Raw genomic sequence first — 72089 nt, 5'->3', positions numbered from 1 at the left:
GAGGTTGGTTTCTTTCCCCACTGCTGATCTTTCGGGAGAGGAAATGAAAGTGAATAGTTATTGTTCCAATGTAAAGTGATTCCACTTAAATAAAGTACAGTACTAAAATTGTAAATGCAGTGTGACAACCAGATCAAAGATGTTTAATATTTGCATAAAAATATATATATATAATATATATATAAAATATAATTTTAAGCAATCGTGCAACACTCTTAAAAAGGGTTCATTTCACATTTGCTAAATTCTAGTGGTCCTGGAATGCATAATGCATTCTATTAAAAATACTCCTTTAAATATTAACAATTAGTGTTCAAATCACCAACTAATACAATATTCTTTAGCTGTCAGGGGGTTTAAATAAACCTATCTTTGATCCACGTTCCACTGAATTACACATCATGGAGGTATGCAGTCACAACATTAGTGGGTTAAATGTCAAAATGGCATTACAGTACAGAACAGTTTAAAAAAATCAGCTAGTCATATGTTTCTCCATCTGTGGAATTATTATGGCTCACAAGCAACCCACTGAATTACTGTAATCCTTGTTCTTGCAACCAAAGACATTATCTGAATCCCACCTTAATCCTGACTGGTTCATTTACTCCAAATTTCTCAGGTGTGGGTTAAAATTTCACTGCAAGGTGCCCACTGTCCTATGACATCCTGTTGCAAACTGGAAAACAAGTAGTACTTTATTTAAACATTCCTTAATTGCTACATTTTCCTAGACCACATTAATATATATTGTGTGTGTATATATATAGATATACACTGATAACATGTACATATATACACACACAAACATATATACACACATACACACACGTACCTAGGATAATAGCACACTGACAAAACATTAACTCTATACAGGTATTTGCCAAGAAAAAAATAGGGCATTTCCTCCACCACTTATTCACAAGCTTATGGGTTGGTTTGCTTTTTTTTTATCCTTGTGTCCCTGACAAAACAAAATGCATGGTTAAACCACAAAACTATATTTTTTTCTCACTTCAAATTTTATGAAGGCATCAGGCACTTTTGATTACTATTGGTGCGTACAAATATAGGAACATCTTTCTTCCTTTTACATATATATATATTTTTATATATATACTCTACTGTATCTTCTTTGCTTGGATAACTTATTTGTGAAATCTTTGGTCCTTGAGTATATACTTCTTGCCACAGCTGGTTTTCCAGCATTCTCACATTTTTAAAATGTGAGGCATGCACACAGCTGGAAATAATGGACTTTGTCATCGTACGTGTTTCTGTTTTTATAACTGTACCAATCCACTACTGTTCATTTGGAGCAAGCTGTTTCTGGTAAAGCATTCTAGTCAAGCAAGCTATACATTCTACACGGTCAATCCATAGACGGCACTTGCTGCAAGCCCCAAATGCAGTAATTCCAATATACAATTTTATTCAGCTTATCTCTGCTTTATGCCTCTAACTTTTAACTCCTGAATATATATAGAATTGTTTTTTGTGAAGTTTTTTCTTTTGTTGTTTTTTTTTTTTGTTGTTTTGTTTCTTTCATATTCTCCCTTTTGCAGATCCCATTCTAGAGTAAGAAGAAAAATAAAAGAAAATAAGGCTTTCCCACCTTCTCTATGCCAAAGCTATGGGAGCAGATATTGCCAACCCATATTGTCATCAAGCACTCCTCCCTCACTTATTTCAGGGGAAGCTGGTTGCTTTTAATGACAGGCCTCTTGTGCTCTGGGGTAGGATCCAATTATTTTGGGGCTCTTTCTTGATCATGCTCCCATTATTTATTAGAAGAACCACAAGCTTTTCCCAAGCTTGACAACTAGAGCAGATCATCATTGCACAAAACACCCCATTTCAGAGGGACCCGTCGCCCCTTCCTACATCTTAGAAAATGTTCTCCCCACCGGCTCTACTAATTTCGGTCCTTAATTACAGGGCAGCCAAGTAGAGTATGTGTGCTGCTGGCAAGGGAACACTGTCTGAACCTGGGCAATATAGTAATTGCTGAAGTTGGCATCTGCTACGTATGGGGCTGGCTGGTAATAGCAGGTGACATTGGCCACATTGGGGATGATATTTTGCTCGGCTAGGACCCGGATGGCCAGCATGGTGATCAGATTCAGAGTCTGTCTCCTCTCATGTCCCATCAGGCACACTGTGCTCTCATTGACCACACCGTGAAGGGTCATGAGATAGTCATACTTGCGGTCTTCTAATCCCACAAAGTGGTTCTGCAAGTAGGACTCCAGCTTTCTCTGCTGTTCGCCAATGTCTGAGAAGTCAATGAAAAACCTCGAACACATGTATCTCTGCAGGGACTTAATCTCAGATTCGGAGGCTGCCCTAAAGCCCCTTACCAAAAGGTTGCAGTACTTCAGAAGGCCACCTCCTCTGATTTCTTCTGGGTTTCTGGTGGCAATTATCTTGTTGCAGAGGTGATCAAAGGCTTCCTGGAAATCTCCATAAACACTCTCGCCAATGATAGTTGGGTGAAAAGTTTCAGTCATCGGATTCTCTGAGCACTCATAAAAAAGCAGCAGGGAGTCCAGCTTGATTTGAAAGGAATCGACACTGAATTCAAACTGCCGCCTCAGAGAGTCCACAAATTTCAGCTCCACATTTTTGCCACTGTTGTTGGACAGGGAGATAAGACTCCATCGGTCTGAATCATTGCATACTTTTACCATTTTCTGCACATAAGCCTCCTATAATTAGAAAGACAAAATGAGCAAATCAAGGCAAAGATACAAGAAATTCCCCCTCCACTGCATTTTCTCATCCCCTCCCAGCTCCCCCCTCCCACCGAATACTTGCATTTCATAAAAGATTTCATGGAATCTGCAAATACAAACCAGAGAGTAAGTGCTTAATGTGAGAGCTCAAAATGCTGTCACTGTAAGGGTATGACAGCAAAGGGTGTTCTGCTAGGACTGTGTCGTGCAAGGGAAGCATATAGCAACACTGCTTCTTTCAGTCACTTCTAAATACATCTGCACACTAAGTCCATGGCACACCTGCCAAATATGCCTGCACCCATATGCAAAACGTCATACTACTATCAGAGAAGAAATCTTACTAATTGGTTTTCACTTCTCTCTCTACTCCCCACAAAAGCAAGTTAGGAAGTGTTCATTCCCCTCAATCCTATCAGTGCAGGTTCCACAAATCTGCCCCATATTTAAAAAAAAAAAAAAAAAACCTCTAAAAAGCTGAAAGGCATTCAGCCTAATGAACTCAAGCGAAGTGTATTCTAGAGGAGGGAATACGCCTCCCCACCGGGGCGCTTAGCACACCTGGAAGCATGCCTTGCAGACGGGGTTTCCTTTCTGCAGATGTTAAATCCATCTACGCTCCCCCTGCGCCCAGGAACCGGGTCCGGCACACCGAGCTGCCGCCGAGATGGACTGCGAGAGAGATGTGCAGCGCCTGGCACACGCCCCATGTAAAGCAACGCTCCCAGCAAACCAACCGGGAGGGAGAAAAAGCTAATTAATCCTGAAGAGCCCCGGTCAGGGCGCTTCCCGGCAAACTCCTCCTCGGTTTTAAACGTGGGGTGAAAAAATCGCTCAGGGCTCCCGTGGGTCACGGGGGAGTGGGGGAAGCTGCGCCCCTGAGCGCACCTCTCTATGCCCAGGGGGAAGGAGCCCAGTCCCTGCAAGTAGGCGCTCACACCTGCCCGCTCCGGGCGGCTGAGCAGAGAGCAGGTTTACCTTGAGGGTGAGAGGTGTGATCTTCTCCTTATTCACCCCCTCGGGTAAGAAATCCAAGAGGCAGTCCAAGACCACGTCCTTCACAGTCTGAAATTCGGCTTCTCCTTTGAGGTCGGCGCAGAAGATGAGGTCCAAGTCCTTGTAGCCCAGGCCGCTGTCCTGGTGGAGGACGTGGCTGGCGGCCGAGCCGTTCAGGCGCACGTCCCGCAGGCCGATGCCCTTCTCTTCCAGCCGGCTCCGCACCACCTTGACGATTTGGCGGGGCTGCATGGCCAGCGTAGGGAAGTTCCCGCGGCCGTGGATGGGGATGGTTTCGCTGAGGATGCGGTCCAGACGCTGCACTTGCTCCCAGCTCAGCACGTTGCAGTGCGCGCTCTCGCCGCCGCCCGCGGAACTCCCGCCGGGGCTACCGCCGGCCTTCTCATCGTCTGCCATGGTGAGCGGCCGCCGCCTCCCCGGGCTAGATCCAGGCACCGCTCCGGCTCCCCGCCGGCCCCCCGGGGCCCCTCTCCCTCCGCGCCTGGCAAAAGAGGAGGAAAAGCCAGCGGTCAGCAGCTGCGTGCACCCGGCGCCCGAGCTTCGCTCCCCCGCGGCTGTCTGTTCCAGCGGGGAAGCGGGGGGGACACACCTACTGATTAGATTAACATTAAAAAAATAAATAAAATTGGGGGGTGGGGTGGGAGAAAATGCCCCCCGGAGCCAGGAGGTGCAGCAGGATAAAGGAAGGTGCCCGACCTGCAGCGCCGCTGCCTGCGCCGCTCTCCGCGCTCCCGCCGGGGCAGATGCCGCCCAGCGCCGACGGAGAGGCCGCCCCGCACCGCCCAAGAGGCCGCCCCGCTCGCTGCCGCCGCAGGCTGCCGCCGTCTCCGGAGCTTTCGTAGTTCTGGCCGGGAAAGGTCCCCAGTAGTTTTTATACGGGGTTTCTCCGCGCTTCCGGGGCTCCGAGTCACGACGCCCGCGTCCCGCCCCCGCCATCTGCATGGCCGGCCTCGGCGGTGCCCCCGGCACGCCCACAGCCCGCGCACCCGCGGGCCGCCCTCCCGCCCGCCCCTCCGCGCCGGCGGAGCGCCCGGCGCTGCCGTCCCGTCCCGTCCCGCACTGCCCCGCGCTGGGAGATCCGCACAGCGCAGCGCAGCGCAGCGCAGCCTCCCGCGCGCGGCTGCGGGGAGGCAACAAGTGCAGCGCGGCTCCCTGCGCCGTGCCGGCCGCGGCCCCTCCCGCTCCTGCCGTGCCCAGATGCGCGCCCGGGGCACCCAGCTCCGCGCTGCCATTCATTCCCGATTTTTTTTTCTCTCAGCCTTTTTACCCCCCACCCCCCGACATTCCTGGTCATCCCAGGCGCAGCCAAACTTCATACCAGAGCGACGGAATTTGGCAAGGGCCCCTCTCCCAGCAGATGCCGAGGATCCCGGGCCGTGTGGTTTGCGCTGCTCGGCTCCTGACCGAGATTTCCAGAGCCGCCTGCGGCAGCGCAGCGGCATCACGCCGTGCCTGCCCGGCCCCGGCCCGGCTCCCTCCCCCGCGCTCGCCCGCCCTCCTCGCCGGCGAGGCGAGGGAAAAGACATCCCGAAGAGCACGGGGGAGCCGGTGCCTTCCAGAGGAGCATCCTGCCTATAGAGTACAAGTTGAATAACCGCGGAGCCGTAAAAATAACGTGCAAGACAAGCATATTACATAAACATACCCATATATTTTATTGGCAGTTACATTTTCTTTTAAATAACGAAGGTTTTATCGCCTTGTTTTTCACCTGTTACGTACGTACACATGCATATAGTTAGTATTTAAAATGCATATAGATGTTATATGCATATAGATACTATTTAAAGAGAAATAGATACTATTTAAAACATATACATACTATATAGAACAGACTAAGCGCACACACACGACGCACGCAGCGGCACCCGGGGCCGCCAGGGCCCCAGTGCGCACCCCGGGCACGCCAGCGCGGTGCAGACAGCGGGTTGCGCCGAACGAGGCAGTGCTGGGGGAGACGGGGGGGTCACGGACGGTGTTGCGTCACCGCTCGCAGCTTTGTGACGCGCGGCAGGAGGTGCCAATGGCGGTGCGCGGCTACGTGACGCGCGGCTCCCAAAACCGAGCACTTCGCCACAAAAGGGGAGGGAGTGGGGGGTGGGCGACAGCGCCCGAGAGGGTTTACTGTCCCCTCCTCCTATTTTTAGCGGCCCCCCCCAATCTTCTCCCGCCCCGGGATGGGGTCAGGGGTGTGGGGCTGTGCCCCGTCCCTCACGGGGAAGCCTCCGAGGCCGGCGGGTCCATCCGCACCCCGCAAGCCGGGCGGGGGTCCCGCTGCGCGCCGCGCCCGCCCCGTCGGGGCGCACCCGGGCCTTGCCGCGGGGCAAGGGCGCCCCCTGCCGGCCCTCTGCCCCCATCCCGGGCTGGGGCGGCTCGGGCTTTGATCCACTGCACACGTTCCCGATGGCCTCGGCAGCACCACTCTGCTCCTCGCCTGGAGCGCGCAGGCGGCGGGGGTGACTCCACCCTGCGCCCCGGACATGCGGCACCGCCGCCCCCTCCCCGTGCCACTCACGGCGCGATAAAGGTGTTTGTATTGTTCTGTGCCCATGCGTCACAGAGAAGAGGGAAAAAAAAAAAATAAAAAAGGGAAGTAGAAAGCTTTTAAAATCCGAGTGTGTACAAGTGACTGCAGCTTGACAGCAGGAGTAGAAAGTTGTATATCTGCCAGCATATCGAATGGGGTTTGCGAGCTTATTCCTTTTCTTAAAATAAATATTCAGACTAAGGGACCTGCTGGCAGGGGAGCTTGTTCAGGAGAGCCTGCGATGGGCTGTCAGGGAACCTGGGTCACTGGCTACTGCTGCTGGGCACTGAGAGGCCCCACTGTTTCCCTGGGTGTGGGAAGAGCATCTCCTCAAACTGACCGTGCATCCCGAGAGGAGAGCAACAAGCTCTGCCCATGTTCCTGCAGGGCAGAGAGACACCCGGGGCTCCTCAGGCCCAGCCAGGTGACAGCCGAGGGGCTCACAGGGGTCCCACCACGGGGGCTGTCTGCCTGCAGCACTCAGGCATCACTGCTCTCCGTGTGTAGTTAGGAAGCTCAGAAAGGTTGAAACACACCCCTAGTCCCAGTCTCGCATCACCTAGGTGAACCACAGTTCACTAGGGCACATTATTTAATCTTTCGAAAGGAGTAACTATCACCTTATTTATAAGCAAATTATCATTGTCAGCAATCAGCTGGATTACTGATTTCTAGAGCAAGGACAAAGATCAGACTTGGAGGCTTATCCCATATTAAGCAAGGCCAGCTCCAAGAAACTGAGACAACTTCCTGGCTGGAAGTAATCAACATTTCATTAAACTTGTGTTTCTCAGCATGTTGCAATGCAATTTTAGCAGTATTTCAAATATTGCAGAATGTACCAGTGCATTTATGCAGGACAGTAGGCTTTAATGCTGTTTTATGTAGATCTTGTTTCATTTCCCCATGAAGCGTGACTTTTGACCTCTCTTAAGTTGCTATCGCTTGCCCTCTTAAAAAGAAAAATGGGCAGAAGTTCATCGTGGAGAGCACTGATTTGCTAAAGACAAGGTGAATGCATCTCAGAAGGAAGACCTTTACACTGCCGGGCTTTGCTAAAGGAAAAAGGCCAGCCAACTCCTGTCCTTACCTCACCCTCCGTTTCTTGGTGTAAGCACCTGCAAATCACCTCCTACTCACCTGAAAGAAGAGAGGAAATCTTTTCCAGTCAGACTCACTGTATTTATATTTTTTTTCAGTTCTGAAGAGTGCATGGGATATTAATCATCACACTCTTTGCATAGATCAAGAATTATTTACACTGATGCGCAATTCTTTTCACTTCTCTTTCCCTAATTAATGGGTAAGATAAAGGGCATTATATATATTTTTTTTAAATAAACTGTCTAAAGAGAAGAAAAATAGAAGTCTATCTATCAGTGCAGTATTTTATCTAGTAAATATACACTGTAAATATACACTGGATTTTTTGCTCCTCTGTCCTGCTTGAATATGAAAGCCCACATCACTTTAAATCATTAGAAATCAAGAATTGTATCAAGAAATTGAATTTGGGGTGAATTGCAATACGAGAAATTTAGAAATATTTGCTCGAGTTATAGAGATTATTCTAATTATGACTGATACTGGTAATGCTGCTGCTAATAAAAGCATTAATTCAGCTCATGAACACACTCTGTCCCTCTAAAGATGGACTTATTTTTGGAAGGATAAGGTGGGGGTTTTTAAATTGTCAATGTGAGCAGTAATTCTTTGACAGAATTTTGGTTGTATTACTCACTCAGGTTGTTTGTGCTGCCCAAGCAATTAGTAGGAACGCAAGATGTGCGATGTCAATCATGTCTTTCTGTATGCTCACACAATATTTGTCAATTAGTCCCTTCATCTCACCCATACTCTGTCCTGCTCTAGAACAAATGAAAATTAATAGCAATAAATGTGTTACTTGTGTATGCATTTGTGTATATTTGCCTAATACAGTCCTCAGAGTGAGCTCTTCATTCAGCTTGGCCACGTAGCAGAGAGTATACTCTCCAGGTGAGCTCTGCTGAATTTAGGAATTTAAGTGTTTTATTGACTGAACTACATCAACTGTGACTGTAACGTCATTCTGCCTCCCTTCTGCCCAAGACATGGTGCCTAAAACAGGAACATGCTCTTTCTAGCAGAAAAAAAGAGCCAGAAACTGTGACTCTTCAGCTGTGCCTAGTCCAGGAATTAGTTCCCATTTGGTGCCCAGCAGAAGCAAAACTTCCAGTTTAGTTTTTTCCAAGAGGAATTGAGTTTGTGTGACACAGCTGCTTTGCCAACACAGCCAATATGTGTTACCTGCAGACAGTCAGGGGATTCACTTCTGAACAGGAACACTACTTCAGTCCAAAAACTAGTGTTGGCTCAGCCAGAGGTGTTTGTTTTTGTTAAAAACCTAGCAAATATCAATACTGCTATCCTTACTACGCGTTAAAAGCAGCAGCCTGGATTGTTTTGGCAGGAACAAAGAAGTGTAGGAAGTCCAAAAAACAGCCTCAGAAGAAATTAAGAAAAAAAGATGGAACACAATTTTATCACAATTGCATAACGAAAAGTTTGGTAATATAATTCTTCCTTTCTTTTCTTTCTTTCTAATCCTTTTATTTAGGGCAGTTATTGTCATTGGAGAGAAAAACAGCAGGTACCATCATGATGGTTTTCCCTGCCTCCTTTTGACAATGTCAAAAGTGCAAATAGATGTTCAGTGTAGTAAAAATGCAATAGTCGGTGGCAAGATAGACACTGAGAGCCACAATTTCCAGGTGGCTGAATGTGCTGTGTGTCAAGTGTGCATGAATAGGCTGTGCAAGGGGAGCCCTGGGGCCCCTCAGCAGCCCTGGCTGCAGTGGGAATGCTGGAGGTTGCCCAGGGATACAGCAGCCCAGCAGCTTCCCACCCAGGCCTGGCACAGCTCTTTCCCTCTCTGCTCCAAAGTGCCTTAGCAAGGCTGGCTTGGCCTATCTTATACAGAGGCCAACGGCAACTAAAACATTAAAAATGAGATCTTGACCTAATTTTTTGTTCTCTGGTTGTTGAGATGGAAAGACATTGCTGGGCAGCAATAACCGGAAAACTTCTTTATGTTATTCACTGCGTTGCTACACAATTATCTTGCTGGAAACAGCAGCTATATGACTGAAGAATATTCGTAGTTGTTCTCCACCCAGATAGCATGTGAATGTATCACCTCAGCTCCAGATACAGAATTTCTGGAGAATGCAGGCTGCTGTACCCTTTTCCCTCCCTCCTCATCCCCCCAATGCAGCTGCTGGCTTCATCCTTCTCCCCCTGCTGCACAGCTGGGTGACCCACTGGGGTGCTAAGTGTGCTATGGCTCTTCTCTGTCACTTGCTGCCCCAAACCAGAGAGTGGGGAGAGCTCAAGGAGGCATCAGCCAACAGGACAAAAGTTCAGAGCACTTGACTTGGATGGGAAACGCTGGGAATTAACACGAAGTCATCACATTCAAACTGAGCCCAGCCTCACCCTTGCACCACACATACACAATCCAGAAATTAGTTTCATGAAAACAGTAAATGGAGACTTGCAAGAAATTATTTTGAGTACCAAAACGGCTGTTACTGTTACTGATAATAACAGTAATAACAATACCTTAAAAATAAACTCTTTAGTCCTTGTCTATAACAGACACACTTGCAATCCTTTCCAAATTTTGTTTGATTCATATCTTTCCTCAGAACTACTATGGACCGGGTTTGATCATGCGTGTAGAAGCAGAGCTCAAAGCCTGGTTTTATTGCATTTTTTTTGGTTTTATTTTTTCTCACAAAAGTACTCAAACCTGATTTTTTTTTTTTTTACCAAGGGCTTTGTCTTTCTCTGGCATTCATGCACAAAGTAGTCTTCTGATACCTTGATATTCTGGAGTTCACACTGATTTATTTCCAAAAGTTATTTCTCCGTTTGGCATTTTGTGATGGAATAATCAATACTAGGAATTAGTACTGAAATTATCATCAACTTCTGCAGTAGTCAATACTTAGGTTCTTTGAAAAAAATGCAAATCAGAGATACTATAAAATGATCTTTCAAAGATAAATAAAGAAATCTTTGTGCTTTCAAAGTACTACTGTTTTATTACTTTTATTTTCCTTCTGCCAGATTTTACTGGAAAGATGTTTTACTCATCCTGGGAAAAAAGTCAATGTTTGGACTAAATACTGTGATGTTTTCAAAAGGTGCAGCTTGAAGAAGGCCAAATTATCAGAATTTTCTGATGACTCTGCCAGTAGCTTTTTGCAATGCTGCTGTGAGAGTGTTAAATAAAATAGTAGTATTCAACATGTGCATGGCTTCAAGAGCCACTGGCCAAGTCAAGAGATCAGGGCACCAAAAGGTTTATCTATCAAAAGACCCATTCCTGTCTCATCTAGGAAGTTCAGAGACTAAATACGCCAGTACGTTGCAGTATCTTATATTAGACAAACCCATCTGCATTTGCTCTTGAGCAGGGCTTTTCAGAGCTGGGACTGAAACAGACACAGAAGATGGCAAACCTCTCATCTCCTCCATGCCAGGCCAGCAGCCATCCCACCCTCAAAGCACAGGATGGTGCACTCCTGGAAAACCATTTTTCCCTAGGTCACCTGTGTGGCTAGCACAGGTCTTTCTCGTGAAAACATTTTGCTGTGTTTTGTAAACAAAGATAAAGTCTGGATGGTTTTTCAAACAGTGTCTCGAGACTTGGACAGTTCAAGCCTGGCCAATTAGGCCTAGGGGGAGGGTTCTGACTGACCAATCTGGGCGACCTCTGAAAAGTCTATATATATATAAAAATAAAAATAATAAACACTTTTTCTTGCTACACTGAAAACTAAAAGCCTCCTCTCTGCTAGCGGCTGAACAGCGACACACCTGCATAAAAAATAGCCATACTCTCAGGTTCAGTTATATTTTACACTCAGGTATTGTTGTGATTTTGCCCATATTGGCCCTTGGGATCTAAATGTGATAAAAATTACCTATACAAGATCTAGTTATTCCTATTCATGTGGCAATCAAGAAGAAGATTTTTTTTTTTGTTAAGAGGTCATATTTTTCATTGGCATGTAGTAGAGTTTAAAGCTTCAGTCTTTCTACCCCCATAGGAAAAACACCCCTGCAATGTTTCATGACTCATACGTTCATGCAATCCCAGTTGCTTCTGACTGATAGGACTTTATGCCGATTTTACTTTTTTGTGGTATGTTTACCATACAATGCATTAAGCTCACATGGGAATACTCCAGTGGAGTTCAGCTTTCTGCCTTTTATTCAGGGGAGATGGAGGAACTCAACATTTCAGATTTAAACAAGCTGTTCTGCTTTTGGAACAGCAAACTGCAGAGTGGAAATACACAATGTGAACTAACAGAAATTGGGTTACTGTTCATTCAGACAGAATTGGTTTCACAGAGTCAAAGCCATAATGTAGTTTCACCTACTACAAAGCAAATGCTGCTTTACCAAGTGCTTTTTCACTGCCAGGGCTATGACTCTTGATGAAGTCAGGGCACCTTTCAGTCTTGATTACAGTCTATAGGTGCTGGAAATTAACTGGATTACTACTGAAAATGTGTTTTATTACCCAATTAACCTCACTGTTTAAAATGTGCATTATGTTCCTAGTCAGAGGTCAGGTTTGCACAGAATGGGAACGTTTGTATTGAAATTTGCTGTACATTGAAATGACATGTATATTCCCCAGATGATATTCTTAGGAACTAAAAAAAACTGAGCTATAACCTCCAGATTTGGTATTCCTCCTGTTTAAAACTTCCTGTGGAAGTAATACTGACAAATACCTGCATAGAGGCACAATAAGAATTCTTCAGCTGCCACCCCACACAGCTTTGCATCTTACCCAAGTCTGCTGAAGGTAGCAGGCTGCTCTTAAAGGTTGCCCATCTCTATCTGTTCCCAGGGAGGCAAAATGTGCTTGTTTAGAGCCAATACAAAACCATTACACATACTAGAGCAGATTTTGGTTATCCAGAGTTCTATGGATGGGTCTTTGGCCTGAAGGCAAAGAATCAAAATGCCGTGAAGATGAAAGAATGAAAACCAACATATTAGGACAGTGCAAGTGGGAACACAACCAAATCTCTATGTAGCAATGGATCCAAAGGGTGTGAGAGCATTCATCCAAAGAAACAAAGAGCTGGAAAGTACCACAGTCTGTTTGTGCATCTTACAAGAGACGAGTAGGGGGTTTGATGTCCCCATATGCTACCACTGGAAAATCCCAGTTTTTGTCAGATGTCTTAGCAAGCAATAACTCTGCTGGTGCCCATGGAATGCCATCATGCTGGACCAGCAAACACTGCTATTGTGCCTGAATCCTGGTGCTGCCTAGGCTCTTCCAGAATGCAAGATGTCAATAGGCATCCATTCTGAATCTTAACATGCTTTGCATGTTTTTCAGTCTCCAGACAAACTGTTACCCAAAAACATGCAAAGTTGTCCCTTTTTTTTTTTCCTAAATCCTTTATTCTTTCCCCATCACTGATGATTCTCAGCTCTCTACATGTTAATGATGGCAGCTGGAGCAAGGACCTGGTTTGGAATTGCACTGCTGTCACAAATGAGAATACAGTGATGTACTTTGCCACAGCACCCACCTACAACTCTCCTTTTTTCATCAAGGGTCTTCTTTTCCTTCACAGGAAACCCTGCTTCTCCATACCATGCACACCTTTGGTATGCTACGTTCAAAGAGCATGTCAGAGAAGAAGCAAAATTATGTCAGAGAAGAGTGTTTAGTCTCTAGTCTCAGAGTATGGAGTAAAAATGAAGAAGGCAATTTATCAAGTACATTTCAATGCAAAAGCAGGGTATTAAAAAATTAAAAAACAAAAAAACAAAAACAAAACCATTTTTTTTTCCTAATTAGAAGGGAAGCATGTCATGGGTACAAAAAAAAAATTGTGTTTTTACCCATGCAAGATTTTTCCTTCAGGAATGTGAAAATTATACAGATCAGTACCTTAGGCAGCTTATTATGTAGAAGTATGCCCTGCCACTACCTCAATGGAAGGGCAGAGAGCTGATGAGGAGAAGACTCCAATCTGTGCTGCCAGTTCCCTTGCTGAGACCCTGCAGGATCCCAAATGGAGTGAGCTGCATCAAGGGCCATCCCCTACCACAGCTGCAAGTTACCACCAGCCTTTGTGTAGTGCAAGCCAAGGACCCTGGGGCTCCAGCCCTTCCTGAGCACCACCAGAGTATTTGTCAGCACTTTTTACTGCTGGGAGGGATGGGCAGCTGCACAGCAGCAGCTGCAACCCAGTTTTAGCTCAGAGAGAGCTACAAACTCTTGCTGTGCAGATGGGAGAGTTGTTGCTTCCCTGAGGAGCAGTTGCCAGAGCTCAGTAGTCTTCAGTGAGCTATGCCACTGAGACATGGGTCTCACTGCTTTTGAGGACCTCAGAAATCAGCAAGACCTAGGAGCCAGGAGCCTTTTCCCCACTGGGAAAGGACCAGACCGGCTGACACATCCAGCTCCTGCTGAGTTTGGAGATCAGCTGGTGCCCCCTTCCCAAGAGGCAGGAGCAGCCTCTTCTTCAGAGCAGCAGCTTCAGCTCCTCAGGCCTGCTGAGCTCAGCAATAGCCCAGCTGAGCTCTGAACTGTAAGCTGGCTTTGTGCACAGATAAAAATAGTACAGCACAAATAACATTAACACCAAAATAAGGGCAACTGTCACATTTATGTTCTTTTTTTTTACTGTGAAGCCCTCACAAGATTAAAAGGGCAGAGACTAGAAGTCCAAGTGCCAAATCTCTCTTAGTTGCAGCACTGCATGGCCCTTCTAGCTCTCAGTTGTTTCTGGACAGGTTCCTTGGACATGCAAACCTTCAGGTGGGCACTGCTAAGGAGTTAGGAGGAGGCATCGCAGCATGTAAGCTCAACCCACCACTGGGATTGTAAAAAGGAGCTGAACTGGAAAAGGAACCTTCCTTTCCAGCTCTGATGTTTAAATGTTCCCCATCACAGTGAAAATCCTCTAAACTTATCTGAGCCAAAATGCAGAGAACAGTTTGTGAAATTTTGTCCTTTTCAAATAGAGCCCTGAGCTTGCCTCCTACTCATATCCAAACCTAATCTTATCCTGAGCAACAGCCTCAGCTTCCTTGCAGTCCAGGCTCCTCCTCAAGTCTTTATCCCCAACAGTAAGGAATTTCTTGTGATTGAACCACTGTGCATCTGAAAATGCTGTCGAGTGTTACAGTCCTGTGAGGTGATCTGGTAAATAAAGCCAGAGTGAGTGGCGTGGGAATATTGTTAGTCTATTTCTTGTTTCTCTGCTGAAGAATAGTTTTTGTTTTCAAAATTAACCCCCAGAGGTTCTTATTTATCAGCATAACATTTGTTTCATTTGCCACTGAATTCCAAATATTGCTTTGCCCTGGAGACCTGTTGTATTAATGCAGAGCTTCAGGGAAAGATTTCTATTCCACATGCCAAATGTTGCTATGATTCCTACTAGAATAATAGGAAAAGGATCTTGGCTCTAGATACAGAGAATTTTATGAAGAGACAATCTGTGCCTTTACACACAAGGCCCCACAAACCCTGGATTTTTTTTTGAGGTGGTGCACAGAAATTCTCTATGCAAGACAGTTGATTCCCCATCAACCTTTTCCCAGCAATCCCAGGATATCATTTTGGTAGGAGTTTAGTGTCTCTGCTGACCCCACTGATGAGGCAGCTTCTTAAGAAAAAGCTTCCTGTGATAGGTATTGCTCTGTCAACTATCCAACACGGTATTTTGCAGCAAGGAAGCAGAGGTGGATTATCCCTTTTCTGCTGATTACATCACACTGTGTGCCCACTTGAGGCAGGTAATACATTTTTATCTGTCTATGATGTTAATATCCACCGCATAATTTACAGCTCTTTGTTGCTCTGAACAATTGCACCTTGATTGCTGTTAAGCACCAGATGCCCAATAAATGCTGGTGTTGCACACATCCTTCCAGCATCTTTATAAGTAAACCAGTAACACCTTAAAGCAGCTGATCCCCTGTGGGCAAAGTGATTTGGTGTTCCTGTTAATCAGTGCGCAGCTTTTCATTACTTACACACCTGAATTTCAGTCTTACAGAAATTCAGCATTTAATTACTAACCACACTTGCCCTGGTTATGCCCAGAGGCCAAACAAGCCCCATGTCATTCTGTGCCAGTGCTGTGAAGAGGCAGTGGCACAGACATCCCCCTTCACATCTCCATGGACCTATAAGTCAAACAATCCCAAAGCAGGCAGCAGGGCAGGTGAGCAGGCAGACGGAGGAAGAAGCCCTGAGGCTCAGGAGAATGGGCTGATCAAAGAGGTGGTCGCCAGGAGCAGAGGAAAGCCAGATCTAACTGAGGAAAACACCAATGCCATTTCTGCTTTGATAGCAGCTGCAACTGCAGCTTTCATCTCTGGCTGCCTCCTCCTACGTTTTCTCTCCCATGGGCGGCGTGCCGGGGACTGGGATGGAAGTGCCAGGAGGCTTCTCTCAGCACTTCCAGCAGCTACTCTACTTAGCAGTACTTGCCTCTGATTGTTTACATGCTCATGTGCTAAAGGGACAAAATTATCACATGCCCTTCAAAATACCACACCTGGTGAATACACAAAACTAGGGATGAGCAAAATTGCTCTCTGCTAATGACAGCTTGGAAGTAATGGGAGAAAAAAACAGCCTGGAAATGATTTCGCCATTTTGCCTCTCATAAACTGTAATCCTGAGCTGATTTGTTTTTAAGGAGTTCTGGCATTACTCCAAAGGGCTGCATTTTCTAGAGATGAGCTATCCATTTCCTCTGGTCTTTTTAACATGGCTGCAGCTGAACTTTTAAGCCAGATCATCCCAATTTGCCAGGCATGAGATTATTGCTGGTGTGCAAAATGAGGCAGAGAATTAAAAATAACCCCGCCAGTAAATGTGCAGTCAGTTGGTTTAAGGCTGAGAGGTTTATGTGTCATTTGGAAGTACATGAGTTCCAGAATAGATTGTTCAGTAAGTCTGTGTTGTAGGGAGCCACGAAGTACAGATATGACTCCTTTGCTTTTCACAGATCTGCTTGGGATATAGAAGCACAAAAAAACACCCAGGCACTCATTTTAGAACTGAATAGGTCAGTGCTTTAACCACACGTGATGAAAGCCAGCAGTGTACTTGGGTATACTTGGCTCAGCTTAGCTCAGATTAATTGTATTGGTCATGTATTAGGCTGTATCATAGAGTGTAGCACAGTGAACATGTGGTCCTCAAAGGCAGAAGTGACTGACTCCAGCCACGTAGAAAAGATGCTGGTGAAATTTGAAGAATCTTATTTCCTGTTGGGTTATTTATTTTTGCAAAAATTCATTTATTGAATGAGAGCATTTTTGAATTCTTTCTTTTTACTGCTGCACAAATGCCCTATATTTAAGTGCAGTTCATAAACCTTCTGTACCCACTAATGAGAAAAATGTTTGTAGCCCTCAGACATGGCCCAGACAAAGAACAGTCATCCAGCAGCCAAAGATTTTCACATATTCTAAGTCCCTCTTACTCATTATCTCTTTTTCTGGTGTATATGTTTTTATTCCTATATAAATAAATGGAACTTTCTACGGTCTTTCAATGCAAATTTAGTGCAGAAGGTATTTAGTTCACATACCTTTTGTGCTGTTGAAAAGAGGCTCTTTAAACTAGTTTTGGACACTTTAGAATACACTGGCAATTCATCACAAAACATGTAATTTAATCTATCACTTTGCATTCAGATATTGGTACCTTTTCTTAACATTGAAAGGCTTGCTACATTATGATCAGCCTGCTGACAACCCAGGTAAAGAGCTCTTCATCACCTTTGGTTTTTAATTTTGCCTAACTAAGGCCTGGGCCTGATGTGCTTGGACACCATGGTCACTCTTTAGCCAGCAGTGGTCCTTTAGAGGAGGATGAGGGATGTTTACCTACTAAAAACAGCTTTTAGTGGAGCTGAAGTCCTAAATTAGTCCTTTTTACTTGATGATTGTCCCTTTTTTTCCTCTTGCTAGCTAACATACATGTTGTTTTGGTGTCTGAGATGTCCAAAGTATTAAAACTGAAATTCCTACTCACTCAAAATTGTACAAATGCAGCAGTCACCATTAAACATCTGTCAGTTTTTGCCCTGTTCCATCTGAATACCCACCAAGGATTTATTATTTTGATTCTAATCCTGAGGAGTGACACAAACCACAAGTTTGTTGTTAGTATCCAACAGATGAAAACACCTCAGTGGCGCTAGGAGAGGACCCAGGATTTAATAATTTGACTTCTAATTATTTAGATTTTATGGGCTTCCCCCAGCCCTGATCCTCCTCACCTGACCAGAGTGAACACACATGTTTACAGCCCCTGCTCGTTCCTGTCAGCATCCTGGGAGTGGCATCTGCCCAACCTTTGTTGAAAGCCAGGTACCTCAGCTGGGGTGACAGGATGCTGCCAGTGCCAGGGCAGTGGCAGCTCTGGGCAGTAAAGCCTGCTGGATAGGTGACACAGGATCTGCACAGGAGGGTTGTTCTGAGCAGCTCAGGCAAAAATACATCCATTGTTCAGCAGTCCCCAGCACAACTAATCTTGTTCCCCCGTGCCAACGGCCATCCTATTAAATGTGTACTTTTCATAGACGTAGTTCCGGAAAGTCCATGGGATACGTCAAGATCAGTAAAAATAAGGTAATTTATAAACACCTACTTCTCCTTTTTTCCTCTCCCTCTCTGCCCCCCTCCCAAGTTATGCCTGTGGGCAGGGTGAGCCCTGCCTGTCACATACTTCATCCACTTCACTCTAGACCAAACAATAAGGCACTGAAAGGCATAATGGTGGTGAGCAGTTAAAGAAATAAAGAAAAGGGGAAAAACAATAATATAGAAGCAGCTGTAAACCTGTTGGTGCATTTACAGCTCACCCAACGTGGACACGGTTCCAACATTTGGAACCACCAAATACATTTCTGCTGTCCTGTTTATAGTTATTATATGCCCTACCCTTTTTGTACTCACATGTAATTTCCACAAGGGCTCACCCTCAATTTTATTTAACATAGTCCATTGATTTCAAAACTTGACATAGAAAAGGCCCCTCTGGGTCTCACAGTGATAGCAAACTGTGCCATCTCACTATCAGACATTTTGATAGAGGCCTCCTGCCACACAGTGGGTTTCAACTCTGCCAGGTTGCTGCTTTTCTGGAGTGGAACAAGGACTGTGTGTGAAAATACACAAAATGCACCATTGGCTTTGTCTGCCTCTCCCATCTACAGTCACACCAGCTGGAGACAGGTTTCTGACAAGACACCTGGACTAACCTTGCAGGGACTTTGTAATTTCAAAGCCATCTGGGTGCTGGAATAACTCTGATCATTCATGTCATGAGGAAACCCTGAAGAGCAAGATGATACTTGTGTGCTGTCCTCTTTTTTGCTCTTCTACTTTTCTGCTCAGGTGCTGTATGTCAGAGTTGTAAAGGGTTGTCATTCATAACAGTAATCTGGTGCCAATCCTGTAAAAACTTCCTTTTAACAGAGATAAGATAATTCAGTCTACCAGTTCTTTAACTAAATAGGATTAATTAGCAGGAAGCCGGCTGCTTAATTCACCACTGACCTGTAAAACCTGATAAGAATGAGGTCACTGGACATAATAGAGCTATTTAGGAGTTTAGGTCAAAATCTTGGAACAGAAAAAATAATTTAAAGATCAGTCTGATATAATAAAATTATGGGGTAACAAAATATTACTTATTAAAGAGAGATCTAAGCTTTAAAATAGTGTGCTCAGTATACTCAAAAGTACATTCCTTCCAAAACAAGCAATTGCAACATCTAAGTACAGTCAGTGGACACCAGACTTAAACATTCAAACCCATCAAGCTTTTATATCCTTTCCCCCATATTTGTTATATAAAGCTCACTTATTGTGGCCTTAATATCTCACAGGAGCTTCACATTATGAGAACCTTGTTTCATGTTTCAGTGCTTAAGGACCAGTGTTCCTCTGAGCATTTCCTGAGTAATTATCTTGATTAAAAGAATTTTATCTAAGGATCAGAAAAAATAAGTAGTGCGCATATATTCCTATAGCTCCCCAATTTTCCACCAGCTTCTACCTAAGTTTTAACTATTTTTTTTTCTGAAAGCAATTGTTTGCAAATGACAGTCACTATTACATGTGCATCTGTATAATTTCTGCCAAAGCAATGTTCTTGTTTTCCCCCAGAATCTCTGATTTCTTCCCCAGCATTATATTTTGCTTCTTCTCTGCATTGAGTTGGGAATATCAGGCAGGGTTTCAGTTGATTTACCTATAGTAAATCATATTATAGTGTGCAAACCATATATAGTTTGCAAATATAACAAATTATAGTGTGCACGATCTTTCAAAGAGCTTGGTCCAGAACCATTTACAGATCAGAAATACCGCCTGAAGGCACTCTTGGAAACTAACTGGACCTATTTTAAAACCTTGTGGTCATGTGAAAACCAGACACAAGATCTGAGACAAGGAGCTCAAAAAAAAAATTATTGATTTTCACGTATCAGGCCAATTTGTGCTTCTGATTTCAAAACAGAGAGAAGAACGGTTACACCTTAGCTACCCATCTGGGAACAAGAAGATTTTCCTCTTTAATTTTTTCCCCCTTTTATTATTCCCTCCATCTTCAAAGCCTTCATGTAGTAACTGGCTAGTGTCCCACCTTTGCTTGGCAAGGAAGTTTGAACATATTCCTTCAGATAGCCAAAAAGGTTGTTACAGTTTGGAAGAAAACATTTCTTCTACCCAGGAGCCCAGCACACCATGTTCCCATTTCTCCAGCCTGCTGCCAATACTGAAAAGTGAGATTGCTTTTCAAGCCTACAGCTCAATAACGAACAGTTTTGTGAGTCTACTACAAAAGATCAGGAAGCCAGACCCACATTTTTATTTAATATACAGAGCCAGATTCTCAGCTGGTATAAACTGAAGCAGCTCTACTGGTGTGAAGGAAAATATACTGATTAACACCTGCCAAAGTTCTGCTCTACATATTATGTTTGCAGAGTCAATGGCATAAATCATGGAAAATGTACTTAGTTTTTCCATTTTGAGACATTCTTCCTCCAGCACACCCTGGGAAAACATTGTAGCCTTTAATAAAATGCTAAAGATTCAATTAAAAGAAAATGTAGGGCCAAAGTGCTTACAGAAAACTCAAAAAATATTCTAGCACAATTCATCACAATTACCTCCACAGCCGCAGAGACAATGGGATGAATAGTTCCTTGTCTAGAATTTTGCCCTCCTGTCTAGTAGTAATATGCCAGAACTGGATGTGTGAAAGGAGGGATGCACACACATGCTACAGTCCTTCTGGTTATGCACTGCTGTCATTCTCTCTGGTATACAGGGCTCAGGCTACTGGAATTCCTATTAGTTCAGCCTATCCAAATGGCCAAATGATTCATCCACAGAAAAGGAAAACATTTAAACTTTGCCTGTCTTTTAGAGAACATTATTTGTAAAAAGCGTTGCACATCGGAAAAAAACCCATATGTTGCTAACTTTTATTGAGTTCATCTGTCTTTCAGAATAACAGTGCAGAAACTACACATATGCACCTTTAAACAGGTAATGCTGAAAAAGACGTTGTTTTTAGTCTCATATTGAAGCTCTTATCTTCAGAATCTGCTGCTCAGGCAACATTTTGGAGTATGGATGCAGCTTTGAAAAACAGGAATGCTACATGGTGGCATATTATCAAGGCTTTGATTCTATTTTTTTTAAAGTAGACATACAAATCACTGCAACATTCACAGTGAGTAAACAAGTACTCCCACACTGCCAGAGAAGATAGAGATACGTGCAAGGTGACAGCACAGCTAGTTTACTTTGAACTTCAGATTAAATGCTCTCTTTTACATTTTCATAGATATCTGACATGGCAAAATGAGGAAGAAGAAAAGACAAGACCAGGTAAGGGAAATTTTGAGAAAGACTGAGTAGTCTTTCTGGTCACTCCTGCAAGCTTGGGATAAGGGAAGAAGGAAGGGAAGACAGAAAGGGATTATCCTCATGTTGCTATAGTCTATCCATGAGCAGAGAAAACCCTCCCAACAGTGTGTTGAAGTGGATACACTCTCAGGAATTCCAGTTCCTACACATACATCTCTGTCATCCTAACTTAAAAAAAACCAAACCCAAACAGTCAATGACATTAAGTCTCATTGCTTGAGATTAATCCTCCCCTCCATGCTCCAGTTGCTCAGGCTATGGCTGGAAAAAGTTTAGTAGCCTTCGAGAAAATCCTGACTGTGCCAGGTGCAAAACCAATCCTAGGGGAGGGCTAGGAATTCAGAAGTGTCTGAAGGTCACCTGATGTGCCTAGTTCATGCAGCACCTCACATTCAAACTGATTATTTGCCTCATTCCCATTCTTATGAGCAGGACTCAGACAGCTTAGTGAATTTGTCCATGCCAGCAAGGCTGCCCTTGGTGATCTGGGCCTTGTACAATGAACTTCTGTTGTCCAGGGCAGGATCATGCCCCAAGCCACCACCAGGACTGGTAAACTGGATCAGCTACAGGGAGACCCTTTGCTGGAGTCACAACCTCCCCAGACACTTCTCTTTGTGCTCAAACTGTTGTACAGGCTCCACAAAAGCACAGGTCCCCATCCTCCCCCAGGATGGCCCATGCCTCAGAGATGCCCTCTCAATGCCCTGAGAAGGGATATCCACCCCAAGCTCCATTTGGGCACTTTTAGGGAACATTTCTAGCAACTAAATCCTCAGTCCAAGACCTGGTGGGAAGTTTGGACCTCCGCAGTGGTTTAGCTTCAGAGATACACACAGCTGTTTGAGGGTCACTGCTCCAGCTCTTTCACATCCAACTCTACTTTTTTTCTTCTTCTTTGCTGTCCAGGAGATATTACATTTGTCAGCTCTGTCAGCACCAAGGTTTTATTTTCCCATTTTGTTCTTCCCCCTTGTTACCCATTCATCTTTTTTCCTCCTGCCGTTTCTCTGCCCTCATGAACTCGGGAGCCTGGAACTAACACTTATTTCAAAAGTGGTGGTGAAGCCATCAGCTGAAAGCAGATATTTTTTCCAAGCCTTGAACATCTGTCAGCAAACATTACGGGGAAGTGCTTGTTACCCTAACAGGTTGTGTGGAAAAACACAGCCATGTCTCTCTCATCTCCCCACAGTCCTCCTCAGATTTGATAAATGGGGACTGTCCTTCATCTAAGGCCTACAAAATGAGTAAACAGAGATCTTTATCAAATCAAAATGAGGGGGTTAGGGAGTAGGCCATACGACTAGACTATAGGCTAAAATAACACCCTGCTCTGGCTAGCTTAAAGGACAGAAGTCATTGCGGCATGCTGATACTATCAAATCTACAAGACATAACCTCATTTATTACTCATCATGTTGCCAGTTCTGAGAAAATTAATGGAAATGGCAAACAAAATCAGATTTCAAAAGAGAAGTCCTGAAACAGGTGTGTGATGTACCCGTCTGGGCATGTGCTGGCAAGTTTTAGGATCCGTTCTGTCCCAAAGCCTTGTATGTGAGAAACCCCAGTGATGAAAGGTCATCAGAATATACAAACCTTTTAACACATCTGTTGACCTCTATTTCGATTACTTGCCTTTTTTAATTAGTGATACAAGGTCCAAAGCAATGAGCTGCAGAAGTTATAATACTCAGGAGAATATCTCTCATCTCATGCACAGGAGCAGCCCTGGATTTTAACTGCAAGGTATAGGACTAAGTATAGTTTATTTAACCTCAATGACCTTTCATGAAGGTGTTCTGTGTTCTGCTGCAGCAAAGGAAAAATAAACATTGTTACTTTATTAAAACCGTTTGTCTTAAGGCATAAATGATCAATACCCTCCAGGCATCACTTCCTGCACACACACTTTGAGTTTGCACTTGCACTTGATTTAGAAAAGATATTTCCAAAATCCAGAGCCACTATGGTAGGTCCCCAGAGTACTTCACAGAGTACTCTGCTCCTCCCCATTTACAGATATGTTGCAAAGCACATAAAGAGCAATATGTGACTTTCCACCCACTCCACTGGGCTTCAGGCCAAGATAACTACACCTTTGTCTGTTTGACTCCCCAGTGAAATTGGCACTAGCCCTACAGAAATGTAGAAATTTCCTGATAAAGGCTGACTGGAAGTTGCATGGTCTTGGCTTAGAGCAAGTGTCTTTGCCATGCCAATATTGAGCTTGTTCTGTATGCTTAGTTTAATGGGGAGCTTGCTGTTGATAATGACAAAACTGACAGATGTTTTCTGTCATAATTTTCAGGAACTGGGCTCCTGAGCTATAAAATGTCAGCATAGAGGAGCTCTTATAGGGATTCTTGCTCCTCAAGAGTGCATCTAAACTTGGGACTGTGTGGAGACAGCAATAGGGAAGGAAGGTGGCAGGCAAGGAAGGAGAGATGGCAGGGAGGAACAGGGAGAGATGGAAGGGAGGATGGCAGGGAGAATATCCCTGACTATATTAATTCCACTTCTCACTGCTTTCTGGACAGTTTTCCTGTAACTGGACTTCCGTCATACCAGCAAGGTCCACCCACTTGCACTGCTCTCTCTGTCTCAGTGCCAGGGAAGTGCTAGCATTAGTAGATGACATACTTGTTTTGCATTGTGTGTGCCATAAATAACACAAAGATGTTACCACATTCTGGAACTGATTTTGTCCAGTTGCTGTTGCTGTTGTATGAGGCAAATAATTAAAAGAACAGTGAAAAATGCCGAGGAAGCATGTGACCTTTTCACCCAGGTGCTGTGCCTATGTGCTGCCTGCTCCCTTTTTCCTGAGCCAGGAAGCAGCAAGCTTCGCCTGGATTTCTGGAGTTTGTGCCAGATTAGATCTGTAGCACTACTGCTGGTGTCCAGGCTGTGTTTAGTGTTGGTAAGTGCCAGTCGACCCAGGGTGGAGGTTTGAGCACCTCAGCAGCCAACTTTTGGGGCAGCATTAGCACCTTGGTGCTTGTGTGTCTGAGCAGCACAGTGCTGTTAACTTTTATGCCTCTTCCATCAAATTTTTGTAGCCCACATGTGTGATGGAGCAGCCAAATGCAGACTGTATTTCCAGGACAGGTCATTAATCCATTCCTTCCTTGGCCCAATAAGAGGGATATAAAATTCTGTTTCAGTATCTGTATTTCCCAAACTGCTTTGCCTTTCATTTCTGTGGTGAGCTCTCCAGCCAAGGTAGCACTTGGTTCCACATGAAGAGTCCCTTCAGCCACTAGGCAGAGCTGTCCTTGAGGGCAGTGTCCTCAATGAGAGTGAGAAAAGCCCTCTTTTTATACCTCTGTTCTCAAACTTTCCTTGTCAGGCACAACAGAAAATGCAGCTTTGATTTTTTTTTTCCCCCCACAAAGTCTTAAATGAAAAAATGAATTGTAGGAAAAGTTAAGTTTGAAAGGCACAGAAGGATTCACAAAACTGCTGTCTTCCATCTTCTCCTTGCCTCTAGAAAGGTGAGACCTGAATTTTTACCTTGGATGCCAGAATCAGTTTTTTCAGCAGAAATCCTTTGACTGAGTGAAATATGCAAAATCAGACAGTATTCTGCATGGGAAATAAGTGAATTATTGCTGCCTTTATTGCTCATTCTGTTTATTAAAACTGCTGTGCCAAGATTTATTTTTAATGAACTCTGATCAGTCACAGCCAGTGATTTCACAATTCATGTTAGTACTGTAGGCATTTGTTGCACTGCAAACAGCACATTTGCTTATTTTCTGGAAGATTTTTTTTCATCTGAATTGAAATTGGTCACACAGACTTCTCTGGAATTTTACAGCTAAGTATATTTGTTCCCATGGATAGAAGCCATATGTCAGAACCCTTTATTGTCACCGAACAAAAAGAAATCTTGCCTTTATTCTGCTAAATCCTTTCCTTTTCCTTTTTTTTTTTTTTTATTGTGCCTTGACATCCTGCCTCAGTAAACCATACTTCAACCTTGTGTTTCCTCTACAATGAATGTATATAAGGGAAAACACATACTTTACAGATGGGAAAAGATAACATATAAATCAAATTGTATTGCCAAAACAGGGACAGTCATAATTAAAGCTGTAGAATCACGTGTCTACCTTATATCTTCCATATAAGAAGAACTCTGAAGTCGAAATCAATGTGCTCAGTCCTTAACCAAAAAAAGCTAAAATTCTGCAAAGTTTGTCTGTGAAAATGGACACTTTGGACTCACTTTTAGAATGGTAAGCTGCTGCAAAGCAATGCAGAAGTGCTGCACAGCAGGGCTGGGCTGACACTAGTCCAGTGCCTAGCCAGCAGCACTGCAGCCAGTTCCTTTGCTCCCTGCCTGTGCTCCCTGGGATCCAGGAGAATGAGCCCACTCACTCTGAAATGGTGTTTACTTTGATTTTTTGAAACAATTTTAAAGCAGCTGCTGGAAAATGATTAAACAAAGTATTTCAGAAATGGCTTCAGATGAGGCGAGGATCACCCTCCATGGTGCTGGACCCAGATGCCTGTTTGGGCCTTGGCTGCAGGTGCTGAACAAAGTCCCCAGCTGATGATGGGTGGCCAGCTGCAGGGCTTCACTCATAGCTCAGGCAGCCCCATCTCAGTACCCTCCTCCTCTCCCAGACAGCCTATCAAAGGGACATCAGTTTTTAAAGAAACAAACTGTATTGCAACTCAGCAAAAAGCAATGCTTTAGGAGGATGTTCTTGCCGAACCTTCCTTATTTCTTTTCTGTTGCCTTCTCCTGGTACAGTGCAGCCTCGTCCTTCGTGGGAAATCATGGCAGCTGGATCATTCAATGCAACAACTGCTGCATTTAGTCATTCTCCATACCTTTTCCCCTTGTTTAGTGTCTCAGCGTCTGTGCTGAGGTTGCCTTCACAGCCAACAGCAGTGTTATCTAATGGTGTAACAAAGGGGGATGGGATTGACACATGGATGATTCATGTCTTTGTCTACTCAGAGGCTGAATTGTAGCCAAGATACAAATTTGGAGTATGCTAGAAGTTTGAACTCCTCTACTCCCCCTGTATAGTAAAATACCTGCTTGCACCCCCATAGACTTCAGCATTAATTATGTTTTTTGCTACATAATGGCTATCTGCCAGTAATTTGAGTAAACTCTTAGAGAATACAGGCTCAGCCTCCCTGTGAGAAGCCTGGCTTTGTCTAGGCCTCAAGCAGTGAATTGTCCCCTCTGGATCTGGGTAGACACAGACACTCTGCAATTCAGAGCAGAGTGGAGTTTCCAGCTTGCCTCTGAACAAGGGCAAGGTACAGACACCTTGCTAGTGCGACGGGTTGCACTTCACCTTCGATGTCTGGCCATCATCACCCTGAGATGCACAGAAACTTGAGCTCCCCAGGCAAAACTCAAATATCTGGCATTTCTAGCTTGTCACTTGGGCTTTGTATTAGTTTATATTTATCTGGGACTCCCAAGACAGTCGGCTCTGCAACTTGACTTTGAAAAGAAAATAAAACTTACGAAAATATTAAAATATTTAAAATCCCATGTAACACAAATATTTTCACGGCAGAAACTTATTAAATAGATAGATCCATCTATCTAAAACACTAATATTTGCTTTTACATAGTAGTACTCTAGCACTTTAGAGATTTGGAAGAAAAAAACGTGTTGGCAGCAAAATGCATGGCCTTGCTTGTACTACAGAGAATAATGGCTCTATTTTCAGACACCAAATTAGAGACACTCCTCTGTTTTGCTTTTTAACATCAGTGCATAAGGAGTTCACTTGATATGGGAATACTCAGACCTGGCTAAAGTTCTGATTCATTCTTACCCTTCTTTCACAAAATGTAATTAACAGGAACAGAGTTTTTTGACCTTTCTTTTCAAATACATTTCATGTTGCCTCTCAAGGAAAACTCAACGTTTTTATCTCTTTAGAGTTCTTTCAGAGAAAGGCTTACTTTTAAAAATATTAAAATAAACAGTATAAATTTCAGCCTGAGAAGTTGCTGTGGGTGCCAGATTTACTGCTGTAGCCACAGTGTGACCAGATGTCTGGGGACAAGAAAGAGGACACCTGCTTCTGCTTAGTGGGATAGCAGGACTGACACTACACAAGCACTCCAACAAAGCAATGCATGACCAGAGTAAAAACCTCTGCCATTTTAGGCACTCCTCCCAGAATAGCCGGGTAAAGACTAATGGCACAGAGTGGCTGAGAAGGAGTAACGCAAACTGAATTGTTCCTGACGCACATGCAGATCATCACTGCCAAGTTAAGGGATAGCCCTCCTAAACCTCTTCTCACGTGGGTAAATCCCTCATCCCTTGGCTAATCCCATTAACTTCCACAAAGATCTAAATTTCCAGGCAGTCAAAGAGCCCAGAATGTTTATACCTGTGGTTATTTTTCAAGTTGGGAAACGGAAAACAGTTATGTGGGTTTTTAGGTAATATAGGTCATCAGGTAGAGAGCAGCCTCTGTATTGCAAAACTGGACTATGACAGTTCTCTCAAAGCTAATGATGGCTATGTTTGACCTGAATTAAGCCCTGTTTGGCAAATACTGTGTCTGACTCAATAAAAGAAAGGTCAGAAATGAGGAAACACCTTGTGCTGTGAGAACCTAATCAGCTTTTTATTGCAGAGTTCATAGTTCTCTATTGTCTGAGATAGATGCAACTTTTGGCCAAGTCAGAAACCCGATCTCACTCATATGCTCAGTTTTATTTAGAGAACAGAAGAAGTTCTCATAAACTTTTCAACAAAACTCAACTAAATTTTAAATATATAACAAACCAGCTGAGTTTTGGATGGTTTGGAAAGTAACAACCTCAAATCTGGAAGTATTTTATATGGAACATGCAGATCTGTTTTAAAACAAACATTGCAATAAATTCAACACTGAAGTAGTTGGGCAACTTAATAGGCCTAACTTCCTCCTCTGTCAAATGAACTGCTTACGTGGGACAATTAATCTGAGACTGCAAACAAAACAAAAAGGCCAAAATTGCTTTCAATTTTCCCCACTCTTTCAAAGCATTGCTTGTGAGTTTTACAGAAATCCATAGGAACGTGCACAACTGTTCCAACATTCCCCACTGCCTTTTTCTCTTCAAATTGATTTGCTGCTTTGTTATTTGCCTCTTAATATCACAAGGATGTTAATCAAGGCTTTAGGCTTCCCTGCTCACCAAGTTTAACAAACAAGCATAGAGACTAGAAGCTCATTAGCTCAAAGGGGCACATTTTACTACTCAGAGCCAAGTTCCAGGCTGATCCATTTGAAAACACTAGCATAAAAAATGCAGTTTTGCAGTGGTAATCTGAACGCTTGATCTTTTTTCTATATATTGCAATGATAATTTTGTGTCCTGTTCTTTCTCAGCTTCCGTCTTAACGCTTAATTTTAAAATTATCAGACAAGCTCCATATGACTTCAAGGCAATAAACATAACTTATTTGTGGTTTAATCCCAGAAACCTAATTCAGTTAAAACTCCCACTGTTCTCTGGGAGATTTTGCCAAGCAAGGATTCAGGACAGAGTGTGAGAATCTTCTCAGGGCTCAGGGCTGAGCAGTCTTTATCGGGTAAGTGATGGTCACCAACAGAGCTGGCTGAGAATGAACTTGCTAAAGCATTTCTGGTCATCAGCCATGTGCCCAAGTTTTGAAATTAAAGGAAGATCCAAAGTGGCACTTATGATCAGAAAAGCAACCAAAAACCACCTGGACCAGGATAATAGACTGACACCAGGAGCCCTGAATTCCTGCTGCATGGGTTCCTGCTCCTCACCAGGCGGAGAAAACACTTCAGTGGGACTTTGTGCAAGCAAAGAACTCTGGAGATTGAGAAGTTTTTTCTTAAAAAATTAATTTTACCTCTTTCATCCTAATGTAGAATGGGCCTACAGTGTTGCTATACACTGGAGACAGCATGTCTTCAGTCCATGGTTTAATTGCGTCCTGTGTAAGCAAAGAAGCAAAGAAAATTTTGAAGTAGATCACCAACTTTTTTTGCAATGACCTTTCTGTTGCCTTCAAGGCAGCATTCTCCAAGCATTTCTCCCTTGGCATACCAGTGCAGTTTGGAATCCAGATCAGAGGGGTTGGGTGTCTGAAACAGTTTTAATTGCAGAAATATACTGGCAGTGTAAAAATGAGAACTGTGAGATAATTCAGTCTTAATAAAAAGTCATGCACAGTAAGGGCATAAATATTTTGACTGTAGTTGGCATTGTTTCTTTTGGAACAGATAGGCAATATCAGTGTGTAGAACAGCAGTGACCCATCACAAGTGATTCTTTGCTGTCATAAATTAACTTGCCTTTTCCTTTCTCCTCTACAAATATTATCTGGGTGATTCTAAAAAGCTCAACAGTTAGTTCCACTTGACAAGCAACTCTAAGGAATCCTGACAAAACTGTAGTAATGTAGCATTATCAAGTGGTGTAACAGTTTAGATGGGATGTTTCTGAATCAGCGTTTAAGTGTTTTTGTCAGGAGCAGTGCAATAAATGTCCCAAAGAAGCAGTTTATTGACTGCAAGCAGTTTATTGATTGCTTGAGCTGTGTGTGGGGTGCGTTAGCAAGAGAGCAGATCCGAGAGACCTTTCTGAATAATTGTTCAACATTGATAGATAACCAATATAAGTGCTCGGAATATAAGGCACCAGCTCATCTCTGAAATACCACAAGACAACAGCCTCAAGCTCAAAAGTATTTTACTATTCCCAAATGAATTTCTACAGTTCAGTATGCTGTCCTTGAAACCTGCCTTGTTGTCCTTAGACAGGTTTGACTGATGTAAAGGGTGCCACAGAAACAGGCCAGAGAAAATAACTTGAAAATGACCAGATGCCTTTTCTTGTGCACATCTCCAGGGGCTCTCAGGGAGATCCTTAAGAAATGAAAGCCCAGAGCAGCAGTCTCCTCTGCTTTGGGATGGGACAGCCCTAGGCAGTTTATCTTTCCACTCCCCAGTTTGCTTGTGGAAAAGCCAGAAGGACTGGAGCTGGAGGCTGCTGTCTCATCATGCACAGAGAGATGGACAGAGGATGCTTTCAGTACAGCTGCCAATGTGCAAACAGGTGACAGGCAAGAAAATTCTGTTCTTTGCTTAGGTTCTCTTTCAGCCACAGAGAACTGATCCACAGAGAACAAGCCAGCCTGTCCTGGCTGCTCAGTAAGCATGGACACTTAGGTCTAGACACAGAAGCAGAATATTATTCAACTTGTAAAACTCTATGCCAGACCTTCCTAGGTCTTAATTCCTGCCGCTGTTTTTGATAAAACTCATCCTTTCTTTGTTCCTTTTCAATACTTAATTAGTTTTTCTCGCCCCATCTAGGCTAATTCTGGTTAAATATGTATTTAATCAAGTATTTATTTTATTGATTTACATTTTACAATAAGTCAGAGACCTGGAAGGAATACTACACAAAATTAAACTCAGTAAAATATTTTTAAGAGTGATTAAAGACCTTCTCTTTCTGCTGAACTTTAGCAATCAAATGAGTGCAATTCGCTGCCTTTGCACTCAGAGTCTTCAAAGCAATTTGTGAATAAGTAGATTCCTGTCTCTTTACAAATATGATGATGCAGGAAATTGAATTTAATGGAAATTACTCAGTGAAAGATGAATTATTCCCCTTGAAGTTAACTTAGTAATGTTGCCATCAGAAAGTTGTACTAGCGTAATTTTTCAGCTGGGCCTGAGATCCATCACTAGCTGGAGACAGTGTCAAAAACAGGCTTAAAAATCATAATGGTATTTAATCTATTTCCTAAAATTTAGCAGAGATATTAGTTTTTAGTGTCTCAAAAGTCAGTCTCTGAAAATCCTATGGCAATCACTGAGTGCTCAAACTAAGTCACAATTATATTGTCTGAATTCTTTAGTCAGTGAGCAAAACCCAGTTAAAACTGAAGAATCTGAAAGTCTGGCAGATTTGAGGAAAGCTAAATGCTCATGCCTGGGTACAAGTTTGGGAGCTAACTCACAAGCTGCAGTTTCAAACCAGTGAAATGATTGGTAGGCAGGAGTTTCTGCAATCAGCAGCAGGAATTGCTGCACTCACAGGGAGAGGAAAACAAGCACCTCCTCCAAAAAGAACTGTAGGCTATTTAGATCAGAAATCATCCACTTAATCTTATAGACTAAGTAAGCAAAAGAGGAGAGAATGTGTTTCTATTTTGTGCTGACAAAATATGCTCCTACAAAATGGTTGTCTGGGCATCACAACTCACGGACACCAGCTAATGAACAACCATCCAGTACGAAAAACCAAGACAACCCTAACTTCTGAAGATCCTTGGTTAATTCCAACTTGTGTCCTGTGACAGAGCACAGAAGAACCCCCAGCTGTGAGGAAGATCATCTGCCATGAGCTTTTAGAAATTTCTTGATGAAGATGCAAAATCTGAGCCTCTTATTGAGGGATTTTGTTTTTGTAGCGTGATCGGTGCTTCCTGAAAGCAAAGTATCTTTCAAGTGTCCCAAGCTGAGCACCAACCATCATTAATCAGTTCTACATTGTAATGCAAACATGTAACACAGACATGTGCACAAATGGCTACATACATGAGGGCCTGTGCCTGCAGTCCCATACTTGGAGTGAATTTGTAATATGTTCATATGGGAGAGTTAAAATAAGACAATGAATATTTAAATGAAGTGTGAACTACAGAAACACTGTCAACTAATTCTGAACAGCTACAGTATTGGCTGAAATAACTGTTTGAGGATTAGAAGGATTAGTTGTTGAGATTCATTAAAAACAGATCACAGCAACTGTGCAGTTGCTCAGAGGACTTTGCTTCAACACATATGCTGTGGCTGCAAAATGTACACAGAGCATAAGGCATGGAATATACATGCAGAGGCAATGGCAATCAATGGCTGGATGCTGGATTTCTCTTACAACAGAGCACCAACATTCCAAGTAAGGGATATTCACCTCGTCACATTTATTTCATTCTTTCTCAGGCTGGTATGGCAAACCTAGAAGACAGCATGTCAGTGAACCTGTGCCAGAGCTATATTCAGCCATACCTTCTCCACTTAATCCTCATTATCTGCATGGCTGCAGGCTGGACAGTGAGCAGGAGGCAGCCGTGTCCAGCTGCAGAGAGCAACTTGCCTCTTGTCGGATAAACAACAAGCAGGGATTGCCTCGGAGGTGACCTAAGACCTCTCTGGATCTACACACATGCACGTGCTTTTTGAAACAAAGCTAAATCCTTGGAGACAAAGTGTCTGTGTACGGAAAAGGTCTCTTTCTTGTTTGATCTTACAAGAGGTTACTGTTAATGCAAACAACCCACACCCCATATTTAGTGTATTTTTTGTTAGCTTTAGCCTGTCTGAAATGCCTAGAGCCCAGTTGTTTTTGGCATAGACCTGTGGTGCAGCATTGCATGGGTGAAGGGGCTGAGTCCAATAGATCTCAGGAGTAAATTTCCTCCATGAAGAGCGTATACAACAAAGTACAGAGGACTGCAGCTACTCACATGCAAACTTACTGAGCTCTGAGGGGCATCTATTCCCAGTGAAATACCAACACTTGTGCTCTAAGTAGGCAGAAAGTAATTCCATTCCTTTTTAGTACTTTGTTACAATTATAGAGAGGCTTTTTGGTTTTGGATTTGCTTTTAAAAGCCATTTGGTCTTCACTGTTTGCGCCTGTCCAGTTAGATTATCTTTTGTTGCGTAAGGGTACATGAAAATTTGAAAAACAAATGGAAATTCAGCTATTAGCACAGTAAGAAAAAAGAGAGCAACACAAACCCTGGACGTGTTAAGCATCTCTTTCATCAGTCCACCCTCTTGTGTTGGACTATGACCAATGAAATAACGTGGAACATCAATCTTTTTCAAAAAACAATGTAATTCTTGCAATGTCTAGATTGCTTCTGGGATTTGAGACTGTTTACTACAGTTTCTGAATTGTTAAGACAATGTTTATGTAAATGAAAATATTTATCTAGGTTACTGCTGTCAAGTACCCGCTGAGAAACATTTTGCATTTATAGATGACCTTAAGCAACAATAGCAGAAGAAATTACTAGCAGGCAACATTTGGGATAGGCATGAAACCCTACATAAATCTAAAAAACAATAGTCCAGATTCTGCTGTGAGGGACCACCTGGTCCTCTTAGTCACACAGCTTTAATTCCCATTAGAAACATAGAATTTTGTATTTGGATTACAATGTTCAACCACAGAAATTAAACTACAACCACTTTTCTGACAAGCAGTAATGCTATTTCACGGCATCCGTGACAAGTTTTGTAGAAAGTTACTGTCTATCCTTTTAAGCAGAGTTGAGGAACTTTTTTAACATTCCAATATCTAAGAATTATTCAATAAGAGCACAAAAATAAATTAATAAGAACTTACCTTCTGTGGACTACTATGATATTGTAGGGCTGGATGTCATATGAAATAAAGGCATGACTATATTTATACCAAGGAATGCAGTTTCATTAGCCTTCTAAAAGGATTTGCCTGGATGAAAAGAATAAAGACAGTTAATCTAAGCATTTCAAGTGGGCTAGTAAAACTTTTTTACAACAGCGAGCAGACAGTAATGATGAGAATTAAAGCAGTCCTCATTAAATTTAATTTGTTTCACTTCCAACTGAGCTTTCAACTGATGATAAATAAGAACATGTTTCCCATTAGCAAAACTCAAAGAGACAGTGTTTGAGATCAAGTTCTAGGCAGACAGTGCTTTAGATCTACTTCTTAGATGCATGCTTTCTGGCTGAAACAATGAGAAGGAGAGAAATTATGTATACAGAAATGCTGATGTTGTTTTTATTGTTCTTCAGTCAAGAATAAATTGTAGTTTCAGGATGGTGATCAGAGAGCTCAAAGCAGCTCATGCACAACCAAGAGAAGAGAAGGTATGGAAGCAGCACCTACATGCCCATGTCCATCCTTCCAGCACAAACTGCTCTCTCCAGGCCACTGTGCAGGATACCTTTCTCCTTTCCTCAAGTACCAGCTGGAGATCCAAATATGCATGCAGGTTTGTGCCCACAGGAGTGGCCCACGCAGACCTTGCCCCCTCCACTTCATGCTTCGCTGCCACCACTACCACCACAACTGCTTGTGCAGCACCCAAATGGGCCAGGTGGGAAACCAATCAGGATAAACCAGAACAAAAAAAAAAAAAGAGTGTATTATTTCTCAAGCCAGTCTGTTCCTCAGCCCACAGTAGACAAATCCCAAAACATGTTGTGAGCTGATGGAAGACAGGAGGAGAGGTGGCAGAAGGCGATGGCAGCTGCCTAGGTGGCAGTGCCCAGCTGCAGGAGCCTTTTCAGCCCAATGTCATTCTGTTTTCATCTCAGCGCTTCTGTTTTTCATCTCTCATGCCACCACACAGTTCCAAGCTTGGCATGACACCAGACACATCTTTATTGTCCATATGCATTTGCAGAAAGTCATCACACTCACACCTGTAATTATCATGTGCCTCTTCTATCATAGAATAATAGTATCATTAACGTTGGAAAAAATCTCCGAGATCATCGAGCCCAACCTTTGGCCAAACACTACCACATTGACTAGACCATAGCATTAAATGCCTCATCCAGTCATTTCTTGAACATTTCCAGGGATGATGACATCACTGCTGTGGGCAGCCTTTTCCAATGCTTATCTACCCTTTCAGTGAAGGAATTTTTCCTGATGTCCAACCTGAGCCATGCCTGGCACAGCTTGAGGTAATTTCCTCTTATCCTGTCACTGGTTGCCCAGGAGAAGAGGCTGACCCCCAGCTGGTTACAGCCTCATTTCAGGGAGTTGTAGAGAGCAACAAGGTCTCCCCTGAGCCTTCTTTTCTCCAGGCTAAACACCCCCATCTCCCTCAGCTGCTCCTCACAGGACTTGTGATCCATACCCTTCACCAGCTCCATTCTCCTTCTCTGGACTTGCTCCAGCACCTGAATGTCCTTCTGAAATTAAGGGGGCTAAAACTGAACACAGAATTTAAGGTGGAGCCTAACCAGTACCAAGCACAGGGGGACAAACACTGCCCTGGCCCTGCTGGTGACACTATTTCTGGTACAGGCCAGGATACCATTGTCCTTCCTGGTCATCTAAAGTACCTATGAGTACATTCCCTTTGGCTGATAATTCTCCTGCCAAGGTGATTTATCCCAAAAGCATCTCCTACAGCCCTCATGCAAAGTAAGAAAGAGACCTTACCTCCATCTGAGGAGCACTGTGCTGTCCAGGCACTGCTTCATCATCTGCCTGGCAGCCTCTCCTGCCCTGTCTTGTGGCAGGCAGGTGACACTGGCTGCAATCCTGGTAGCCTTAGGGTCTGCCCATGGTGCCTTTATGCCCAGAATAAGCTGTAATGGGTGCTGGCAGACCTGTTGTGTATATATACATATATATATATATATATGTATGTATGTGAATATATAAATATATATATGTGTGTATATGCATGTATGTGAATATGAGTATGTGAATCTACAGATATGTGGATGTGCATATGGATGTGCCTATGGATATGTGGATGTGAATATGTGCATCCATATATGTGTATATGCATTCACACATGCATATGCATTCACATAGAAGTCAACAACCAAGACCAGCTGAATTCACAGTGATGTAGGAATTCTTATGAGAAATTCTTCTTATAACATGTTTTTTACAGTCCTATTTCCTCCCACAGACCACTCATCTGGTCTCATAAATTGCTTTCTTCCCCTAAAATAAAGGAAATGTATATATAATAAGAATTGCATCATGGGTGATGCAACACGACCAGAAAACTTGATGCCTAGAAGAAAATGGAAGTGTAAAGCCATTTAACGCTCATGTCTAGGAGACATCCACTGCTTAAAACCAGTTGGTTTAGACTCTTTAAATAACCTTGCTTTCTGAGACTGTCATTTTCTCAGAAAATGTCGCACCCTGAAGAAGGCATTTTACAGAAGAGTTCTCTAGTTAAGCGATACATTTTTCAGTTATTAAGCAATCCTGACAACATACTCCTCACCACGAGGGTGGTCAAAGAATGTGGCAGGCTGCCCAGAGAGTCTGTGTTGTCTTCATCCCTGAGGGTTTTCAAAACTGGACTCAGCATGGCCCGGAACAATTTCCTGCTTGGAGCAGCAGGCTGGACTACCCCACCTTGCATTTTTTGTTCAAGTCTGTGATTTTCAGCTAGTTACCACATGGAGGAAGCATGCAGTTTATGCTGGCCATATGGCAGGTTTTTGGGTTTTAAAAAATGAAGAGTTCTTTCTGCAGCCCTCAGTAGTGACTATTGTTAAGCTTGCGAAGATCTGGACAGATTCCTGTCCTCAGTTGTCATAGAATCCCGTATTTAGCTATGTCTAATTTATTATTTCCTGGCTAGCAGTAGGCTGAAGGATGAGGACCTGACTGAAGTGGTCCAAGCTTTTGTAGCTTTCAAAATCTCACTGAGGCACATGAAATGGGAGTTGGCAACAAGCCCCTCAGAAGCCAATTCAGCTGCTTCAGTATCCTGCTCTGGAACAGAGAAAGGAGCACATGTGCCATTTGGTCCCTGTTCTGCTCTCACAGAGCTCTGGAAGGCACCTGCAAGGCCTCAGTTACCCACCTCCAGCCTGACATAACACCTTTGCAGTCAGTGAAACTAATTCCTCAAGATGCCCCAAGTCAAGCTGAAGGACTGCAAGGGTGACTGGCAAGAGACCCCGAAGGTGTGGCACCTCAGCAGGTCCATCAGGAGGATTTTCAAGGGCCAACCTGCTGCCAGAGGGCTGAATCGTGTGTGGTACATACTTTGGCTACACTTCACATTCCTCTTGATACTGTCGTGTTTTGTATCTCATACTGTCTTTTCATTTCTGTTTTTCCCATCTTTCATTTTCCACTTGTGCAAATAAGGCATAGTATTAATACTAATTCATTTAGCAAAATTGGAGCCTTGGCAAAAAGCGCCATTTTCAAAGAGAACTGGCAGCAAAATAAACATGGAAGAGAATAAAAGGGCAGTGCTGCCTTTTTTCCTGAGCTGCCAAAGTTGCCTTTGATCTTACTGGAGCTATTTTTTATTCAGAAGACGAAAAGAAGACTCAAATGCAAAACAATATGGCCAAGTTTACCTAGAAACTCCGTATCTCACAAGGAGAAAACCATATAATTCAAAGTAGGAAAAGTCTGACATTCTCCAGACGTTGTAGTATTAAAAGGAGACACATTTGCAAGAGAAGTAATGTGAAGGAATGAGCAGCCCAACACCAGCCTCTAACCACTATTTGTTCTGCACTTCTTCTACAAGAAATGAAATAGTTTGGTAACAGCCTAGAAAATCCTGGCTTACATGTCACCATACAAGCAGGAAATTCCAGTAATGAAAATATAATCCGGCAATAAAAGAACAAGCAGAAAAAATAAGAAAAACATGTTTTCGGTTCTGAGGAAGGAAGGAGAAACATATAGAATCGAAACACCTTTCTTGCACCTGTTAAATGTAGTAGCAAAATCTTGTAGTATATGACTTTTTTCCCCCTATGGAACTAATATACTTTAGCTTTTTCTTTTTGACAGTGACTGCTATAATAATCCCTTTATTCACATCCTCATAACATTCTGGAAAACAACTCACTTTGGGGATGAAAAATTCTTTAAATCTGGTCCCAGCCCAGAGACACTTCTAAAATTTTGAACAAGATTCTGTCAAGTATTTCTGAATTATATGTAGATGTTTGTCAAAATATATATTTCTTTAATGTTTTCTTTCTCTTTTTCCTTATTCACAATTTACAACAGGACAGTTTTTTTAGCATAAAATTTCTCTTCCATGACTATATACTTTCATGTAGAAATAAATCAGCTCTTTGTAAGTAATTTGATTTTTTTTTATGTATAGTGGAATAGTATACTAAAAATATCAACAACTAAAAATGGCAATGATTGCTCCATGAAGTCAGAAATTTTAGAACTTTTTGTGTCAAAAAGTCCACTTTTCTAGATGTTCCATCTCAGAGGGACCACAGTGAAATACTTTTCTTATTGAAATTAAAGTTTCTTTAAGGATCTTGTAAACACTGGAGATCCCTTCCTTCCTACAGAACTAGACATTTTAGTGTCTGTGAGTATGAAATGCACATCTGCATAGAAATAACCTTTTTTCACTAATTGTATCAAATTCTCAAGGCCCATGCTCAGTGGAGCATCCCCAGGCTGGTGGGTAGGTGGCTGAGAGTCCCTTCTCTCCCTGCTGGGTCTGTAGGGCTGTAGCATGGGGCAGAAGCAGGCTGGAGAGCCCTGACACAAGGGGTCTCCCAAAAGAGCCCCAAAATGCTTTTATTCCCAGTGAAATGTGTCTGTGATGCTGGAGCTGGAACCCTGCTCTTACTGTAAATGCCCTGTGATTTTCAGTGACCACAAGTGATGAAGATCGTAGTTTTAAATTTCATCTATAAGTTGGGACAGGTTCACCAAGATCAAAAAGAAATGCCAGAGAGGAGGGAGAGGGCCATGGATGTCTGGGAAACCTAGTCCTTAAAGAAGAAAAGAGTTGAAATTCCCTAAGGACTGTCTGGCTTTGTGTTTTGAATGCTGTTCATTTAAATTTGTCTCCTGGTGTAGCTGTATCTGCTATAATTGTAGCAGATTGCAATTGCTGAAGCATCTCCTATATGTGTACCCTTTCATTATGGCATATAAGCACAACATTTCCAGCAATTTAGAGGCAGCTAAAATCTCCTGTTCCTTGGAAGCTGCTTTCCCTGTAGTAGTTCACGCAGCATTAGTGGAGCAGTGCAAGCTGGAGAGAAGCACAGTAGTTACTATGTTAGAAGTTGATGTCACTAGTTAGAAGCTCCTCGTTGGCATTTTTAAAAAACCCAGCCTGTTAAAATCAAAAAAAGTGATGCTCAGAACTGTACTCAAATTGAATTAGAAGAAAAAAACCAAAAAAGCTCGGTGGTTTTGTCTCTCTCATTGAAGTCTGGTGTCAATTCGGCGGTTTGTGTCTAGCCCACTGAGGACTTGTGATACATGGTTTTTCTTAGTATCCTTTGAAGCAGTAACTTGGTTTTTCAAGGTTTTTGCCACGATATTCTTTCATAACAATTTGAAAGGTGGTATGATTTATGACAGAAAAGGTCTAGAGTGAGCAGCTTGAAACAACCAAATTATAGCGATCTCATCATCACTAATTTTTCCAATTTTCAGTGTTTTCAAGACTCACCCTCTACTGAAAGTGTCTTTCATTAAAATGAAGTAAACTGCCAGCTTTCATGGTTTTGAAAGAAACTTGAGAGACTGAAGTCTTGAAAGTGACTTCAGAAACCTTCAGGCAATTAAAAAAGAAAAAAATCTTTTGATTCTCATGAAATCTTAAAACCATCCCACCATTTCTTAGGATATGCTTCATGAGTTTTGTTCTCACACAGAAGACAGTACCTTACTCTTTCCCTAACTATGCTGTTGATTCATTTCTCCTTATTTAAATTCAATATTTTATGCTTCACTAAAGAGTCAGCCTTTGGAGTTATGCAATTATATGAAAAAATGCTGTATTCCTCTTCCCTCTCCCCAGCTCTGCAGACAAACTCTTGAAAATATAAAGCCTAACAATTAGGGTATGAACACAAAAAAAAAAATAAAAAATATCCCAAACCAGACACCAAATATTGTGCTGCATTTTTTTTTAAAATAATTTCTCACTGCTTGTAACTTAGTCTTGTGAAACGCCAGCTTATGTGTTTGGACACATGAGATGAGTACTACTGCTAGTTAGCACCCGAAGGAGGCATTACATTGTATTTTTTTCTTTTGTAGTGCTTGAAAATGGAAAGCACTGTTTGCCAACAGTGCCACATATTGTTTATACTTTTATATCCCTTTATTATTTGTATTGCTGTAGAGTCAGAAAGCCTGCAGTAATCAGAAGTCCATTAATTACTCCTCACAGCTCAAGCAAGCCTCTTCCCTAAAGACCCCAGTTAAAACTGAATGTTGTGGTCAGCATGTTCAAGTAGGGGGATTTTTGCTTCACCTGTTTTTGATAGTGCAGGGATACCAATTTGTTTTAGTCAAAAATGGCCCAGGAGGCTCAGAGGGAGCATGACTGCAAGAAGGCAAAGGGAGGCAGCACTCATCCCTCACTTAAAGAGGTTCTCAGGGATGGCTGGGTTCTTATTCCATGTGGGGCTGCCAGCAAGCAGGGAAAGCAGAGGGCTCTGCTGACTGCTGGGGCACAACAAAACACAGCAGCATTTATAGGTGCTTTATATACTCCCTGGCTGTGCTTTATACCATGCCCCTCGGGCTAGATACACATACACGCAGCGTAACCCGGAATATAGCCAAGATACCATGGCATCTACCTGCTATTGAGGGAGTACCTGGGGCTTCCTATAGCCAATGGGTTTGTTAGCCAAATCTTATTGCTGGTTTGGATAGGGCATTCATGACAGAACAAACAGAGCATACAACCTTTTTTTTGTCCCAAGCAGAACAGTTGTGCCCTCTCTCCTCCTCTATCTAAAACTAAATATAACTAAGGAAGTGTAGATAACAGGAAATTAAAAAATGCCCCCATTGAAACACTAACCAGAATAAGAACCAGCACTGTAATAAGGTTATTGATTTCCAGTCTAATCCCAACCAGGTTTTGCAAGACTGCCAGCCATTCACTGACTTCTCAAAGCAGCTCCAAGCCATGCTCAGCTGAAGAGCTAAAAACTAGAGAGCTGTTAACTCAGGAGCTAGTGCTAGGGACAATCATCTGCCCAGCAAGGAAGATATTTATTTATAGAAAAGCCTTTGAACCAGACCACTACATTTGAACGTAGTAATAACCAGTTACACTGGATTCAAAGAGCAGTAGGGTGTAACACAGCCATGCATTATATGCCCCATTGTAAATGGTCTCAGAGGGAAAGCCTGTAATTTAGGGAGGTTTGAATGGTAAAACCTGGGTCATTGTAACAGATACTTTTTCTGTTATTTTTATGGAAAGGGTGAAAAAGAAACACTGGCCTGAAGAAGTCAGGCAGCGTGTTTTCATTCAATCTTAGTTAGCTGAGAAACCTCCCAGAGCTCAATCCCCTCTTGGCCAAATATTTGTTTTAAGATTAATTGTTCACACAGGAACTAAACAGCAACTTGCTGAATGTGAAGCTTTTACAGGAGATTTCTGTTCCTCATCAGGACATTTTTCTCATGTGTTGCTGGCTCTTCAATATGTTCTGTCACCTTTGGGGAGTAGGATTCATGCAGAACCAAGGAAATGGATTTTCTGTTTGTTTCTGTGTATTAAAGTTTATCCGCATAAGAGCTGGTTTTAGGATTAATTTTACAGGAGAACCTCAGGGCTCTATTCAGAAGTCCTTGTTGTGTTACACCATTTTGCTGCAAGCACTCAACAGGCAGTCAGCACACCCCAGAGCACAGCCCAGGGAGCAAAAGCCAGACAGTGCTGTCCCCATGGTGCAGTACAACCTCATGTAGGTGCCCTGGTCAGGTTGAAAACCACAGGCAAAAAAAGAAAAAGATGAGAGGTGGGAAGAAGCTCAGACAAAGAAATCTTGGCTGCCTGGAAGTCAGTGGTGCAGCCCATCTTCAGTAGAGCCTGATTTTTGATCAGGGAGTAGGGTGACATAGGCATGGCACCTGACTCAGGTGGACAGCATGGAGAAAAGCTTGCCTTTGCTCCTTGCACAGCCTATGGTTTTGTCAGACAGCTCTTGCAAAGGCCAGCTGCACCTGAAATCCAAGCTCCCTGAACCATACAGTCAGTTTGGAGGAAGGCATTCTTCACCTTTTCTGGCCAGATGTACAAGTTTCCCATCTTGTTCTAGTCCTTGCACCTGCACTTTAAGGTTTTTTAGGCAGTTCATTTTTCTCTCCCTCTCTTCTCTGTACAGAGGATATGTATCACAGTCAATTTTCCTCATTTTGTCTGAAGCAGTGAATACAGATTCCTCAATAAATACTGTCTTCACCAGGTGAAGGTTAATGTCCAAGGACCCTGCTGTGGTGTACAGCTCTAGCAGCATTGGGGCAAATGTTCCTTCACAAATATTAGAGTTAAAACGAGAGAGAGAGAAACAACCAAAAAAATCTAAATATTAAAACCCAAGGTATGCAAAAGGAAGATTTCAGTACTGCCATAGAGTTCTTCCAGGTTATTATTGCAAATTAGGGAATTAAACCTGAGCACCTGTAGTATAACTCTGCTTCTTTGCCACTAAAAATTAATTATCTTCGAAGGAATTTAAGATGTCATCATCTCCACCTGCCTACTATTTATTGATACACTAACCAGAATAGGTCCAAATTTTATCTGCATGATTTGTTTCAGCTCTCTCATGCTAACTTCCTGTTGATACAGAATAATCACAACCTTGAACTGGAACTCTTGTGTGAGAACATGATTTTTGTCTGTTTTTCATGGATTATGTTTATAGACTGAATAAATTAGAAAAATAAAAGGAAATATTGACTCAACCACCACTTTTATTTACCCTTGTGATTTGTACCAGAATTCTTCACAACCCTTGTTCTCTTGCTTCCAACAAACACTACATCTCCACTCAAACATTCAAAATCAGTATTAAAATATTAGGTTTTCTCACTTGACCCAAAATGCTGAAAAAATCACCTACATTTAAAATACTACAGAACAAGCCGTTGCCATGTTTTACAGTTCAACTTTTGTAGCATCAAATGAAGTGGAATATTTGAAAATTACAATCTTCCTTTTTTGTTTTCTTTCCTTTATCTTTTGGGAGACATGCAAAATGATAGAGTTACACAGAATATCAGCAGAGCCATATGCTGAGGAACCTAGTAGTTACCTACCCATGGCACCAGCTGAAAGGGAAAGTGTCTTCTGTAATTAGATGTTTTAAAGTGGGATGAATACAAAGTAAATGCTATGGTGAGTCTGACTCTCATTAACTATAAATCACAGCTTCATTACTCTGCAAAGCACCCCACCTGAAAGTGAATAGTAGCATTAAATGAGAATTGGGCTCTTTGTTATAGAAACTGAAGCCAAAACCAACTAAACAAACAGAATCCAGACAGCATTCAATACATAGGGCATTGTTTCAGATAATACCCAGAAAGCAATAATTAGCTGCTCTTCCTAGAATGCCCTGAGCCCCTGCTGTGTAGCACATTGGAATTAGCATTTTCTTTTGTGGTAAAAAGACTGTTTGGATCTAGTAATTGAGTTAAAGGAACAAACCACTAATTCAATTTCACATTCACTAGCACCGATGAAATGAAAAACATGACAAAGTACTGCTACAACAGGGCAGCTTTAGGATGAAAAAGGATAAGCAAACTTTAAGTGGCAATCAGCATCTCTGTGGGTTCTACTGTCAGCATGTGGGTTCTGATGTGATACACATCTTCATGACTGAAGTCCAGAGTATGAGGTTGGCTATATTTTATGGTTTGATCTGGTTTAGAGTACGCTTAAATATTTTTTTAGGATCTAAATTAGTAATACTACCATGATGCAGTAATGTCTGGAGCTTTTCTAGCATTCACATGGAAAGCACAGTCGGGTTTGTGCTCAGCATGAGTTAAAGACCTTTGTAAATGAAGACTGGCATTGTTTCACATGCAGATCCCTGCTAATGTCTCCCCTGTCTCAGCAGTGCAATTTAACAGCACACCAAATACACTATTCATACTTTTCTAATGCAAACAATTCAATTTGCAGTAACAGTCACTCAGCAACAATTGTTTTCCACCTAATCTCATGTTAATATTGATATTATATAAATACACTAAATGATCAGAAAGCAATTGGTAACAGCCAGTGCTCTGCAGATGATAATAACAGTTATTAGCAAGAAAGCTTCAAAATACATTTCCTTTCTCCCACAGCCTTCTGAGATTAAAAAAAAAAAGAGAAAAATTGGGCATGTGAAGGAACTTAAATTTGGCATAGCTAGAGATTGAGATCCGCTGTGTGAAGTATGGGCTTTTTTTAAAATAGGTCATTAGTGCAGCTGTTGAAAGTGTTTAAATCTAATTGCTGCTAAGCTGTGTTTTCAGAAACTAGTATTTTGTGTGTTTCATTCTGGTCATAAAGCTGTAACACAGAGATAAATATTATTTAAAATATTTATTTTACACTCCAGAGGCTCAACAAATATATCTAAATCAGACACAGTTCCTGGCCAAGATGATGACTGGAATTGATCCAAATATGAAAACAAGTGCAGCTAAAACCATGCAGCTATTTTCTGGATTTGTGAGTGAACATGGCAGCCTTTTCCTTTTATATGTTCCTAACATTCAAGCTTCTTTCCATACTTCCTTGCCTTGCCTAGCCTCTCTTTTTGTAGACAAAGCATGAAGGGAGCATAAATTGTCAATAGAAACAGCAGTTCCAGCCCTGGTACCCAGGGAAGATTGGCTCATGCACAGGAGGACACTTGGAACAGCACGATAAGCAAGGTTGATCATGTCTAACCAGCTGCACTCATCCACCCCACTGCAGCCCAGAAATCCTGGAAAACCAGGTGCTTCTGAAAATGAGACCATGCAGGGCAGTGAAGCTTGTGCCTGTGACTGAATCAGGAATCGAAACCTGCAACTTCTTCTTTCTCTTCATTATCTACGCAGGGAGACCTGCATGACCAGGTTGAATTTAGACAGTTAATTTTTAACTTCTGAAGTTAGGTGTGACGAAGCCAGTCTGGAGTCAGCACAGGGGAAAAATGCAAACTGCATCATCCAGCTTTGGGCAGGATTAAGGTAAGGGTGTATCTGCAGTAACAGCACTCACTGGGAGTAGTCAACTGAACCACTGGTTTCAACATGTGACTTCTGCCTCATAGTCCTGCCTTTGCATCAAGGTACACAGTGTTACATAACTGTTGGCCCTGCACAGGAGAGAAAAATGTGGACTTCTACAGGTCTCAGACTGTACTACCGCAGTGTTCTAAATAGCACAGCTCTAACCATCTGAACCATACTTTCACCTCTCCATATGCTTCAAAGTCTTTCTTTACTAGATCTCCCAGTTCCACTAATACAGAGAAGTATAAAATATCACATAATGCAGGGTAAAATATTCTTTAAATGACAGCATTTAACTCTGACGTAAAATTAAAAGACTTAAATGCGAGAGGTTGAGGCAGCTTTTTTTATTGTGGATTGGTTTTAAAACTCTTTTAAAAATCATATTCAAGTAACACTGGAAAATTTTAAACTGATCTATCCTGTAAGCTAATAAAATTCCAGACAATTCATTGAGGGGAGACTATAAAGACATTGTTAATTCTCCAGTGAGTCTTGTTATTCTGTAATAAGTTGATTAGTCATCTGGCAGCCCCTGGATTTGATCTAATCATCCACAGAACACAACTGGCAGAAGAGCCAAAACACATCTCCTGTGCATGGCAGTCTCTCAAGTCTGAAAGTTGGTTCCAACAATAACAAGAAAAGAATAGAAAATTAGATGTACTTAGTACCAACACCAAGATGAAGCAGGAGGCAGGGGGAAGAGGAAAAATGGCTGAAGAGTCATTGCACAAGATCTTTGCACATCTTCTCACTGGTACTGAGTTTAGTCAATGCTCAGATGCTGTGGGTCCTAATGGGAAGGTGGGTGCCATGAAGTGGCAGCTGCCTGAGCGTTTATCATGAGGGCAGCTCTCAGATGAGGCAATTCTGACAAGAAAATTCAAGTTAATCCCTCAAAGTGGGTGCCAGGGAAGAACAGTGCAGTGCAGTAGCTATATATGGAGAATCAGGCATGGGAACAGGGCATTCCACTATGCTGCATATGCTTCACTGCTTTTCTGACAGCTAAAAATAGGATGTCACACATGGGCATCAGTAGAACAAGATCTATTAAGAGAGAGGAAAATAACCTTTTTTTCCAGTTCTCTTTCTCTACTTGACTGCATTAAAAGCTAGCTCAAATCTCAGTTCAAAGACCATTTTAAAAATACAGACTTTTCTCCTATTATATTTAATGAAATTTTTCCATAAGTTTTCTGTAAGTCCATGTGACACTATTTGTTATATTATATCCTAGTTGATTCCAATATTTCAATTTTTAACAGCTTGAAAAATAGTCTAAAATGCCAAATTGCATTAACAGTAATATATCAACTCCTGCATTCAAATCTTAAGCCTAATCTCCAGATTCAAAATATATTGTTATCCAGAAAACTATTTCTTGGGAAAGAATAGATTTAGTTTGGATCTGATTTAGTGGGAACGTCTTACAAGCAAAACAAACAACTTCAAAATTTATTTTTTAAAAAATCTGCTATGTATGAACTAGATACATCCAGGAAATTATATGATAATATTTCCCCAAAAGAAGCATGAAATATTTTCACTGAAATGAACATAATAATTTAGCATAATTTGATTAAATAAATCTGCTGTTTCTAAATCACTTCTAGAGCAAGATATGAGAGAGACATTATTTTAGGCTTTGAAATATATACTGTGCATGAACATATCCACAATAAATATTGCATATGTATGTATTACCTGTTATAAAATTAAATGGAAAAAGCCTGTTCTGAGAAAAAGTCTTTAGGCAGTACTATGTCACTTCTGCAGTAAGAAGAAACTTCTACTTGCAAGATATATTACTTATTTTGCTGCTATAGACATGTAATTTTGTACTTTTACCTTTCTGGCTGTCCTATTTTACCACCAATACTGGTGCATATGGCCCAACATGACTTCTCTCTAGGATTCTTGGAAGACTAATGCAATTTTTTCTGATGTTAATCCAAGCTGATCAACAGCTGGTAATTCACTAAGTGAATCTCATGACTGGCCAGACTGAAGCCTGGTATGAGCAAGTGCCGGAGTTTTGAAAATTCAGGGCTGAGATCCCAACACGAAATAAACTGGTTCATCTCTTTGGGTCTACAGAGAGGAAAAGCAAATGGATAGTCAACATCACCTTTGGACAAACTCAGCTGAACTCAATGTGCTCCACCTAGTACTGGTAATGATTCAGACACTCAAAACAAGTCCGATGCTGTGTCTGCAAGCTGCAGACATTTACATAACTTTACATGTAAACATCATGTCAGCAGGTGACCCTGTGATGTCAGCAGTGCTGTGCTGCAGGAAAGTTACAGCTTATGCAAGTGTTTGTAACCTTTAGCTGAAATCCACTTAGGGATGGGACTGTGATTTTACTATATGTGCCCTGCACACCTACTGAGGGTATGAGGCTTCTTCCATATTCCCTTTCCACACAGAAATGCTGCTCCACATGAGTAATTGTATACTTATGCATAATGGGTCAAGGCAGAAAGTCTGAAGGACTATCTAACAAAAATTGCACTATAATTACTTAGGATTCTCTCTCACCCTAACTATTAAGGATTGCAGTGTGAAAATGTGATTGAGGTGAATAAAAAGGCAAGGCAATGGCAATAGAAAATAACACTCTTAAAAAATAGATGCAGTCATCCAAATGTAATGGCTGTGACTCTGACTTACATTTTCTCTGTAACTATGCTCTCATAGCTCTCATGAGGAATTTTGAGTTATGATTTAAAAAAAATTCTGTAAGAAATCCTTTTCATGGAGAAAAATACAGATAATGATGTGTGTTCTCACTGACCATCCAAAACATGCATCAAAATGCTGAAAAAACATTTTCCTGTAAGCAGTTAGTTGCTAACTCATCAGTCTGGTTTTGTAAGTAAATGGTCCACATGATCCTGTCTCACAGCAGCTAGAGCATTTTGTTGAATTATTTAGTGTCAGACATAGAGGAATAAATTTTTATGCTTTTCTGTTTAAAACTTGGATTGCAGGAAAAGAAAGGATACAACACTTTGCCTGGGATTAGATCAGTCATGGATATTTCAAAAACAAAAGTAACTTCGTGTTTCTTTTGTACAGAAATGCAATCCTTTTTTACTCCAGAAATGGAGAGTTTATGTCAGTCAACACATTTTATTGCTCATATTTACTGTATGTGATTCTTGCCCTCATGACATTTCACACATCAGATAAAATTTTGCTTTTCTCATTTCTCATGTTCTTCCTGCCATCATGAAGTATAATGCCATCGTTCAAGGCACAAGGAGGAGTTGCTTATTATCCCTTAACTGACTCACACCCTCAGCTTCTGGGTTCCAGGCACTTAAGCTCTCTCAGCTAAATATTATACAGTATTTTAAATTCATCTCTTTGATTCTCATACAGACCTTCACATACACTGAAACCCAGAGAGAGATTTCACTAGGCTTTCACTCAAACCCAAATGGCTTTCAGTATGAAACCAGAAGGACACCAGGAGGTTCTCAGTTAAATAAGCCAGCTCCAAAGCCAGCATGCTCCTACACTAACATCCCGGATTAATCACAGCTATTCATCATGCTGCAATTTTGTGCTTAGCACACGCAGCCAGCAATTACCATATGAGAGCTGAAGTGTCAGAGCAGACATACACCTGACTTGGGATCCTAGAAAACCTCAGCAGCAGCCCAGGGAGGAAAGCAAGATAGTTCACAGCAAGAGTGTAGCTGCACTGACTCAGCCGAGGAAGCAGCCTAGCTCAGTTGGCTGTTCCGGTTAAATGCCTGGATAAAGTGTGAACGCCCTGGTGTGACCTCTCTTTCTGCAAGTCTGCTCTGCCGCCTTATATGACCACCATGCTTATGTAATGTATTCTGCAAATGAAGGATGAGAGTGAGCTGCTAGATTTTTTTTCCTGTCTTCCTTTGGCTCTTTAGAGCTCTGTTATTGAGCTGTTGAGAGATGGGGACAAATCTATGGATACATCTATCCCTCTGCATCCCTCAGATCTGCTTTTTCGGGGCAGGAAGTATACAGGTCTATGGGGCCCAGTAAAACCTCTCCCAGCACAGTTATCATTAGCAGGCTTCAGAATACTAGAGACTTGCAAACATCATCTTTACCTCTCTGGTGCTTAAGTCCTATCTCACAAGTTTATAGGAGGGCTAATGTAGGGCTTTCGCACCCAGAAATTTCAGTGTTAAAAATATTAAATTTATCAACTTTCAGAATTGTATTCAAGTACTTTCCTGGAAGTGTTTAAAGCGAGGTTGGATTGAGCTCTGAGCAACCTGGTCTAGTGAAAAGTCCCTGTGCATGACAAGGTGCTGGAATTAGATGGTCTTTAAGGTCCCTTCCAACCCAAAATATTCTATAAGTCTGTATCACAAAAATGAGAAAGTGCATAAGGAAACAAGAATCAGTTCAGACAACCAAGCATTTAAAACACAAGTACAAAATTGCACTAAATCCCTAGTAATTAAAAATATTCAGGAAACGAATGATATTTACAACTTGCATGAAGCTGCAACAAAGTTAAATTTTCCACAAGAGTGCCAACTGTATTCCTTCTTCCAGCTTGCTCTATAAAGAGGAGTGATTTGGCAGATCTCTTGAGGAAAGGAGACCAAACAACTCCTTTGTTGCATTGCCATGGAAATACAAATACAAACAGAGCACCTCCTGCTTCTGCAGGCTCCAGTCATTCACAGCTCAAAGGCACCGTAGAGCACGAGATGTAGCAGACCCAGGTAATAACAGAATTCAGCTGGTGCCCCCTTTCTGAAACTTTTAATGAAGTTTAGATCATTTATGTGAGATTCAGCATGCTCTGGCTGTAATGTTATCATTATTTTGAATTTGTTTGTGACTCTACCCTGTTCTGTTGCAGCTGGGAATAGGAACAGCAATGCTGAAATGCCGTATGAAAGACCATGGGCTTTTTTCCCTTTTTTTGTTGTGAAATAGAAAATTCCGGAAACTTCTTGAGGGAGCCTGTTTTTATAGGGGTCTTAGCCTGGTTTTTGGATAACCAAGCAAGTCTTTCCTTCATTAAACTATCAGGTCTTTTGAGAGGCAGCCAATCATCCACAACACTCAACCTTCAAGTTTTCTTCCCCCTGTTTTTCCTTCTGAAGTATTGTGGAACTATTCCAGCCTGCTTCAGCAGGCACTCTAATGCCTCCTCCATACCTATATGCCATGAAGAGGAGCTGAACCAAGTATTGCATGGAAAAGTTATCAGTGAGATCAAAGGGGCAAGCAGGTAAAAGTCATTATCCTAAAAATTAATTGGAATGGGATTTGCAAGAAGTTGTTTCAGTAAATGAGAACTGAAGGAAAACAGTGCTTTGTTAAATGCCTTCAGTGAAACTACCTGCTGCTGTTTTTTAGAGACAAAAGTTCTAAATTGCCCATAAGTGCTCTTTATCTCTAATTTTATTTTTGCAGAAGGAGGAGGAGCAGTAGCATCACCCTAGGCAGCTTGTATATTTATATATATATTATATATATATATATTTATACATATATTTATATATATATATTTATATATTTTTTGCTATATATCAAACCACTGAGCTTGTCCAAGCTATAGATGTGTCCAGTGCTTCAGACTAGTTGGACTCTCCCCCAGAACGGGATTATTAGTGCTCACTGTGGAAATATTAAAATATTTTACATACAAAGTTTCCCCCTACACAGCTACAATCAACAGCCTGTAGCCTTCTAAGAGGCTCTCCTGGGCTTGGCAACACCTTTTTTAAACAGGCAGTTTACCTTCTGATAAGAAACAGAAAGGCTTCATTTACAGTTGTTTAATGCTGTAAGAGCCTATGCACGCAGTTTCCATAACAAGATAGGAAAAACAAGCCAAGTCTCCTGCGTGGGACTTTTCTGATCTCCAGGATATAGGAACACACCTATGGTATCTTGCTGTATGAGTCACTGGATTGCTGATGTCATGCAGTGTGTACTGTTAGGCTCGAGTGAGTGATAGAGAGTTCACCACAGGACAATAGCTTCTGGTACTCTGATGTATCACCTGCCTGTTGCAAAGTGGTAACCAGGTAGAAAGTTATTTTAAAACATGTTAAAATTTTACATTTAGAGACAGAAAAAAACCATTATATTTTCCATTTGTTGTGCCATGCCTTTAAACCTGTGACTATAGGGCTGAGCATGGAAAATCAAAAGCTGCACTGCCCTTTGTCCCCCTCTCTGTCTCACTGCCACCAGGCTCCCTGGGCACCCTGCAACCCTGCAAGGCTGTGGCAACTACAGCGTGCCACAGGCAAGGAGAACTACAGAAAGGGCTGCCAATTTTCATTGTTCCTCAAGGTCTTGGAAAGTGTTCTTAAAAATGGCTCAGCAAATAAAGCAAAAGCCACACTCCTGAACAGTTCTCAACGTTTAAATAAGAGTCTTGCTTTTAGTATCCAAACATGCAGCTGTGTGGGTGTTGTCAGAATGTGCACTCACACATCCCAGATATCCTGACACGAACAGGGCAAGGAGAGAAAGCAGTTTGTTTCAAGAGAAAAAGCATCAAGAAATTGCTGAGCCCTTGGACAAGTGAAAATGAGACTGTGCAGAGGTCCCCATCACAGGTGGAAACACATGCAGTGTTCCCATGGTTTGTAAGGACAGCTGTGATTGCACCAGAGAAAGCAAAAATAAATGCAGCTGGCTACTGCCATGAAGAGGGTTTGCCTACAACCTATCAGACATCCTAGAATATCCATCAGCCATCTATTATCTATGCACACACCATAACATATCTTTCTTGAGACCTAGTCTAGTAAAATACAGTGACAGTTTGTGTCAAAGTCAGTTTTTCCCCTTACATCTAATGTTGTCTCCTAAACTCTCCGTTACAAGATCCAGACCCTGCTCCCTGAGATTTCCAAAGCTCTCTTTTTCTTAAAACCTCACTTCTCTTTTATCCTATGGTAAAAGCAACTACAGATATTTCCTTCTGTCTCGTGAGGTGAGTCCATTCCTGTACCTTCTAGGATCCCTTTTTTTTTCCTGCAAATAACCCTCTTTCCCTGCTCTTTCTTTATCTTTTCACCAGCCAAAGAATTGCCACCCTAGATAGCACCCAAATTCTCATTTGCTCAAGTCACTCTTTTCTTAGAAATCAGGACTAGTAGAAAATAGTCAGAAAGAAGCCATACACTCAGCTACATCCTAACCTTCATTCTAAATACAAAATATGCACCTGTCATAAGAATCATCATCCTTTTCTGGATAATTTGCAAGAAGGGGGAAATGGCTAAGCCTAGCAAATATTCACTATAAATAGTTTATCCCTGACTATTAGATGGATGGGTGGTTAGATGGGTGAGCAGAATATGTTTTTTAGAGAATCTCTAGATAACTCCTTGAATATTTATGGCTTCATGTTCACAGACTGCACAGGCCCTTCTGCATAGGCCCGTTTTACTGATAGCAGATATGAAGAATGTCTTTCCCTCCCACAACTAAACTATGCAGAAATAACTAGCAGAAATTCTCTTCCAAAATGTTCCTAGATATTGCAGGCTACTTTACAAATAATTATGTAAATGTCTGAAAAACATCTTTTGCTTATCATAAAATCATAGAATCATTAAATTTGGAGAACACCTCCAAGATCATCAAGTTTGACCTTTGAACACCACCATGACAACTAAACCACAGCATTAAGTGCCATGTTGAGTCATTTCTTGAACACTTCCAGGGATGCTGACTCCACCACTTCCTTGGGCAACATGTTTCAGTGCTCAACTACCCAAAAGGAGGTTGTAGCAAGATTGGTGTTGCTCTCTTCTCACAGGTAACAAGTGATAGAGCAAGATGACATGGCCTAATATTGCACCAGGACAGTTTAGTTTGGATGTTAGGAAAAATTTCTTCACCAAAAGGGTGGTCAAATACAGAGACAGTGTGCCCAGGAAAGTGGTGGAGACCATCCCTGGATGTATTTAAAAGGTGTGTAGATATGGCATTTGGGATTTGGCAGTACTGGGTTAATGGTTGGATCTTAGATGTCTTTTCCAACCTAAACAATTCAACAATACAAGATAAATTACACAAACTGGGGATAGTCAGGAAAGAATCTGAACAGATTCCATACAGAAGCAATTAGATTTCTTGTTTTGAAAGGGAGAATAATTTAAGCAGAAAGAAACAAAGAAAAAATTATACCCTGAAGTGAAAGGTGAGAAAGAATACATTGCTTGATCTCAGGGCAGATCTGTGTTGCTGATTTAAGGCAACTGTGAAAAATAATGTTAAAAAAAAACACACCAAAAAACAAACAAAAAAAGCCAACCAAAAAAAAAAAGCCAACCAAACAACAGAAAACAAAACCAAAAAACCCTACCAAATACAATCTGAAAATGTAAAAGAGACATTTCCATTACTGAATGACTAATAATATTCCTTAAGATCTCATCTGAAATACCTTGCTGATCATGAGCAGATGAATATCAGCTGGGGTAGATGCAGAGAAGGCTATTGAGATGTCTGAAAAGTGAAGAGCCAATTCAAAGAGGGAAGGCCATAGAAATTATTGTACAAGTTTGCAGGAGGTTGACTAGCAAGATAAGGACTGCTGTCTGACAGTGCCAGAAGGTAAACAAGGGAGTCACAGAACTGACCCACAACAACTGGGCATAAATTAGCTGCGAAGGAAGCATTGTAAGGAACCAGACAAAAATTTTTACCTAAAGGCTCACACTCTATTGAAATTATAATAGCAGAAAACCTATTTGGTTTTAATCAGTGAGGTGAAAATGTGTTCATTGTGATAAAAGAAAACAGACCTTGAAAATTTGGAAGTTCTCCTCTAGTTGTCTTACTTAATATTTGTTCAACTGTACTGGCAAACCGGAAAAGAACATCAGCAGGATATGGAGAAAAGAAGGGATTTACTCTAATGCAGTTCAAATGAAGTAGGCAAGTGCTCAAATACAGCCAGTTGGATCCATACTGGAAGCCAAGGTTGCTGTCAGACTTGTGTGGTCCTGAAACAGCTCCTTGTTTTTCACAGATACCTGCTGGCTCTGCTGAGCAGAGCAACTCAGAGATTGGTCTCTGCCAGTGGTCAATTCAGGCATACACCCTTCCACCACCATGACCTTAGGCTGCTGGCCACAGGGCTTCCCAGCAGGACCAGCCATCATCCTGCAACCACTGGGTGCCTGACTCTTTTAAACTGTGAATGAATGCAGGGATTTGTTAATATTGATTTATGGTTGAGAACAAAGAGTTCGTAATTAAGTTGGTGAAGATATCCGTGTTCATTTTTTTAGCAAAGATGGCCAGAGCTCTGCAAGACTACATGATTTAAACTTCTTAAAACAAATTAGGACCACTCACTTTCAAATATTGTAAGTAAAAAGCAGATTTTTACCCATGCACCATCTATTAATTCTTTTATAATCAATTTTCTTTGGCTAACGTTAAATTACCTATTAATACACATTTCAGAGTTATAACTCTGAAACATAATCAGATAAATGGATATCTGAATACATTCAAGGATCTAACCAATTCAGCTAGAAAAGACTCAGAAAACATATGGGAACTGCTGGTGACAACTTTCCGACAATTATTCAATATGTTGTTTTCACACTTCTACCAGAATCCTGACTAGATCAAATACAAATCCCAGGTTGCATAGTAGTCTATAAACCACTCAGCTTGTGAATGAAAAACCATAGTGAAGTACAGTCCAGTAAAAAATAATAGTGAAAAATACAGCAAATACTCAGCACTAATGGACCCTGCAGAAGTTAGAGGAGACTTGGAGGAAGATGACAGAAAATGGTCACTGAAATAGCAAAACTTTTAAAACCAGAAGAGCTATGAACCATATGTCTTTGCAAAGTTTCAGAGGAATTATGTTTCTATTCCTTGTCATAAGAATAAGAGCAACAAGGCATTCACCTGTATCAGGAAGTAGCAGACATAAATCTTCTTGTGAGATTTGATCATGGAATTTATTGCTCCAGGATGTCACTGATGCCAAAAATCTAGGTAAATTAAAATAGTAAATATATTTTCTGAAAGAGAAAAATATCCGGTGTTGTAGCAATTAATGTCAGTATTATGAAAGTATAGGAAAGGGTATGAAATAATTTTTCACCATTTATTCCTATCAGCCACATTTCCTAGGGAAGAAAGGAACTCACATCTATCAGATGAGGTTATTGCATTTTTAAACTACTTATACTTTCTTTTCATTATCTGGTTCTACCCATCTTCAGAAAAGGTAAAAAAAGCTATTCTCTTATATTGGCAATTCCAACATTAAAACTTGCACAGAGAGTAAGAAGAGGTGATGCAGAAATACATTAGCAGAAGAGGAGGAGTAGTTTTAAAGCTTATTAATTTTTCTTGCTCTGCTGAAGGCAAGAAAATCCTTACTATATCCTCTGCACTCTGCTGAGAAATATTCCCAAACCTTTGCTGTGTTCCAGCATTATGGATTAATGAGGATATGACACAGATAGCTAAGAGCATCTCCCTTTTAACCTTGCAGGTTAACCAAGACAGTTAATACATCAGACTTGATGGCAGTACTTGGTGATAGTAGGTCAGGCTTTTTGCCAGCACTTACCCACTAAATGCATTTTAAAAGAGTAAGAAAAATAAGAGAAATGGCTGTCAGGTCAAAATGGATATAAATTGGAGGGACAAGTAGCTTTAAACAAAAAAATCCCTGCAAGAACAGTCTACAGAGATTCTCTAGAAGACATGTACTTTAATCTATTCATTCCTTCTCTGCAATGTAAAAAAGTTATAAAGCTAGCTCATGGGAGGCAGGAGTGGTTTGTTGACTGGCCAAGGTGTGCAGTGTCATCTGAGCTGCCATTTGAGCTGGTGGATTTAACACAGGACCCATGGGAGGGAAGCAGACAAGGGCAGTCAGAGGCCAGGCAGGTGCCTTTAGGGTACATCATACAGCACCAGATGTGTGTGGGTGACTGAATCTAGACCCCAGGACATGCAGCTTCACTGGTTTCATGGAAAAACATTCATTTATAATGTCTGAAACTGTAGCTAAAAGTATGATCCAACACTATAACAATGCATAATTAAAACTCGTCTGCTAACTAAAGAACAGGTAGAGAAATATGAACACCACTTGGTGTTAAGACTTTAAGACTTTGGGATAAGACTTTAAAACTTTAGCCTTGGTTCTGAATGAATATGACATGCTATTAATCAGCATGGGATACTTCCAGCTCTCTGATGCCTGACAGAGGAAAGAGGAAAAACAAAAACTAAGGATCACATTATTAACATTAGAAAATTTCTATAAAAGAAATTTGTATAAATTTCCTGAAAAATGTTACATAACTCTAAAAATCCTGGCTAAAGATAAATGATACTCTCACAGTGATGTTTGTTAAAGTGTAATCAGAAAAACTTGTTACATCCAAAGTTTTTTTTTTTAATGTATGTGCTTTTTGATAATTATCTTAATATTTATTGCATTTATGACCAGAATTATTGATCCAGGAAGGCACAAGCAGTATGGAGTACAACAATATACATCTTAAAATTTAGTACCTTTAATCTAGGAAAATATAAGTCTAGAAAAGAAATGTTATAACCTTCCATTGACATGACTTTGCATATTCTTCTCCTCTGGCAACAAGAACTGAAATCACAATGTATAAAAATCAAAGTGTTACTAAACTCTAGTTTAGGGTCAATTTTATGTGCAACACCTCTCTCTGTGTCATATAGTTTTTTATGCCTTAGTAATCATATTCTCATCTCCCCATTATAAAAGATACTTTCTTCTTGCTGCTATGATAAAAACCAGCACAAACAAGGAATTGAACATCCAGGGAAAACAATAAAACCAACCATAAAAAGCATTACAGCATCATGAAACAAAAACAAGAGAGAGAGAAAAAAAGTAGAAATATGTACTCATTGCTGTTTCATAAGCATGTGTGGTTAATTCTAACAGAGAAAAGCCAACTTTTTTGACAGAATATTTTAGAAAAGGAAAATATCTCACAAGCCTGAGATAAGGAATTCCAATAGTGGATATAAGGAAGGAATTCAGCATGAAGTTTCTTCTTATAAAGTGAGATTTCATTTTAGTTGTTTATTAGAAGTCACATCAATTTAATTATCCTACCAATGTATAGGAAATTAGTAGAAAAAGGAAAGAAAGAAAGAAGGAAAGAAGGAAAGAAGGAAAGAAGGAAAGAAAGAAAGAAGGATCAATATCAAATACACATTGTATATGTTCACGTGTTGACAGCACTGAAGCAATCACGAGGACTCTTGATGACAAAATTGAATAAAAGCCCATATAAAATACTGGTTACAGATGTCATCCCCTGCAAGTGTCCTGACAATTTACCATTCTCCCCACTTGACATTATAATTTGCTGAAGCAGAACATAAAGCTCTACAAATTCTAAACATATGCAGCCAAGAAACAGAAGCAGCCAAGAACCAAGTCCGTATCAATAAGTAAACTATGAGCAGAAAAGCACACTTCTCCCTGTTTTCAACCTTTTGACATACTTATCTTGAAATGGACTTTCTCCCCTCCCTGTTTGCTAGTCTCCCCCTTCCTCCCCACTCAGGAACTGGAAGATGCTTGCTGATTCCTGGGTACTGTTTTTTCTTGTTCAGTGCCTACAAAGATGATGTCCCATCCTAAAATACATTGGCTGCACAGCAAGGAAACCAAAAAGGCCCAGTTAACCCAGCTGCACAGGGAACATAACAAAGACCCTGTGGCTCCTGTGAGTCTCTGCTCAGGCAAGAGTAGGTTTGTTTGCCTTCACTAGAGCACCAGCCATCATATAGCTGCACTGCTATCCTGAGGGCAGGCTGCCAGGGCATTAGGCAAGAGGATAATGGCTCTGTGCCAAACAGCATAAAGAACTTCCCTCTCTCACTTCTGTCATATCTAATAGTAAAGGTCAAAATAGAATTTGTTTCGTAATTTTCCCCATGAAATTTTAGAGATGTGAGAATAGAGGAGCAGCAGGTTAGGGTTCTCTGCTCTGAGCACTGACCCTCCACCTGCTTTGCAGAGCAATGCTGCTGAAGTTCTAAGCTTGCTGAAAAGCTGCAGCTCAGCTCTAAGGCTTCTGACCTTACCTTAGCAACAGCATACTTAATGGCACACCCTTGAAAGAGTTGGGCATCCAAAGCATAATGAATTCACCAGGGGATTTCAGAAACATTGGGAGAAACTCTGAGGTCAGGTTTGTTGCTTTTATCAAGGTACTCAGATTACCAATCATGATGTCAGTATCAAAAAGCTAGATAGGCCAACAGCCAATTTACTAGTACCTCATGCTAGAAGACTAAATCTCACTTGGATACCATGAAGCTATATAGCATTTTCCTTGCCAAAACAGCTTGTGTTCACAAGGATTAAATGTTAATCACTTAAATAACAATGCCTGAAAATATGTTTGGAACTTGGAAATTGTTAAGTGTGCATCCAACCTCCAACAAGAAATCTTCCAACATCCTGCAATAAATCTTCCCTTACCAAACACAGGCAGATGCCTGGGATTAAAGACTCAAGGTTTCCAGCCCCACCTTCACAATGGCCTCTGTGCCTCATCTTGAGCTAATCTCATATCTGCTCTCTTGCTTCTTCTGCTTGAAGTGGGTAAGTTCTGTCCCAAGATTCACAGAGTTTTAAGGGAAATTATTTGTCTCTGTAGCAGTGTTTTGTGTGCTGGCATAAGAGTCAAGAAAGAGACTTAAATAAGGCTGCTGTGATTTAGGAATGGTCTTCCCCATTTCAGTGCTCCTGTTGAAGTGCTCCAAACCTCGCACCCCTGGCTCCCTTACACCCCCTTTTCACTCCCCCTGATGCAGGATGGAGAAGAGAATTGGAGGCACAAAGGGCAAAGATCATGGATTGAGATAAGAACTATTTACTGGAAAGAGCAATGAAATAAGAAAAGCAAACAGTAACAGCAATAACATCAGTAAGAGAGAGAATTGGCACTACCTGACCGCTCGCTTCATGCCACACTTATTCAACCAGAAGGGACCCCCCTGTCCCCAGAAAATGACATGAGGTGGTATAAAACAACCTCCAGGTCCTGGCCATGTCCCTTCCTGGCTGCTGCAAAAATTAACCATATTCTGGCCAAAACCAGGACAGACCTTTATATGAACCTGTAACATACACACCCAGGAGAGAAAGGATGGGAAAACCAGCTCAGCTTCTCTCAAAGTGAAATGGGCCCTTCTCAGCACATCTGGGTAATAAAGGAGTTGTCTCCTCCTCCCAGTCAGCACAATTATGTAGCAGAGCTGTCCTTTAGTCAATGTAGTTTTAGATTACCCTCTCCAGTTGGCAATATTATTACATTTATCTTTCCACTTATCAACAAAATATCTAAACTTCAAACAGCATAGCCTTTCTAGTTGAGTAACAAAATAAACAGCCTAATTATATCAAGGCAATTAAGCAAACATTGCACAATATCACCACCTGAGGCTGTCAGCCTACCAGATACCTCATACTGTCCCAGGTAACCTAACTGAAACTCGAAATAATCAGGAAATAGAACAAATGTGACTCCTGAGCTGTAGACAGGAACAAGTAAAAAGCAGCACTAGATGGATGCAAAAGATGGATGCTGACTGTGGATGTTATGAGTCTATGTCAATGATAGATGGAAGAGGCTGGAAGAGGATGTCACACAGGCAGGGAGCACATGCCATTGCTGCCAAGTCTTCCTGTGTTTCTGGCAAGGTCTACCTTTGGGTTAGGTTTTCTGGTTTAAAAAATTGCCCAGCAAGCAATAACCATTTGTCTTTTGACCTTCCTATGTTCCACCCTTATGCAGGCAAAAGTTTTGAGCCTTGAACAAAAAAGGAATCAAATTATATGTTACTGTATCTTTTGAGACAAAATGTTTAGGAAGATTGTTGTGGAAACTAACTCTCAGTTTTATGTCAGTCAGAGCTAGGCTGTCATAAAGCACTGAGAAACAGCTGAAGTACAAGAGTGGAGAGATTACAGAAAAGGCAGGATGAAAGGCAAAGAACATTTTCATATATGAAAGGACAGTAGAAAAGGGTGCTTTATTGAACAGAGGAAAGGTAGGCAGATGTTCTCTTAACAGGAACTGAGGTCATATAGGATAAGACGATGGAAATACTCAGCCCAAAGGAGTGCTGTACATATTTGAGAGTCAAGTATTAACTAAGAGTGAATTTCAGCTTGGGGAGACATACAAAAATAAGTGTGACTGTACTAACCAGCGTATATAAAGGGAAAGATATCTAGAATTTACATAAATGAATGCAGAGAAACCTAACTGATTCCTTAATCAAATACAAATATCAAACACCTCTACATTTTTTGGTTTGTTTCTTGTTCTTTGCCTACCATTACATTTTATTTTTCAGTTTTGCTGAGTCTTATTTTGAATGCAATAGAGTGAAGGGTTTGCCATTTATTTCTTTTAAATGTCTTATGATCAATTGCCTAAGAACAGACTTTCTCTATATCAGCCACCTTAAATATTCCCCTCTCTTACATTTGTCCTTGCCAACAGAACAGGTCAAAACAGAATCATTTTTCTTCTCTTCATTTTCCCATATTGAAATTTTGAAAATATTCAGGCAGTTCCAGTTCCTAATTGCCTCCTTTTATCTCCTTAGATTACTCATCTGGAACTCTTTGCAATCCACTTCCTTCAAATGCCACAAGTAATTAGGTGTCCCTATAGAGTTATTTACCTGTGATTTTTGTCATTTTTACGAAACCGTATCCATTACAACTCCATTGCCCTCTCCAGGTTTTCTGCAAATTTTCTTGCTAAAGAAATGCCTAGAAGCAGCATTCCAGGAACAATTGAGTGTGAGTTGGCATAGTATGACCTCACTTTTCCAGGTCCTATTCAGTTTCCCGAGCGTTTATCAAAAAGACACACTCAGTGTATCTCCCAGGGATGCCTCAGTGATTCTCCTCCATTGCATCTTCTCCTCCAACTCTGAAGCAAGGGAAATTTAAACCATGATAGTCTGCTTGGGATAATTTAACACAATTGTAGACAAAGCCTTTTCAGCAGGCTTGGTGTCAAAGCAGCCATAGTTGTACATTTGCAGTTATGCTGCACAACTCACAGAATGTTCTTTCTTCGCTAGAAATTTGGACCTGCCTGGATGCCAAGTTCCAGTCTCTGAGATGGATGGATGTTGCTCTTCCTCCCCAGCTGGGATCAGCTCCTTGTAGCAGGACTTACCCCTGCACTCCCAGGTGTACATGGGGTGTGACAACACAGCTGTCACCCTGATACATCCAAGAATGAGCTTACCATCTTCAGTCGTCCTTCTGGGCTCCCACCACACCCTTCTGCCACCACTGATGGCTCCTCAGCCACAGCTCATTCCATGCTGCCTTTTCTGGAAGGCCCTCGCTGCCTTCTGCCAGTCTGGGAATGCCTTTTCATTCACATTTCTTAATCAATCTGGATAAATGTTGTCGGTGTGAGGTTGCTGCTGCTCACAAGCCCTAAGACTTTTATCGTGTACCAAATGTTCCTGCAGTATGGCTGGCTCACTCCACATTAGCATGGAAAATACACACTGCAGACATATCCAGCTGCTTTTAACATCAAAAGGAAGTTTTCCACTGATTTTTATAAGAGCTGAATTGAGGTCTCGTGACCCTGCTACAGTGAAGTATTTACACACATGCCAGGATCGAGGTATGTGAAGAAGCCCCATGAATTCAAAAGGTTTCTCAGATGCTTAAGCACTTCAGTAAAGGCCTCAATGTTATTTTAAGCTGCTGTAACTGTGCCCCTGTTACATAAAATAAAATCCATGTGAGAATTCCTTTGTTCCTATGAAAGGAGGAATAGGCCTTTACATCAGTATAGATGCTTACATAAAATGTGCTTTTTTACATACATATGCACACATATTTACATAAATATATTAGCATAGATTATACATAAAAATAATCTTTTCTGCACTTCATACTCCTAAAAGTAAAGGTTTTACCTCATTCATAAAATTAACTGCAAAATGCAGCATTTGAGTCTATATTCTTTACAGTGGAAAGGAAAAATTCCTTTTAAATGCCCTTGTCCCAGTGCCAATGGATGCTCTCCAACCCAGGAAACTGTCACACAATAGACAAATAAAAAACTTTAACCTAAGAGGTAGAAATATTTCCCTTGGAAATATATATACAAAAAACCCACAACAACAAAAGAAATAAAGAGTGTTGGGCAACATACTGAAAGATTTACCTCAAAGACCATCAAAAGGAAGAATCATTTCCTATCCTGCTTTAGGGCAATGTTTATTTAGATTAAAATGTAAAAGGTTCAGTGGAAGTAAACATCCTCATTATTGTCTATAGAACCTTCAAATAGACCTTCATCTTATAATGTAATTCAGGGGACATTTTAGGTCATCCCTCTCAATTCCTTTTCCCTCCTTTATCCCTTTCTGTGGTTTTTTGTTTTGGTTTGATTTGGGTTTTTTTGTTTTCTAATATATAATATGCAGGGTTCAGCCTAAAAATTCCCTACTGAAATGGAGTGAATTCATGCATATATATGCTGAGCAGCTGCAATCACATGTGACTCAGAGAGGGGCAATGCAGCATTTCAACTGCAAACTCTCCAAAAACTAAATGAGAAAAATGAGACTTTACCTTGGGGTAAGGGCTGGCAGATTAACACCGGAAGAGACAGAAACAGTATGCCCCCAATTCTTCTGTCTCTGATAGAAAAGACTGAATTCTTGCATTGCTTTACAGAAGAACAGTTTCCTCCAGATTCACTGTAAGTCACTTAGAACAGTATAGAAACAGATGGTTAGGTAAATACAATTTTCTTTTTAACCAGCAAGTTGTTTCTGCTCTATTATTATTTGATTCTTCACAATTCATAAATAAAATTAAATCAATAACATCTGTGAACATCACTACCCTTCCTCTCCTCTGAAATAACCCATAACTCCCCATGACTTTCTTTATTGCTACTGAGCCTCATGTGAGGCTATCTTGAAACTCCTAGCCCAACAGGAAATAATGTCTGGATTACAAACCCTTGGGGTTGTTTTATAGTGGCTGGCAGGCAGGCAGGGAGAGGACATAATACTCAAATGCAGGAGGATTAAAAGGATTATGATAACAGTTGGACTTTGAGGGGTTTCTTTGGAGTCTTTTTTCTCCTTCAAGTGCAAAACACCTGGGAAGACAGCCAGCCAGCAGAGACAGGCTCTGAAGGCTTCAATTTAGCAGAGAAGACCATCAATTTATCCTGCCATATCCTCTGTTAAAAACCCCCCAGGGGTTTACTTCCCATGCAAGTGGTCTGAGGATAATGCATTGTCAAGAAGGACAGCTGTGACTGTGTGTCAGGACGCAAGAGCTGCATCAGTAGCAAAGCCACTTCTGCACCCTCAGTGACTGGAGAGGTAATAACCACAGCAGTCCAAGACCCAGCCCAGTGTTCTATCTGTGGTGTGCCATTTGTCATCTGGAATGGAAGAAGCACAAAAACATTCCCAGAAGGTAGCTGGCAGAGGCAAAGGCTGGTAAGGAGAGACTGCAGTGGCTGGTGAAGTCTTGCAGCACAGTCTAACAGGCACATTGCATTACAGCATGCTACTCACAGCTCTGCTGGGACTGGGACTTCTTAAGAGACAATTATATATTTTTTCTCTTTCCTCCATCTAAAGTCTCTGGAAAAAAAAGGGCTGTGGTCAGTGTTCTGAATGGCCAGCTACAGCAAGAGGACATGTTTGATGGTGACAAGGCTTGGGGGTAGAAAGGGAGGACTGAATAGGATAAAGAAAGTTAACTTTGTTGCAGTTTCACTCGTACCAGTGGTTGGGAATGCTGTGCTGTAATGTGACATCAACCATATTTAGGTGCCATCTAGAAGAGAGGTCTTTGGGGCAGTGAGAAAGCAAATTAACATCTAACTGGTGATCTAGGATTCAGTACTTGAGCTCATTTCTTGGCTCTTTCCAGACATACAAAGCTATTTTCCCTCTCTTCGCTGAAGAAAAAAGCTATTTTTCTTACTTCTATTAGTTGTCATACCTCTATATACCAGGCATTTATTTATAGACTAAAATTTATTTATGGAGTAAATGTGGTAACGGACTGGATCTACAGTCTGCTTTCTGGATGATGTAAAAAATTGTAATGGAAATGGTCCCATTCCTCCCCAAAGTTTATTAACCTCTCCATGAGAGATCATAGGGAACCTTGAAAGCCCATTTACACACATAATCTCTTTTTCCTTTGTCACTACTTTCTCATTTTTCATAGGAGAATCGACAGCCACATATCAAACCTATCCTACAAAGTTGCCTGCATCCATCTTTGAATCTGAACATGGAGATAAACACACAAAAAAGTCATATGCAGCTCAATTTGCATGCAAGTCTGATAGAAAGCTGAAACTGTGCAAGCTCCCTAGACCTATGTTTGAACCCCATGTAGTTGCTGTGCATCAGATACAAGCATGCATGGCACACGAAGGTCAGAGAGTTTTCACTAAGGGATCATTAGATTGTGCTCTGCACTGTAATTCCTGAGCAAGACAATATGGCTGAGGAATAAACACAGGCAGTGTATACCCAGCTAAAGGCAAGCCCAGCACTGAGAGCAATTTAGACTAACTTGTGCTTCTTTGCCCTCACTTGAAGCCCAGATGTGTTAAGTTCTATGATGCAAGACCGAATAAGCAGCTCATCTGGCTTCAGTCCTCATTTCCTAGCTGAAAACCAGTATTTGTGAAGCCTGCACTAATCAGGCTTTGTGAATGTTAACACACAAAAAATGGGTGTATTCCAGACCTTTGTCTTGTCTTGAATGCCTTCAGGATCCAGTGCTCTGTGTGTAACCCTGCAGCCATACCCATTTTCAGCAACTTTTTCTAAACTCACAAGTTACCGTTTGTCCCTCTAAAAGCATTTGAGCTTTGCATATTAGCCCTCTCCTATATGCTAAGGAAGGCTGAATACTTAATTACACTGATCTAATTTGGCTAAAGAAGCTCACAAATGCTGTAATTTATTTTTATCTGTGCAATTTCTGTTTGTCTAATGATTTTAAGCATGTGCTTCAAAGAGGCTCAGGGGCTGTACAGTCTAGATCCATAAAACATGATCCAGAAAATCTAGTCTATTTTCAGCAAGCTTAAACCAGTTTTTGCAGAGATGCACTAGAGATTTCTAGTGCTTAGCAAATGAAAGAAGTTAAAAGAAATTATTTTCTGTGTCAAAATTATACATTTCACTTGATAATTATCATGGACAGATGCTGTATTTAGTTATCTATATTCAGTGACGTGTTAATCCTTGTTTTTAAAGCTCTTTTTTTTTTGACCAAACACAGAGGTATTCTTTCTGAATCAAGAAAAGAGATCACATCTCTAAAATGTCTCTTTTTTTTTTTTTTTTTTGCAAGTTCAGAAAATAGATACAAAACCTGAAGCCATGGACTTATTTCTTCTAAACAAAAGATTATCACAGAATGTCAAGACTATTTTTCATGCCCCTCTTTTTTTTTTACTTGCATACTACCTCCCACACCCACCTCCTGGCAAGTCAACAAGCTCTGAGTAGTCAGTCCCCACTTTCGTGACTCAGTCTCAGAGCATTAAAGCCTTAAGCTTGGCAGGTGTCCAGGATGAAGAAATATTAACAAATCTCCCACAAAGAGCACTCTAATCATAGCAAGCACTGAAGCCTTGAACATAATATTTCCTCCATGTATAAGGTTTCCAATTTGCTTAATGGTCTCTCAAACTTTGCAGTATGATATTCCAAATGTTCTTTTAAAAACTCCAAGTCCTCCCCAAACACATAACCAGCATGTACATTACATAAAGAAAAAATGTAATTTACTCTTCACTTTTGGCTTCTGCTGAGAAGTCTTCTTCCAAGTCATCACTTATTGGAAAATAAGAAAGAAATACCATGTTCAAGTTATCTTTCAGAGATGCCTCATTTTGTAATTCCCATTGCAACAACAGAGGCACATACTTCCATGAAACAATGTTGTTTATCTCTTTTTGGATGACCTAATAGAAGGTTATTTGGAAGAAGATGGAAATGCAGACTGATTTATTGGTAGCTGGAGTGTAAATTTCACACAAAAGTTCAAATGGCAGATTTTATAACTACAGCTAAAGAGTCTCAATTCTGTGAGTTGTGAGTCATTTCCACAAGTCCATGTGCAGTTTCTGCCCCACATCACACACTCAAATCTCCTGCTTTCTTTTAGGATATCAGCTGACACTGCTTCCAAATAGCTACACTGAGAGCAAGGATTTTTTACAAATAAATGCAACTGCACCCATTTTTGTTCATACCTAAGGGATGTGAACAACATCCAGCTAAATCCAATTGTACTGCATTATCTATATTTAGACTATGATAGAACTGTAGCAAATACTTAGAATATTGCTTATCTGAGGCCTATAAATTCATTTCTATGAATAATTACACTTAGTTACCAGGGAAACATACATTATAGCAGCCATTCTCCTTATTCATTGGCATAGTTATGTCTGCCACTTTACAGACAAAATGTATCTAAGTGTAGAACTGCATTAAACAGTAATTTCAGAGGACTTTTCAACAGATACTTTTCCTAAAAGAAAAATATTCTTTTAAGGCAATTTTGTTAAAGGTTTCTCTGTCTACAATACTGAAACTCATAAATTTTTTCTCTGATTTGGGACATTATTTTTTCTTTGAACACTTTTCTTCAGTAGAAATCTACTATGTGCAGTGAACAAGCATTTTGTGACGAGTGTAGTTGGTCTTCTAGAAAAGGCAGACTATTGAAGTGTCAGAAGAAATACAAAGGTACAAGAAGAAAACTAAGCATTGCAAACTCCATAATTTATACAATGTACTGGCACAATTCACGTCACTACAAAAGAGTACAGCTCTCTCTCTCATAAGGATGCACACTAGCCCACTAGCCACAAAGCACATATAAAACTTACCTAGCTGAGTTTTTTGTAAGGAAGCAAGGACTATGGCCAGCTCTGGAAGAGCATGAGAGAATTCAAAGCCTTTCAGTACAGAGGACTTCTGCACATTCCAAGCATGTGAAGTGGGGAACACCTGCTATATCAGCTACTATTAATGGAGAGAGGAAAACCTATGCTTCAGTTACTTATGTGCCATAAAACGTCCCAGTTGTGTTTTTTAAAGCTGTTTATTACATTAACCAGAAAGTCCTTTCCACTTTCCCCATTTCAGGCAAGCACACCCACTGCACAGTAATTCCATGCTATGCCTGACATTCTGCAGTCCCAGGCTGAGTATGAGCTACGGCAATTCAGCCTTTGAGCTGGCTAAGCTTTACAGTTTAACTAAAGTCAACACAGCTCTGTATCTTATATTGTTCTTCACATTTCCACAATTTGCTCATGCTGAATATCTGGTTTTTCTTGTACCCTATTTTTTTAACATCAGTGGACAAAAATGCCATTTTAAATTTTTACCTATTTTTAAGAATGGAAAAATAGTGTCTAGAACAGTTCATGCAGACATCTCCCTGAAATCTGACACAGTCATTAAAAAAGGGTACAATGGACAATTCAGTAAATGTGGGAATAAAAAGTTTTGGTGAGTCTTGAGTCATCAGTAACAAAATTAATGAATGAGATGTTCAAAACCCACAATTTCCAAGTTCAAAACTGATGACCAAATATTTCCCTTAAATGGTTCTGACTGGTTGCCAGCAGCCAATTCCCCACATCCTAGACAACAGACATAACTTCAAAATACAAATAACTCTCTTAGTAGAATTGGCATACATATTTCTAGTGGGTCAGATTTGACCATGACCACTGAGAAATAGATTTGTTTCTTTCATGTAAAAAACAGTAAAAACTGTTGGGTTTTAAAGCATATGCTCCAGCTTAAATCTAAATATGTTTCGATAAACTCATGTTCTTAGGAAGCAGAGCATGGAACTGGAGAAGATGAAAGAACAATTAAAAACTTAAGGAAAATTAAGCCCTTGGTTATACTAAGAGGAAAATGATAGTGATCATCTCCCCCATCTAGTCTTAATAGCTGTCTTTCATAAATTTTCCATTAAAATCAAATTAAAGTTTGAGCATTTTAATGAAATACTTTGCAGCTGCATTTCTCTCAGCCCAGTGTAAGTATTAAGCATTTAGTGAATTTCTTTCAGAAGTTAATTCAATAGTGCTTGCCATTATGTAGCTACTATCTCATTTTCATTTAGTCACCAAGATGTTATGATCTTTCAGGATGAGACTGTTTCAGAAACTATAAAGATTGTTTTCTGAAGTTTAATAATAACCACTTGGCCATGGGCATTAATTTCAATGAACAGTCAATACTTTCTACATCATGCTTTCTATATTGTATATCCTGACATTAAGGACCTAACTACTCATTTGCAAGACAGCATGATCTTTTTATTAAATACCTTTTTATGTCCTCCTTTCAGAGTGACATAATTTATGAACATCTAACTATGATCTAGTCATAGCATTACAAATAAAACATATTTCAAAATGGGTCACATCATTCTTGAATTACATGTTCTGGAAATAATTTAATATGACTAGTTCAATAAAGGGTTGAAATATTAGGAAAAACCTCTATGGTTGAATTTAGGCAATTTTATGTCAGCTCTGTTCATAAATGTTGCAAGACTGGTTTTTCTCTTAAGCAGTTCCTTTCAACAATGTCTGTGGAAATGGAGACTTAGGTTTCTTTTTGTACCCTGGCTATCTACATGGATTTTGAGATGTTTTTCTTTATCAAATGAGTTAACAGAACACATGCAGAAATATTATATTTTACATTATTACTTTCTTCTGTTAGCTACCTTCGTGTTGGCACTCCAACATAATATTAGATTGCCACTCAGCCAAATGCAGCCCTTCAGAAGAAATTTAGTCTCATCTCAGTTATGTGAGGTGGCTCTGCCTCTCATTTCACAGCACCACACTTTTGTAAATCTACTTCCCGGTGTGGAAAAGGGTCACACACTGCTTTAGGAAGGGAGGGACTTGTGGAGGCCATCTGGTCACACCTCCAGATTATCAAGGTCCTGCTAAATGGTGGCTTTGACCTTGCAGCCTTTAAATCACTGGTGCAGTTTGTGAACTTTCTGGGCTTGGAGTCCCATTGCCTGGTCACTGATGAGGAATGCTAAGCAGTGTCAGCCTCAGGTGCAGTCCCTTAGGAAAGTTGCCACTACTCAACACCCAGCTGGATTTCAAGCCATTAATCACAACCTTTGAACCCAGCTCTCCAGCCAGGTTTCACCCACCTGTAATTCATATGTAGTCCTTATCTCACTGGCTGAACTGCAATGACACTGTGGAGAGAGACTGTTGTTAAAGGCAATGGAAATGCCATCCACTCTTTTTCCCTCCTCTCCTCTCATAAAATAACATAATTGGGTCAACCAGCCACATTTGTCCCTTGATGTATTTGTGCTGGCTGTTCCCTCTCTCCATCTCATTTTCCATGTGCCTGGAAATGACTTCTGGGAGCATTTTTCTCACAGCCTCCCAGAGACTGAGGTGAGGCCAGTAGTTCCCTGGGTTTTCCTCTTTGCCATTTTATTTGGTTTCTTTTGAAGATAAGTATGACACTTGACTTTTTTAACCTCCCTCAATAGCTATGACCTTTCAAAGAGGATATTTAGCTCCCTCAGCAGTCTTCATGGATTTACATACATCTGTTTCCCTTATTTGGTCCTGACTGAGACCATTCTCTGTTGTAGTTGGTACCTCTTTCCCATAAACTTTGCACAGAGAACTTGGACGCCTGAAAAGAGACCTTGCCAGGAAGGAACAAGAGAAAGACAACACTGAGCACATCAGAATTTTTCAAGCCCTTTTTCATTATATTGTCTTCCCATTCAATAGGGAAGTGTTTGTATATCAATCTGCAGGAGGACTACAAGGACCCAGAGAGGCAGAACATCAACACAAGGCCACCAGAGAGTGTGAGAAACTATTTCTTAAATCCTTCCCAACCCTGACACTTGATAGCTTAACCTTGTAGGTTTCTTTTAAAGCCTGACGGGACAGACATTTGAGTTTTTGGTTGTCTTTTTTTTTTTTTTTAACCAACAAGTCCATGACTAACACACTAACAAGGAATATCAGAACCTTGGGTCGAGGCTGTGTTCAGTGAAAGTTCAAGCACTTCTCCTTCACTGCCTGGAAGAGTGCTCTCGTAGCAGATCTACAGACTATTTCAGTTGAAGAAAACGAGGTAGGTTTAGCTCTTTCTGCTGGAGCTGTTCCACCTTTTTAAAGAAATTCAATATTTACTAGGCCAGGAATGTTACTTTCTAGCTAAATCATTTAGGGCAATCTCTGGAAAATAGGAAAACCTGAGTTCCAAACTCTGCTGCAAGAGGCTGTTTATTATTTTACATCAAGCTATCATTTGATAAAACATATGAAGACTCCAAGGCAAAGTACAGCACTTGAGTGTCTCTGCTGGTACCTGTGTGGCAGTCAAACTGAAAACATCAGCCTTTGGGCAGAATGTCTCCAGAGATACCCAAAAGCTTCCTAAAGAAGATTTTTCTGTTTCTTAAACTATTTTGAATAGTCTGCTCCCATCCAGAGAGTCAGATTCCCCTGTACAGCTAATCCATTCACTCACTGAGTTGCTCTGTTTAGCCTGCGCTTTCCAGCTGTGGCACTAACTAGGGAATCAATAGATTTTCTGGAAGAAGATGTGGAATGTACCTGTTCCCTTCAGATCATGGTATGTCTAGACTCATATCCAAACAAATGCTTTGCTGCTAAAACTAGAAGCAAAACATTTATGGAAAAATACATTTAAAAAAAAGGGAAAAGAAAAAAAGATTAAATGTCTTTTTAGAGTTGTGAATTGCATAGGATGCGGTAAATTGTCTAGTCAGTGTTTGTCTACATGTGGTCTGAACATTTTTTATGGAGATCCTGGCTTTAAATACATATATTTTTTGAATAAAGATTAAAATCCCAAGAGTTGTGATGCCCATAGAAAATTACAGGGCGTTTTCTTCATCTACATGATCACTAGCTTTTGCCACTGGTTTTGGGTACTGATTTACCCGTAACAATGAAATGGGAGAGTCACTCTACCAGAGACAAATATTGTGTTTTCAACACAGCTGAGGAAGTTCAAAGAAAAACACACATAGGCACACTTTCTCTGTTCCCACTACAGTAAATGCACTTTAAAACTACAGGGTACCTCATCCAAGGGTGTTTCAGGAATTAAATACTTTTCTGTATTAATGGAAGCTTCAGAACCATTCAGCAGTATTTCATTTTGATTTTAAATTTTAATCCTGACAATATTCCTTTTCTGAAATGATATACTGAATTTTATCATTTTGCACTTTCATAGGTTAAAAAAAAAAAATTACAAGCAAGATGCCTTTATTCATAAATTTTTGGTCCCCTAAAATGCCTCCTATTAAATTTCATAAGTACTTCTGATGCCCCATTACCTTAAGTTGGGAAAGATCATCTTTGTCTGCGTAAAGAAATGCAGTCTTTCCACAGAAATGTAGTGAACCCAGCCTTTAAAATATTCCTGGCATGGTTGAGGTTGTTCAGACAGCTTTAGGCAGATGCACATAACTCATAACATTCTTTGGGAATTCCTACCCAATGAGCATCACTCACAGAATCTGTCCCGATACTATTTTTAATATTGTATCTTTCTTTACAATCCTGTAAACATTCAGATTTCTATAGTTATAAATGCAGCAGAGGATAGTGATACCAAACTCAAAACAGGCCAAGCCCATATATGAGAAACAGCACAGACAATTCAGTAAGTCGGCCAATTCCCCCTTTCAAACTATTGACTTAAACCAGCTAAGCTGATACCTAGTGATTCTTAAAAGTGGATACTCAATGTGTACTCTCATGCTGGAACACAGAAGGGGTGAATAACATGCCTGCAATGGAAATTAAAACCCTATAAATACCATGCAGGACACTAACTGATGCACCCTTTTTTGCCCTGAATT

General features: G+C 41.2%; 1 protein-coding gene and 3 long non-coding RNA genes across 5 annotated transcripts in view; 1 reads left to right on the top strand and 3 right to left on the bottom strand.

Moving 5' to 3' along the window:
- The window catches only part of TENT5A (terminal nucleotidyltransferase 5A), a 7393-nt gene extending 2165 nt beyond the window's left edge, over positions 1 to 5228 (bottom strand). The window contains exons 1-3 of one of the 2 annotated variants that reach the window (XM_085056443.1): positions 5071 to 5228; positions 3714 to 4233; positions 1 to 2708 (exon numbers count right to left, since the gene is read on the bottom strand). The exon at positions 1 to 2708 is cut by the window's left edge and continues 2165 nt beyond it. In XM_085056443.1, coding sequence (XP_084912569.1) covers positions 1929 to 2708; positions 3714 to 4148 — 1215 coding nt within the window. In that variant the 5' untranslated portion in view covers positions 4149 to 4233; positions 5071 to 5228 and the 3' untranslated portion in view covers positions 1 to 1928. Of the gene's footprint in view, positions 2709 to 3713; positions 4234 to 4448; positions 4671 to 5070 lie in introns of those variants that run through there. The other variant, XM_085056442.1, reaches the window with a different exon arrangement.
- Positions 5229 to 28709: 23481 nt separating this feature from the next.
- Positions 28710 to 58249, bottom strand: LOC146440079 (uncharacterized). Its single transcript, XR_014851027.1, has 4 exons — positions 58187 to 58249; positions 34202 to 34384; positions 33674 to 33781; positions 28710 to 29237 (listed from the first exon to the last, which is right to left on the bottom strand). It is a non-coding gene; the product is annotated as an uncharacterized LOC146440079 (long non-coding RNA).
- Positions 42746 to 46165, bottom strand: LOC146440080 (uncharacterized). The gene is made up of 2 exons (XR_014851349.1): positions 45745 to 46165; positions 42746 to 43246 (listed from the first exon to the last, which is right to left on the bottom strand). It is a non-coding gene; the product is annotated as an uncharacterized LOC146440080 (long non-coding RNA).
- A 1420-nt stretch (positions 58250 to 59669) lies between the features above and the next one.
- On the top strand, positions 59670 to 61900 carry LOC146440078 (uncharacterized). The gene is made up of 2 exons (XR_014851348.1): positions 59670 to 59822; positions 61211 to 61900. It is a non-coding gene; the product is annotated as an uncharacterized LOC146440078 (long non-coding RNA).
- The last annotated feature ends 10189 nt before the right edge of the window (positions 61901 to 72089 follow it).

This window comes from Lichenostomus cassidix, chromosome 3 (assembly GCF_008360975.1).
Source record: "Lichenostomus cassidix isolate B80296 chromosome 3, HeHo_3.0, whole genome shotgun sequence".
Lineage (NCBI taxonomy): Eukaryota > Metazoa > Chordata > Aves > Passeriformes > Meliphagidae > Lichenostomus > Lichenostomus cassidix.
The sequence above is the reverse complement of the archived record's forward strand: the minus strand, read 5'-3'. Positions and strand labels throughout refer to the sequence as shown.